Source organism: Crocuta crocuta, unplaced genomic scaffold (assembly GCF_008692635.1).
Source record: "Crocuta crocuta isolate KB4526 unplaced genomic scaffold, BGI_CrCroc_1.0 scaffold258, whole genome shotgun sequence".
In the NCBI taxonomy this organism is placed as follows: Eukaryota; Metazoa; Chordata; class Mammalia; order Carnivora; family Hyaenidae; genus Crocuta; species Crocuta crocuta.
The window spans coordinates 1,384,745-1,456,833 of NW_027532842.1; the positions used below are offsets into that span (position 1 = coordinate 1,384,745).

A 72,089-nucleotide genomic window follows, 5' to 3' on the forward strand; every position below is an offset into this window, starting at 1 on the left:
CAAAAATGCTGATTATCAGGGGCACCTGGATGGCTCAGTCAGGTTAAGCGTCTGACTCTCGATACCAGCTCAGGTCAAGATCTCAGAGTTTGTGAGTTTGAGCCCTGCATTGGCCTTTGTGCTGATGGTGCAGAACCTGCTTCGGATTCTCTCTCTCTCTCTCTCTCTCTCTCTCTGCTCCTCTCCTACTTGTGCCATCTCTCGATCAAAAATAAATAAATAAACTTAAAATGCGTATTATCAGAATCAGACCTATAAATACAGAGAACAAAATGATGGTTGCCGGAGGGGAGTGGGTGAGGGATGGGCAAGATGGGTGAAGGGAAGCAGGAGACACAGCTCCCAGGGATGGAATGAATAAGTCTTGGGGACAAAGGCACAGTGTAGCGAATGCAGTCAATGGCATTAGAGCAGCATTGCGTGGGGACAGAGGGTAGCTACACTTGCGGTGAGCCCAGCGTAAGGCACAGAGTTGTAGAATCACTATGTTTACACCTGCAGCAGACGTCATTTGTCAGCTATACTCCAATTTAAAGATTCTAAAAACCAAACAAAAACTGCTTTATTTTGAGGAATTCAAACAGTCCTAAATACGGTGAGATGATCATAAGCCCCTCACTCCTAAATAAGAACATGATCTGAATATTTTCTATTCCTACGGTGGGTAGGGACAGTTAGTGAGCAAAATCACATTTACAAACCTGCAATCATATAATGGAAGCTGTCTTTAATTTTGTAGGCAGTGCATTTTAGTTGCATTTGACAAAACAGACTCAGTGAAGCTGAAAGAATTACTAAGGTCGCCTAAAAGTTTCTCAGCACAAGAGAAGTGCTTCCTAAAGATCCCTGTAGGTTCTTCATAAAGCAATTATGAAGAACAAAAAAAGAAAGAAGAGGCCGGGTTATTGTTTATTTCTGTAACTTTCTGGATCAATTTCAGGTACTGATTGATTCCTTTCGGTAGTGGGTGAAAATGTTAATACTTCTTCCATACGACCCCCTCCGAATTTTGTGGGCTGTGTGATAACGGTAGTATTTTTCAGATTCCTAATACATACACTGTGCTCTGTAATTACGTGGTCTCCTGGTTATTTCGTTTTCACTCTATATTTAAGTGAATTCCATCTTCACTTGTGAGTCTTTTATCAGGTCCTCCTTACCCTTGGTGGGTTTTGTTTGTTTTGAAACTAATGCCTTATCCATCAGTTGGTAAGGTCTTATTGTAGATTTTTTTCAAGGAAGACTCATGATACTGTCTGAAGATGTCTGTCCTCTGGGAAGCTTTTTGGTACATATCTCTGAGCACACCTTCTGCTCCACGCGTCAGTCCTCTGCTGCAGGGACGCCGATCTTTCTTCTGCTGGGCTATCCTCATGTTTGCACCTTATCTGTTGGCCTTCACATTGGTGTCTTTTCTGTTTGCATTTGTGGAGATTACTGCAAGTCTTCCCTCCGTGTCAGCATTCCGGGTTTCAGCGATGTCTAGTCCTTTGGTGTTTAAATGTATACCTCAGTCCTCTAATTATGCCGCTCCAGGGTTTGGGGAAGGGGGCAGGAGCAGAGGGGACGGAAGGAAAGGAAGAAAGCTCAGCTGAAGCGCGTGCGGTCCCCGTGGAGAAGCTCCAGGCTGCTGTCATCTCTGCCCTGTGGCTGAACCAGGGTTCTCTGCACTGGGCTGCACCGGGCTGCCCTCCACCCCCACACGGGGCTACCCTCCAGGTTCAGGCTGCCCTCCCGGGACCCTAACTTCTGCTGCAGAATCAGCACTGTTCATTACTTCCTCCCCTTTCCCGAGCTCCTCAGTCTCCCCCTTGACTCCTTGTACAGTGCTCCTTCTATTTACTTCTCAGGCTAGTGGTTCCACAAAGAGAATAAGAGCAGCACCAACGAACTCGGTTTTTTCAGTAGTTATTTGATCCCCTACCTGTCTTTTGACAACCACTCGCCACCTTTGACTTCCCTTCTTGTTCATTCGTTCATCGTTAATTGATCACCTACAAGTCATGCATTGGGGGTGGAGGTGGGGGGGACACAGAGTTCAAGGACGGGTGATACAGCCTCTGCACACAGTGTATGATTCGTTTCGTGACCCATCTCATCAGTCATCAGATATTCTCAGCTGGCTGTGAGTTATGCTTCTTTTCCTCTCTTCCCCCGCCGCCCCCACTCCGTGCTGTCAGTATCTCTGACGCTGGAATATTCCAGCAGCCGTCTCCTGCACACTCCTCTCTGCCCAAGACTTCTCGGAGACAAATCTAGTCTGAATACCGTTTTAATTTTTTTAATTTTAATTTTATGTTTTAAACTGTATTTTAAAAAATATTTTTGAGAGAGAGAGAGAGAGAGCAAGCGGGGGAAGGGCAGAGAGAGAGGGGGACAGAGGATCTGAAGCAGGCTCTTGCTGACAACACAGAACCCGACTTCAGGCTCGAACTCCCCAAAGGTGATCTCACCGGAGCCGAAGTCGGACACTTAATGCACTGAGCCACCCTGGCGCCCCTGAATAATGTTTTCACGTAAGTCTTTTCAAAATCACTGTCTTCCTGACTCTGCCCAAGCCCTCACCAGCGACTCCTTACTTGTGACCAGTACACCCACGCTCCCAGACAGGTCCCCATCCTGGGGCTCCAGGCCCTCCATCTGTAGTGAATATTGCCGACTGGCTTGTCCAGCACCCGTTCCGAACCTTCCAGCCTTCCAACATCAGCTGTACAAGCGAAGGTCCCAGGCAGCTAAGTGAGCTTTCCAGCTTTGATGATGCTCCCGCCCCGCCCCCCCCGCCCCAGGGGTAGATACACTCAGGCGCGATTTTGATGCAGATCTGGGGTCCGTGGAAAAAGAAACGGGGCCTCAGCATCCAGGCTGCCGGCAGGACGGGAGCGATCGTGGCAGGGGCGGTGCCTTCCTCGCGCATACGCGGCCCCTGAGCCGGCAGCTTTGGATCGTGACCGTGACCGTGACCGTGACCGAGGCCTCAGGCCTGCGCAGCCCGCGCGGCGCAAAGCGGCGGGAGGCATTCTCAGAGGCTCGGCGCCCTTTCCACTCGGCTTCCCCGGCGGCAGGGAGGACCTCCGACCCTACCACGCGGCCTTAACTCTCCCTTCTCCCCAGGCTGGCGTCCCTCCGGCCGGGGGACACCCCGTTCGCCTCCGCCCTGTGGCTTCATGCCCCTGGCTCTTCCCCCCGGGGGTGGCCCTCTTCCCGAGGCCTCGCGTTCCAGAATCAGACCCAGTCGTGCCCCCCTACCCCCCCGCCGCCCCTCTTCCGGGGGGGGTGGGCGCACCGCACCCACAGCTGGAGCTGAACACCGTCTCGGCGCCTCTGTTCCAGCCGTGATCCCAGGAAAACGAGTCCCCGCGTGAGCGCGGCCCTCTCTGCCAGGCCCAAAGTTGTGGAGACTCTAAACCACTTCCAACTCCAGAGAGCCAAGAGCGGCTCTCTGTTTAGACACATTGGGCTTCCTGACACGTCCTCCCCCGGGCTGGCGGCGCAGGCGCGGGACTGTCCCTGCAGGGGCAGCGCCAGCCACCCGGTGACGAGGGGCTGGACCCTTTCTTAACCAGGCGGTTTCTCCTCGGCGTCGTCACTGTTTGGTGGGCAGAGCGAACGGCGGGCATGCGTTCGATCACCCAGCTCGTCGGGGCCACGGCCAAGGCCCGCTCTCCCCACACGTGCCATGCGAGGCGGGGGTGTGTGTGGGGGGGTGGGCCGCAGGTGCTAGGAAGTGGGCGCTGAGGGGCGTCCACTTACGGAGCCCGGGGTGACCGCCTGGCAGAGCCACGAAGCCAGTGTGACCCTGTACAAGGCCCTTCTGCTTCAGAGAAACAGGCTGCACTGCAAAGGTCCTGGGGTCACCAGGGGGGATGGCGTCCACGGAGAAAACAACTCTCTGCAGGCAGGCTCAGCAGGCCGCCCAAGGACACGGGAACCCTGCAAACACCCAGCCACTTTTATACCCATTTGTGCCCGCTATTTCTAGAAGGCTCTTCATCCAGGGCTGACATCCTGTTACTTGAACCGACTGCAGGAATGGCTTCCTGGAACGAGACTGGTCTTTAATCAAGGGATGATGTAGGGGCGCCAGGTGGCTCAGTCAGTTAAGCCTCCCACTCTTGATTTTGGCTGAGGTCATGATCTCATGGTTCATGGGATCGAGCCCTGCATCTGGCTCTGTGCTGACAGTGNATCAAGGTATCGGCAAGGCCAAGTCCTTCCGAGGCTACGAGGGGGAATTATCCCATGCCTCTCTCCCAGCTTCTGGTGTTTACTGGCAAGATTTGACGTCCTGTGGCTGGTAGAAGCATCACTGCGGCCCCTGTCTTCGTGGTCACGTGACATTCTCCCTGTCTGCATGTCTGTGTCCAAATCTTCCCTTGTTATGNTAGGCTACGAGGGGGAATTATCCCATGCCTCTCTCCCAGCTTCAAGATTTGACGTCCTGTGGCTGGTAGAAGCATCACTGTGGCCCCTGTCTTCGTGGTCACGTGACATTCTCCCTGTCTGCATGTCTGTGTCCAAATNGCACAGGCAAGCAGGGGAGGAGCAGAAAGAGAGGGAGAGAAGGAACCTTAAGCATGGGTGGGAAGCCCGACGCAAGGCTCGATCCCACGACCGTGAGATCATGAGCTGAGCAGAGATCAAGAGTCAGACAGTTAACCGACTGAGCCGCCCAGGTGCCCCAGGAGTCTGACTCTTGATCTCAGCTCAGGTCTTGATCTCAAGGTCGTGAATTCTAGCCCCACATTGGGCTCCACACTGGGTATGAAGCCTCCTGAAAAAATAAAAATAAAATGGAGTTGTATTTGATAGAAGCAAGTTTAATTCTCATAAAAATAAATTGAATAAAATGAAAACCCCATGCTCTGGGCTGAATCGTGTCACCTGCCAGATTCATGTGTTGAAGTGCTCAGCCTCGGGAACGTGGACGTGACTGTACGCAGCTAGGGTCACCCAAGAGGTGATTCAAGCTCCAGTGAAGGCTTTCGGGCAGGTCCTGGTCCAGTATGACTGCTGTTCCCAGAAGAGAAGATGAGCACAGAGGGAGAGCCCCTGGGGGACGGGCACCCCCTTGGGGACAGGCGGAGGGGACAGAGGGAGGAAGGGCCACCTGTGAGCGGTGGGGAGGGGACTCCGGAGAAGCCCTGCCTGCTGACACCTTGGTCTCGGGCTCCCAGCCTCCAGAACCGTGAGAAGCCAGATCTCTGTTGTTTGGGCCCCTCCATCTGTGCTATTTCGTCATCACAGCACTAGTGAACTGATGCAGACTGTGATGCGTTCAGAGCCCTCGGCTTCTTGTCTGGTTGTTGGTTTGGCCTGTTTGCACCTGGTTTTGCTTTGCTTATTAATGTCTTCATTATAATTATATTATATTTCATTACAATTATAATTCATTTCATTTCAATTCATTACAATTATAATGCCTTCAAAATAATCCATAGACACGTCCCCTTTGCGCCTCGCTGCTATCTCCTCTCTCCGTGGTGCCCTGGTTACGGTTTGGAGCACGTGAATGCGTGCCTCTAGAGGGTTCTTTTTTAGAAATATTATATGTATTATTCTGCAATTTTTTTTTTTTTGCTTAATTATATGGCGCCGAGATCTTTTGTGCTTTAGCACTTTCCTTATTGATATGCTTTTAAATTGTTTCCAGTGTTTGCTAAGAAAGACTTTCTTTCAAAAAATAGCTCTTTGGGTCCAGTTGGTAGTTTACATAGTCCAGTTTCTTTGAACTCGTAAGGGAACAGGAACGGTTGTATCAGCTTGAAGTTTCTTTAAACTCGTAAGGGAACAGGAACGGTTATATCAGCTTGAATAAACTGTCAGGCCTTTGAAAAAATGCAAAAATAACCAAAGCCCTCAGTTTAAGAATTCAGCAGAGCCATATTCCTTAATGCCATGGTTTCAACGATAAGAAACAGAACCCCAGAAGTCCAATACAGGAATGCTACTTTGTTTGGTATGTACAGCTTACACCCAAACCAAAATCGATTTCTGACTTATTGGTACTTAATTCCCTAAAATGTTGACTGAATGTTGCCGGGAAGGCCTGGTGGGACTCCATTTCTTCAGTCTTCAGCTGTGAATCTGGAAACATGCAAGGCCTGACAATCATTTGCATTTTATTGTAGCTTGGTATGGGGCTGAATTGTTTTGCTCAAATCAACTCCTAGATTAAGAGAAGCTGATATCATTTATTTCAGACACGGAGTGACATACAAGATGTGACAGCCCCATCACCTTGGAGAGATTTAACCGTGTTTTACAATATTTTTGGTGCCTACTGTTGTTTTATTCGATTTCCAAAGGATTTTTACTTCAACGAGTCATGAATGTTTCGTCAATTATTATTTGCACGTTTAACCTATTCAAATTCAGCAGCAACTAACCTTTATTGGAAGTCTACAACAAAAGCAAACACAGTAATCTGAAAGATGTGTGCTGATTAAAACATATCTATGAGTTTTATTGAAAAATCAATCTGAGGCAAACAGCATACAGTGAGTCCTAATGCGAGTTGATATTAAGTCCCCACTAGGTTAGAATACGCAACTTTAACGAGATGCAGTGATAATTTAAATTTAGTTATTTTAGGGGCGCCTGGGTGGCTTAGTCGGTTAAGCGTCCGACTTTCGCTTGGGTCATGATCTCGCAGTTCGTGGGTTCGAGCCCCGCGTCAGGCTCTGTGCTGACTGCCAGCTCAGAGCCTGGAGCCTGTTTCAGCCTGTGACTCCCTCTCTCTCTGACCCTCCCCTGCTCACGCTGTCTCTCTCTCTCTCTCTCCTAAAAATAAATAAAACATTAAAAAAAAATTTTTAAATTTAGTTATTTTAAATATTTACTGTACACATTAAAGTGTGACCTGTGTGGTGCCAAACACTGAAAACAATAAGCTTTCATTTTCAGTTGTCATCAACATGGCCACACCGGCACTCTCTCCAAGGCTCTGCCATGTCCTCGGCAGATCACGAATCTACCGTGAAGGCACAGTCAAGAACAGTTGAGTTAGGTATCTGAAAGCTGTAACCAGTAGTAGCAGTAATCGTGGTAGTACTGGTGGTAATAGCAGGAGCCCCTGTCATCCAGCTTAATGACTGGAACACTTGTAGTTAAAATTTTACAGGAATTTGAACTTGAGGAAAGCCTCCACAGATATGCCTATAGACAAACTTCTTCTCATTCCCCTAGTCGGTTAACCATCCTTGGAGGCAGGAATGAAAAAAAAGAAGACCCTTGTCCATTTTATTTGTGTTTTTTGGGGGGAGGGATATTTTAAATAAAGTTTATTTATTTATTTTTTGAGAGAGCCAGTGAGCGAGCGAGCAAGGGAGCACGTGTGCATGAGCAGAGGAACAGAGAGGGAATCCCCGACTGTGAGATCACGACGTAAGCCGGAATCAAGAGTCGGACGCCTAACCGACCGAGCCACCCAAGTGCTGGGCTCACAACCACCTGCGGAAGGTAGGGTGCCTCTGACTGGTAACCAGTTCGGTTGGTGGGGTCACTTTTCGCCCTCTGCACCTGGAGACTTGGCTCAGGAACTCCATCACAGTGTTCTGGCACAACAGAAAACCACTTCAACCGTTCCTCCTTTTCTCTCAGAAAGGCTGGGGCCGTGTTCTTGCAAGAACACAGTTGGGCGTGGCTCCTGCCCTGAGCTAGGGAGGCAGTGCCAAAAAGGCGTTGGTGTCAGCCTGGTGTGGGCTCGGCTCTTGGTTCCACACTCAGGGGCTGCGGGATCTTGGGGAAACTACTCTTTAAGCCCGAGCGTCCTCCCCTGGAACACAGTACCGATGCCACCCACACCACAGGTGGTGTAGCGATTGAGAGACACTTGCCGTATGTCATGCGGATGTCTGTCCTCTTCCCCTGGATGAAAAGCCAGACGACCTCTCGGTAAGGATCAGGTGCACCAGCCCAGTCAAGGTCAGAGCAAGTAAGCTACGAACACTGTGATCAACAAACTTGATCAAGGTCAAACTTTCTGATCGGCGTGAGGCATCATATAACACACAGGGTGCCCAGGGGCTGGCCAGTCTCCCCTTTCTGCCACTTTTGACTGCTGGAGCCAATAGGGATCGCAGAACCGAAATAAAACAACAACGTGGGCATGTTGTCAATATCTCTTTACCCTTATAATAAAGTAGTGGCACTAACAGTGATGTTTTTATGACTGTAAAGCTTATTAAATAAAAAAAAAACAGTGAAAACAAATACTTTATATCTTACACATCAGAGATATCATAAACATATAATAAAGTAGTGGCACTAACAGTGATGTTTTTATGACTGTAAAGCTTATTAAATAAAAAAAAAACAGTGAAAACAAATACGTTATTTCTTACACATCAGAGAAATCATAAACATAAACAAGTAGCAAGAAAAGCACTTATAATTGTTATGTTCTATTGTTCAGACATTCAATTATTAGGAAACCTCACTAAAAATGGAAGTGTCTGGAACATAAGCAAAAATGTCATAAAACGAAGAACATTTCATCATCAGTAATTGATCTTTTGTTTCAGAGTTCAGTATTAAGAAACAAAATAGTCCAATGATATCATTGTTGAGTGGTGAACATATTTGTGTTGAAAATTTCACTGTAAAAGCTCATTTTCGTCTTACACCAGTTTAGACATTGTCAGGAGATCGCTGTAAACCAGATTTCACATTCTGATAATCTTGTCCCCTGTTTGATAACTCTCAGGGTTCTTTTAAAGTAGCTTTTTGGGGGTTTTGGGGTGGAGGATGATGGTCAGCAACTGAGTTTTTACTGATGGCCAATCGTAGTTTTATTCCTCAGCAGGGCACCTCAGTTTTATCTTTATCCTTGTCGCTTTGTCGCTTATAGAGATTCAATTTGGTTTCCATATTAATCTCAAAGACATTCCATTTATATCCTGCTTACTAAAAATATTTTCATTGGGGTAAGAGTCTTCCCATAGAAATTTTCCTGCTCTAATGTCCTCCAAAGGGATGTAGCTTTGTTCTATTTGAAAATTAATCCAGCACGGAGTTCTCTGAGTACATCTTAAGAAAATGCATGATCTCAATTCCAGATTAAATATTTTCCAAAAAACTTTTACCAACAAACATATCTATAGGTCAGTAATCAAGACTAGAACCCTTAGTGACATACTGTTAGTTATTGATGCTATTTTTATGCATTCACGCAAAACCCATTCTTTGAGCACATGTTATCTATAAGGTGTTTCACTAGGCATGAAAGATAAGTGACAGATGTTTATTATCCCTGTCTTTGTGATGCTTATGGTCTAATGTGAGCTGCAATATACAGATGAATAAATGACTGCAAATGGTGATTTGTACATGAAGGAAAATAAGTTAATGCTACAGCAGAGAATAGAGTGATCACTCTTCTTTCTGAAGAGGTGACATTTTGACTGAGTCACAACTCAAAGACGACACCAGGCAATAGAGGAAAGTGATCTAGGCAGAGGCAAAAGTGAGTGCAAAGGCCCCGGGGCAGAAAAGAGATGTGTGTATTCCAAGAATTTAGGGATGGCCTATGTGCCTGGGATGAACTGAGAGAGCAGGAGACAAACATGGATGAGGTCATATATTAAGAGGGGCTAGAAGAGGCAGCCCCTGGGGGACCTGGAGAAGATATTGGCCTTTATCTATAGGGCAATGGAACGTTGCTTACAGATTTTAAGTAGTGAATGGCATAATGTGCCTTTCAAAGAATACTCTGTGGAAAATTCCTCTTGAAGAAGACAAGGGAGAAAGTAGTGAGACCAGTTAGGAGACTGCGTGATTAACCACAGGAGACATGACAGTAGCCTTGACCCCGATGGCTGTGGTGGAGACCACAGGGAGACAGGCTCATACCAGATGTATTTGAAGGAAAGCAAATAGAACTCGCTATTGGGTTAGAGAGAGGAGAACAGAAGTGCAAGGGGTCAAGGATGGTCCCCAGTAACCCGGGACATTGCCTAGTGCATGGACGATGGCAGGTGCCTTATCCGGAGGAGTGGGAGAGACCCCGATGTGGACCGAGCGGGTTCTATAAGTCTGTTTTGTATATTAAGTTTGAGATGCCAAGGAGACATCCAAGTGGAACAGTTGGTAAATGAAACTGCGTAGAGAGAAATCACAGGGAGGGGCTGGAAGAGGGTCCAGATCAAGCTTTGAGAATGTGCAGCGCTGAGAGGACAAAAGGAAGAGAACAACCAGCAGTAGAATGACAGACGGGTCAGTGCAGAAGGAGCAGTACAGGGACGGGGGTGTCACCCACGCCAAGGCGATAGAGCTTCAAGATGGAAGAGAAGCGGCGTAAAGACCAAAGAGCCTGTTAGATTGGGCAACATGGAGGTGGTCGGTCATCTAGCCACACGGTTTCAGAGCAAAGGCAGGTATGGGGAGAGGCTGGAAGCTCTCGGGCAGCGGGTGGGTGAGGGGGCAGGTACAGCGTGTGTAAGCAGCTCTTTTATAAGCTTGTCCTCTTTGCCAGACACGGGAGCCCAGGACAGAGCTCGGTACCACTGGGCTAGAGGACAGTCATTTTTCTCAGTTAAGCACCCGCAACCCTTTAGCCCAGGCTCCTTTCCCAAACAGTAAGAGCTTCTTTCTCTTCATCCCCATCATCCTCATAACCACACTGGTGGCGGCAGGCGTGAGAAAGAACCGCTTGCTTTTGACCTCTTGGGTGGACGTCTGCTCACGTTTTGGCTCCNTCACCTCGGCCAGCTCACGGTGAGTTTCTGACTCACACACCCTTTCTTCTTAAAATTTCTTGGCTTTCTCGCTCAGCCAACAATGAGGTGGGACATGAAACAGTCTAAGAAACATCGGAGGGCAGAAAATTAAGGAGAATTTTAAGGATGCCGTTGTTCTCACATTTTTATGTTCCAAATTGTATTTTGTTAAACTAACCGTGTTACGGGAAACTGCCAACAGAGGAATATTGATCTTTCAAAGCACCGCACTGCTTTAGGAAGAGATTACATGGCTTTTATTGAAATTGCAGAATGGCTTTACTCTGTACGTGTCCCCTGTGATGGCCTGGGGAAGGATGTGTACTATGTGTAAGAAAAGGAGTAGAAGGCATTTCATTAAGGGTAGGATGCTAGAACATGAAGATTCCAGCTCTTACATAATTGGGGAAGGGTAGAAATTGCATTTCAAGAACAAAAGGAAATAAATGAAATAAGATGCCACAAATTTAACTGATTCTCATCACCAGCCAGTTAAACTCTCTTTTGCAGACCACATCTTTTCTCTATTTGCAGCAAAGCTTCAAAGCTTCAGGCTGGCATCAGGCCATCAGAGTCACTCAAACCATGATGGTGACATTTCCTGGAGTCCAGCATCCAGCCCTCACCCGCTCTCCCCTCATCGTCCCCTGTCCTGTCACCAGAGCGGAAAAGATGGGAAAGGAGAATATTGTTTCCTTTCCCCTTCAAGTCTCCTTGGGCCTCCTAAGAAGACAATATATCCCCCAACTTTTCCCAAATCTCCACGTCCTAACATTTCCAGGCAGTTATAAGCCATGGGAGTCCGGGCAGACTCAGAAGAACATATGTCTTTTTCTCTAAAAGCCCTTGTGAAAAGTCCCCACTGTTCTGTGGGGGAGAAACAGTGTCTGCTTTGTTCATTCTCTGTTTCCAATGCCTAGTACAGTGCCCGGGCCAGGATCTACAATAGCGTTTCTTTAATGAATAAACAGGCGAATGAGTGAAGCTTTCCAAGTGGATGTATTCAAATGCTAAACACTTGGGCTCTATGTCCATGTGCTTCCATTTATCCCTAAAGAAGTTTCTCCTATTTGTTTTTGTATCTTTATTCCCCGGGAGCAAGAAAATCAAAACAGTGAAATGACTTTTTGCTGGGTCACAAAGCATGATAGTAAAAGTGTCAGAGCCTGGCAAGTCTGTGAGGCTGATGACAGCTTTGATGTGTTGACTTCCCTTCCGGGGTCTCATTCACGATCTCCGTGTCCTTCCTCACCTCTCCATTTCTCTTGCTCCCGCCTCCTATTCTCCCTGATTTCCAGGGCTCAGCTCTGAATTCAGCCGCCTAACATATAGTTCATGAAGACTGAAACTCACCTAGGGTTATTTGAATTTTGATAGGAGATTCTTGAGCTCAAAGGAATAACACTGGCTGTTAAAATTTCCAAAGGGTGGGAGCAGGTGATGTAGAGGGACTTAATTTTCCCACCTCAAATTATTCCAAATAGGCAGCTATATATTCTGGCCATTCATAAGGCCAGGTCTGCTCACTGTTCACTGTGATGGACCAAACTGGATTAGGACCCAGACTAGAGTTGCAAGATCATCTTAAAGAGTAATTACAATCCCTGTGTCCATTGATTCATCCACCTATTTCATTCATTCGTTTGTTCACTGAAGACCAATGGTGAGAAAGACAAGGGCATATCAGTTCTCTGGCAACTTACAGGCTCAGGGAGAGAGATAGTGATCTAATTATCCTGCAAGTGAAAGGAACACCTTGGATAAAAGGGGTCAGGCTCAGAGAGTTTATAAAGGAACCACAGAGGCTGGGTGGGTCTAGAGGTGCCTTCCAGAGGACAGAGGAGTGGGAGTCAAGGGTGGATAGAAGGAAGGCCCAGTGGGACAGGGAGCTCCTTGAAGGTACAGAAAGCAGGCTGGAGTGGCTGGTGTTTAACTTCCAGGTGGACAATTAGCTGGAGAGGAAGGCAAAATTCAGACCATTTAGACTCTTTAGGATCATATTTAAGGTCGTATTCTTTATCCTAAGATCAATAGGGAGCTGTTGAATGGATTTAAGTGGGAGAGGCATTATCCTGCATTGACCTATTGTCAAATATATTCATGTATTGCCGTGCTTGTCTTCTTTTGCATGTCTAAATCAGCACATCTATTCTTGGGGAGAATTAAGACCGCTACTTTCCTAGATAGCAAAAACAAAGACAGGGTCAAGGTTCAACCGCTGACTTTCACTCCAGAGACAATAGTTGTAGAAGCCAAAGCTTTGCTTTGTAAGAGCAGAGCTCTTAGTGAATCAAAAGGCAATGGCCAGAAATGTTCAGGAGAATAAAGTTCACCTAAAATGAGTAGATAATAAACTGGGCTCTGTGTGGGGAGGAAGGAAGCGATGAGAGGCAGGAATGTTTGAAGCCAGAGACACTTCTTGGCTGGCGGAAACCACATGGAGGAAGCGTCAGCATGGAGACACTGCCCACCTCGGCCCCAGCAGGCATCAGAGAGCCAGGTGGGACTGGCAGTACCTGCAGACTGTGGCAGAGCGCGCTGTCTGAAGGTGGTCGGAGCTGGGAGCGAGTCTTTCTCACTGCCTGCACTTCACCTATCCTTTACTCAGCAGGAGTGAGAATCACCTTTCAGCTCACACAAACTATCCCCCACTCTCCTCAAAGGCTCAGGACATGCTTGCTCTGCTGAGAGATAGTAGTGAAAGAGTTAACCTGGATATAGTCAAGTGCAGTACAGTGACACTGTGGATGGGCAGACCCCCTCATTATCTGTACCAAGGTGAGAATAATAGAGTCCCTCAGGTCAAGATCGCGGTGAAACCCAGCCCAGCTATAAAAGGAGATTGGCCATTTTCAAAGGTTAACCTGGCTGCTGGGTGGAGAGCTGAATGCCAAGGGGCCAGAGCGGAGGCTGGACCAGACAGGAGTTTATCATGGTGGTCCATGCAAGAAGTGGCTAGGGCTTGGGCTCAGATGGTGGCGCTGGGGATGGAGAGAGGCAACTGGATTCCAAAGATGTAGCTGAGGCAAACAGACAGGACTTGAAGGAACAGGTAAGGCAGGACAAGCTAGCTGCATTAGTTGGGTTTCTATCATAATGGAACAGCAAAGAGTTTCGATGGCTTCCCCTGCAATGTTGAATAACAAGCAACCCCAAGTTCTCAGTGGCTTACAATTATCTTTTGTTTTTCTTGCTACAGGTCTGCAGGTTGGGTGGGCATTTCTACTTCAGGGCATAGTTGGTGCGTGTGTCTCTTACTCCAGGACCTACTATTGCACGGGGAGTTCTTCCATGATGGGTGACAGAAGGACAAGAGCCCAAGCCAAAACACACAGGTACGTTTCAAGCCTCAAGCTGGACAAGGCCTAGAAAGTGTCTACTCATATGCCATCAGCTGAAGGCTACGAAGAGACAAAGCACAAAGACAGTGGGGCAGGGAATTAAAGTGCCCTAGAGAAGCCATGGCAAGAATGAATTATAAACAAATCATGCTTGCTCTCTGTCTTGAGAATCAAGGATGGCTCCTAGGTTTCTGGCTTACCCAGCTGGAAGTACTGTGGTGCCCTTCCTGGAGAAAAGAAGCACAAGAAATGGGTCAGGCTTGGGAGACAGCATGAGCTCAGCCTTGGATTTTTGGTTTGGGATGTCTTTGGATACCAAAGTGGCAGGAGCTACCGAGAAGTCTGACCTGGAGGTATGTACTTGGGAGATTATAGCAAAGACCGCAAACTGCAGCCTAATATCCATCCACTTCCCCCTTCTTCTTCAGTAGAACATCTACTTTTTCTTGGGCCACCATACATTTCTTGAGCTGGGGTAGTTGCCTGACTAAATTTTAACCAATGAAACATAGGAAGTGTCAAATATGACTTCCATAAAGTATCCTAAAAGGAAAGAGTATGTCCCTCCTGCTTTATCCCTCCCTGCTGGCGGAAATGTGGTTGTGATCGCTTAAGTCCAAAGGGTCAACCTGGATGAGCAGGTAAAAGTCCAATGTTGAGAATATGGCAGAGCAATAAGAAAGGAGACTGTGTCCCTGGGGAAAAAAAATTGCACTTTTATAGTATTTAAGTTACTGTCACTTGTAGTAAAACCCAATCCTAACTGTCACAGAAGTCATGGGAGCAAGGAAGTGCTAGAAGCCACTGAATTTAATGTCGCGTTTTCAAGAAGAGAACATGGAATGAGAGGGGAGGTGAGCCCAGGACTGAGCTTCTGGCAGCTCCCACATGTTAGCACCAAGTAGAGGAGGGACCACCTGCAGACAGAGATGGAAAGACACAGGCCGAGAGGGAGAAGGAAAGTGAGACTTGGCCGTCATGGACATGAAAGGGGGAGAGCATTTCAAGAAAGAGGAAGTGGTCAAAAGTGGGAATCTAGCCAAGGAGTGAATGGCAGAGAATATGAACTAAGTTCAGAATATGACAAGGACAGGGGAACATGGCCTTTGATTCACAACAGTATCCTCTGAAAGACTTAGGAATAAATAACACTGTATTAGGGTTATTAAAACATAATTCCTAAAAAAAAACGACAACCCATAATTCCAAATATTCCTAAATCACTAACTGCCCAGGATGCTTTAGGGGGAAAATGAGTCCATTCTAGCCTTCCATTAGAAGGTAAGCAGAAGTGATGGAGATGACAGATGAGCCTCAACATGACTTTTTGTCCTTACACGTCAGGTTTTCCTCTCTACTCCCCTCCTTTACCCCCACCCCTGCCTTCTACACAGCTTCCAGCAAGTCTCCATTACCTTTGTCCTCTCCTCACACTGCTTCTCATTATTCTCTTAAGAAAGGTGTAGTAACTTCACTTTTTTGCTCAAAATCCTTTTGGGACTTTCCACTGACTATGCTTTAAAGTTTCTGTTCCTTAGTCAGGCATATTAGTCTTGCAAGATACAACCCTGGCTTTTCTCTCTCATCTGTCGTTATGTTCTGCCTTGCCCGTATCAAAGTACAAGCTTCAGTCAAAAATCTAACTGTGGTCACGTGGGAAACCGCAAGGAGTACCACTCATCTGGGACCAGTCAGAACGAGAAAACATTAAATACTGCTGTTTTAAGATACTAAGTTTTGGGGGTGGTATGTAACACAGCAATAGATAACCAGAACAGAAGTGGGTACCAGGAGTGTGGGGGAGGGGCTGGCATTAAAAACTTAAACCATACACCATTGACTTTGGAACAGGCCATGCCCTACAGAGTCTCAGGAAGATTGTTATCAGGGTCTGTAAGAACAGTGAGAAAATTATTGACAGTGAGGAAAATCGTTATTGTAAGCTGGAGTAAAGACCTGAGTGACGCGGTAGTAGAAAGTTAGCAAGGCTGTCACCTGCACTAACGTGGAAAAGAAAAAAAATATAACTAATGGGTAGTGAAACCAGCTAAGGAGATTTCAGACGGGATGTTGAGAGTGTCAGCTGGATCCTTTTAGCCATGGATGGTAAGGGGCAGAGAGAAATGAACAAGAAGAAATTCTTAGGTTTCAGATATAATTTAGAGAAAATGGAGAATCCAGGTCTTCCTAGGCTCAAAATTAAACTGCTTGACACCCTCCTCCTCCCCAGAGAGTAAATTATTCATAAAGTAGAATGAGCAAAGAGCCTGTCAAGGATGTGGCTCTACTTTAAGATGGCAGAAATACTTAAGGGTGTGCCTCCTAGACCTCTCAGCTAGTCAAAACGTTTCTAAGAATTTTAACAGCATTGCTCCACAGAATCCTAACTTTAAGGCCAAACCAGACAGGGTCCTGTCTCAACAATACTTGTGAGTGTGGCTGTTGTAAACTCCACAAGAGTCCTAGGAGCCCCACAATGTGTTTATGAGTTTGAACTGATGGCTGCACCAGCAGCATGAACTAAAAAGGGGGCAGAGATGATTCAAAAATGAAAAGAAGCCTCTAGACCTTCAAACTTCTGCAGGCAGGAAGCCAGCTAAGGGAGTTATTCAGCGGCAAATGGGAGCCATTTCTTGCAGCAAAGGAAGGGTGATTCAGAGGACAGAACCAGGAACCGAGGAGAGTGACGTGGGCAGGAGTGTGACCCAGGGTGGAACGGGAGGCAATGCCTAGTCGGATTCCAGAATTGCTACAGACAAGTGATGGCTATATGCCTCCCATTCCTCCTGCCCCTTTTGAGCAGGGGTGTCTCCTCTAGGTATTTGTACATCCCATTGTACATCGGGTGCTTGTGTGCAGGGGTGCAGATAGCCTGTCTTTTTAGTTCACAGGTAGTTCACTTGACAGGAAACTATTTGAGGAACTCCACCAGAAGAGGAAGCCATTTGTGCCTGGACTGTATTTGGATGATAAGACCCAGGTTTTCCTGTCTGATTCTTATGAGCTTTGGAAGCAGTTGCAAAAGGGTGTGAGCAGTTTTCCCTGGGGGAAGGATGTGAATTATTGTGTCTGGAGGGCAGAGGGTGTCTGAAGACAGACACCACAGCGTCTCCATCCCACAGGCTCCTCTGCACTGGGAACTCGCCACTTCTGCCACTTGCTCAAGAGGTGAAGATTACTTCTCTCTGCCTGCTTCTACTGGGAAGGGCCTGTGTCCCCTTTGACCAATAGAATATGGCAGCATTGGTGCTGTGTCCGTTTTGGACACAGGGCTTCACTGGCCCGGCAGCTTTCACTTCTTGCCTTTTAGAACACTCCCTCTTGAGCCCAGACTCCATGACTGAGCCCAGATTCCATGCTGTGAGGGCCCCAAGCTACATGGATGGGCCACAGCCTACTGCCCATAAACTGTCAGCCATAGGAAAGGGCCATCTTGAATGTCCAGCTCTGGCCAAACATCTGACCAAAACCACGTAAGAGACTCCAGGTGAGAACTACGTACTGAACGTAGTCAACCCTCAGAGATTATAATAAATTGTTATTTTTCTGTTACTAGGTTTTGAAGTGGTTTATAAGGTCCTCCATACTTGTTTGTTGAACTTGTGACCCAATTCACTGTAGCTTGGAATTGTTAAAGCAAGTAATACTATAGAGAACAAAGACACATATTTATACTACATGCCAATTTGCAAGGTTATCAATTTTTTGGCTTGAGGTGATAGATGATCCACCTGTAAATGGCTTAAATTGGGGTTTGGCAAACATATTTGAAATGGGCCAGATAGAAAATATTTTAGGTTTGGCCTCTGTCACAACTATACAGCTCTGCCATTGTAGCTGTAGTCAGTAAGTAAATGAATAATGCCTGTTTCCTAATAAATGATTTTATACAAAAAAGGCCGCAGGGTGCTTTGGGCCATGGGCCATAGTTTGCTGACTCCTGCCTTTAAAAACAGGGATTCATTATTTTGTAACAAGAATTGAGAGTTAATCCAAATGGATCAAAAACGTAAGCATGAACATGGGTTCTCTCCACCTTTCTGCTCTGTCACCCTCAGTCCTGTGGATTTTGTTCTCAGGCTAGTCCCTCCACACGGTTGTGAAATGGCTGCTCCAACTCCAGGCATCACATTCTAACACCCATGTCCCCTGTGGACAGAGGATGTTGCTTCTCTGCATCCTGTTTAAGAACTAAGAGAACTTATCCAGAAGTCCTCCAGCAGACCTTCATGCCTCATTGGCTAGAAGAGCATCTCACATCCATTCTTAAGCCATGAGTTACCATCGTCGACTACTCAAGCTTCACCCCATCAGAAGCTTTGCCCAATAGAGGGGTAAGATGGGGGTTCCGTTAGCAAGGAGTCTAGCTATCGGGTAGGTGACAGCCCAGAAAACCAAGCAGAAACCCAGAGGCATTGATGATAGGGTGCACAGAAGATTCAAGGGCTGGATCTTGATGCCCAACTTTGGTTACATGGAGCAACAAGAAAACAAAGCACACGTTGTCCAGTGGCGTCCGGAAGTTTCTAGTCCATGACATCAAGGAGCCTGAAGTGCTGCTGATGTGCAACAGATCTTACTGTGCAGAGACTGCTCACGATGTCTCCTCCAAGAACCCAAAGCCATGGTGGAAAGAGCAGCCCAGCCGCCCACCCGAGTCACGAATCCCAATGCCAGGCTGTGCGGCGAAGAAAATGAATAGACAGCTTATGTGCACATCCTATTTGTGTTAATAAAACCATAGAACTACCCAAAAAAGGTGAGGGGAAGCCCCTTTTCCCAGAGGAAGCAGGGAAGGAAGTGGATGAGGAGAGAGACAGCAGTTTGGGGTGGAATGGGATTAGAAGTCGTATCAGGTTTCAGACAGAACAGAGGATGCAAGATGGAGGTACAGGAAGCCTCAGCTGCACTTGACAAGAGAAAATGAAGGAAAGTACAAAGATTCACTTCCTTGGCACGCATCCCCGAAGGAAACGGACCTGTCATGCGACCTGCGGAACCAAGGACTTTGCCAGTCCACAGCCTCCCTCACTTGGCTACGGAACGGTCACGTCAGGCCTCAGGATGAGAGAGGCTGGGGACGCGCTCGGGGAACAGTACCATCCCTGCTGCGCGTGTGCCAGCCAGTGGCCTGCGGGTCTTTCAGAAATAAGGAAGCAATGCCACCCTGTGAAACTGGGGGAGGGGGTGGTGGGTAGAACCACATGCACTGGATGTTGGAGGAGGGACAACCTCTGCTGACCCTGGAGAAAAGAGTTTCCTTGTTTACTGAAGGGCAGGGAGGGGTGCGTGGGCCTTTTATGCAAATGCCACCAAGTGGCCCTTCTATAGATTGCAGGTTGCAAGAGGGGTGTGGTTCTCTGTGCACTCTGGGCAGCCAGGCCCAGCAGAGGCCACGTAAGCAACAAGCCCCAGCCTTGGGGGTGGGGGGCAGCAGTGCAGTGTGTACTGCTTGAAGTCACTTTCCCCATGGAGATTTTCCTGAGCCCTCGCTCAGGAGACACGGCCGGCTCCCTCCTTCCTCCTTTGGTCCTGGGACCCACACATCATGCCTCTGGCCCTCCCTCAACTGGGACTTCCTTACTTTGACGTCACCAGCGGCGGCTGCCATTCCTGGCCCACAGAAGGCCATCGCCCATGTGTCCCTGTGTGACAGGGAGGGGGTGCAGAGGAAGTCAGCCCTCCCAGTCCCCTGGGTCGTTAACATGAACACTGCGGAATTATCTCTGCCTTGTTCTTTGCTGAGCTGTGGCCTCAAGCTTGCACACTTGCGTACTTGAGCTAGGATCCCGTCAAACTGAGGAATCCAGTTTGCTTGTTTTCCTTTTAGTTGTGGCCGGGGAGGAACCCTGGGTGCAGTGGTGGACCACAGACTCCTGCTATGTGGTGCCGTGGGCTTAACTCCTCACTTTCCCCACATTCCTTCAAACGGACCCTCTGCCCCACAGGATGGCTTCCTAGTGGAACGTCCCATGTCCTCAGCACTAGTTCTGTGGTCCCTGGGGTGGCACCTGCCACACGATTTAGGCTGCGTGTCTTTGGTCTGTCTCTTCTGCAATGATGACCAGCTTTGTGAGGACAGATGTGCTCTTAGGATCATTTCTGAACCCAGTGCCTGGTAAACACGTAACAGATGTTTAATGAACGGATGAATGTCACTGATGTTTCTGTAAACACACATTCACCTTTCTTTCCTTCTTTCTTTTTTAATGGTTTTTATTTATTTGGAGAGAAAGACAGAGAGTGAGCAAGGGAGGTGCAGAGAGAGAGGGAGAGAATCTCAAGCAGTCTTCACGCTCAGCACAAAGCCCGACACGGGGCTTAATCCTTGGAATCGTCAGATCATGACCTGAGCTGAAATCAAGAGTGCAATGCTTAGCCACCAGGGGCCCCTCACACACACCATTCAACGGCCCCAGAAGCAGGTGTGCTGGGGAATGCTGGTGCCTTTATCCTTTAAGTGAGCTAACTCCCAGGCACCTCTACACAAAGCTGTGGAACCGCCATGGCCCAGGGAAGCTTTGCTGGTGACTGTCGGCTGACCTACCTCAGTGCCTCTGAGTGGGCTGCAGCCCCAGCCAATGCCCGCCTGGCCGGCACTGCATGATGTGTGCTGCCCTGGAGATTCGGGGTGACGTGAGGGAGGTGCCCACACAGAGCCGCCTACTCACTTGAGTGAGTTCCATCCTGCAACTCAGGCAGAATGAGAGCTCCTGCAGCCCGGAATTCACAGAAATCCTGGAGTGGACCGCATAAGGGGGGGAGAGGAGGCACACGTGGTAGCCTGTCCTCAAGGGGAGAAGACGTCTGTCTCCATATAATGATTATGGGGCTCTTCCCCTGCATGACCGCTGCTGAGCGCATAGCTTGCACTGCTGCACTTTAATAAAACAGCTGTGATAGGAGAGTTTCAGCCATCATATCCCCATCTTATAGGGCAAGGGGGAGATTTGAGTCTGGGGGAAGGCAGGTAGCTTGTCAAAAGTCACACAGCTAGGAAGTGGGGGTGGGAGTCAAGATCAGGGCCAGGACAGCTTGCCCCAAAGTCCGTTTTCCTATGCAGTGGAGGACACTGCTTGCAAAGAAGCAATCAGTCAGCAGCTCTGAACATTTCCCTTTGTGGACACAGTCTGGTTGAGGCTCTGCCTCTCTTCAGAAGGGGGCTGGAAACGTGTCCCCAGTGGAGTGGGGACACCCCTCAGGTTGGGGGGGGACAGTGAGGTGGACAGTGGGGCTCAGACTGGCCCCAGGCCCTGGTGTTCTTGAGCTGGGGCGGGAGGTTCCATCCCTTACAGCCTCAGAACGCCTTGCTCTGTGTCAGATCTCACCCTCCCCAAAGGGGTTGGGCTCCCTGGCAGCCTGTGCTCAGGACTGGTTATCCGGCCGGTCCCTCCTTCCCTTACTTTGTCATTGACAAGGGCAGCTGCTGGGCAACTTCCTCTGGGAAGTGAGCCAGTTCACAGTCACCAGGCTCTTAATGGAGCTGTGCAAGTCATTGTTCTGGCCACTTTCTTGTCCACCTGGGGGACAGCGCTTGTGATATCACAGAGGCCAGCCTGGGCGTGGCAGGTCTCCAGGGCCTGATCCTTGCCACGCTCCACATCATTAGAAAGGGGATCCCCGAGGCCACAGGGAGGCCTCTGCCATCATCTTTATGTCTGCCTGTGTCTTTATGTAGGAGGAGAGAATATGACTGGAAACACAACCAGATGAGCCTCCCCTTCTGCATCCATCTGGTCCTCCTCATCCTCAAATCCACCCGATCTGAGAGCCACTCCCCCGTCCCCTCCAGGGCCCAGCTGGGCGACTCAGCGCCAGCCCCTGTATGGACCCGATGTCACACACAGTGCAGGCCTGGGCCAGCCAAGCACCTGCAGCTCCACACCTACCCTCCCATCTCTCTTCGGGTATCTGTGAAGGAGGGGGTCCCAAATCCCAGATCGCAGCCTCCCAGAGCGGTACAGCTCTACTCCTCACGTGCGAGCAGTCGTGGCCAAGCCCCTTACCCAGCTGTGGGCCGCCACTGCCTCAGCTGAACAACAGGGATGAAAACAACAGCTTCTCTTCAGAAGACTGCGGCAAAGACCAAATGACGAAATACACGGAGATGTGTTCTGGCACAGTGTAAACGCTTCTAAGTGTCAGCGGCTAGCACTTCCCCACGATGAGGGCATGCTCAGGGCGGCCACTCCTGTGGACCGTGTGCAGGGGCCGGCTCCTAACCCACGCAGCTGAGAAACGCCAGGGCCCATTTCCTCTGCTAGCCTAGGACTGCCCCTTAGAGTCCCCGCGTCTCCAGTGTCCGAGCCCGGGTCTCCCTGGCAAGGGTGACTTCCCTCCCTCTCCCTGCAGAGGCTCCCGTAGGGAAGTGGTATTTCGCAGAGTCTCCGTACACTGAGCTCTGCTTATCTTCGGGACTTGAATAGTCCCAGAAATTAGACTTCTGCTTCCAGCCTGCATCTGTCCCAGCCTGTGACCTTCAGGGAAGTCTTGCCTAAGCTTCAGCAGAGCCTTCCTATACAGCAGTGCACACACATCACTGCCTTTAACTGTGTTAACATCTGTCTCCGCACCCCCCGCACCCACCGCGTACAGGGACCTCGCCAGGCTGCCTGAAACGCATATTCAAACACAGCTTCTCTGTTTCCCACCTTGAGCATTGTAGTAATTATCTTTCTGCATGATGTGTATTTGAATTTCTGACCCCACACCCTACCATGCTCTCTGTAAAGACGGTTTCTTATCATCTTTGTGTCCCCAGTGCTTTACTACTCTAGAAATGTTTGTTGAATGAATGAGTTTATAAGAGGAAGCGGAACGAGATGAAAAGAGCACAAGAGGGGCACCTGGGTGGCTCAGGGGTTAAGCGTCTGACTTCGGCTCAGGTCACGATCTCACGGTTCGTGGGTTCAAGCCCTGCGTTGGGCTCTGTGCTGACAGATCGGAGCCTGGAGCCTGTTTCAGTTTCTGTGTCTCCGTCTCTCTCTGACCTTCCCCCTGCTCATGCTGTCTCTCTCTCAGAAATAAATAAAACATTAAAAAAATTAAAAAAAAAGAGCACAAGATATTTCTTTAGATGACCTGAGTGTCAGCTTTGCCGGGCACAACGTGCGTGACATTGGACAAGTTTGCTGTCTCAACTATAAAATGAGACTGTAACACCCCGTTGATCTCGTAAAGCTATTGGGTGGAACAGATGAGATCCATGAAAGGGCTTTCCCTAAACTGTCAAGTCTGCCTAAATGTGCAGTGTAGTAATAATAAAAATCTAGAAACTTGGGGCACCTGGCTGGCTCAGTTAGTTGAGCGTCCCACTCTTGATTTCTGCTCAGGTCATGATCCCAGGTCAGGGGATCGAATCTTACACTGGCTTCACACCAAGTGTGGCACCTGCTTGAGATTCTCTCTCTCTGCCCCCCTTCTCTCTATCTGCCCCTCCCCTGCTCTCTCTCTCTCAAAATAAATGAATAAACTTAAAAAAAGAAATAAAAATTAAAGTCAATCTTGAGAGATAACTACCCTATGATTGCGCTGATTTAACACTACTGACATTACAGTTCAGAAAGCAGGCCTGGTTTCCAGAGGTTGAGGAGTGACTGAGGGCTGTATAAGGGCAACTTGGGGCACCCATGGGGGACCCCGTGGGGGCAGAAGTGGTCCAAGTGTTGGTTGCATCAAGGTCAACAGTCTGGTTGTGATTTGTTTTTTTAGAATATCACTGGGGAAAACTAAGTCGTCTCTCCAGATTATTTCTTGCAGCTGCATGTGAATCTATAATTATCTCAAAATTAAAACTTTAATTTAAAAATATGCTGTAGCATTATCTAGCTGGATCAGAAGTTTATAAAATAGCAACTGTGTTTACTGATCTTGCATCACGCTACTTTATCTGTTTAGCCACTTGTGCACTGTACCACTGTTGGCATGTTCTGTAGATAATAAAACTGGGCACCAGAAATATTAAGGCCGTGAAAATAGTACGTCATGTTGTTGGGGTTTGGAGCCCTGAGCCCCTATACACTGCAATCAATTCTAATAGGGACACTTGGCACGCTCAGGATTTGAACCAATCAGGGCTTAATCCTCAAAACCAATTCTGGGTATATTTAGTTAAGGGCAAGAATCAGCAGCAACGGGAGCACTAAATTCCAAGGTCGTTTAAGATTCCTTTGGGGGATGATGACAGTGTTCTGGATTAGATAGTGGTTGTGGTTGTACGTATCTGAGGATGTTAAAAACCACACAGAGAATTATACACTTTAAAAGAGTAAATTTCATGGTATGTGAATGGTCTCTCAATTTTTAAAATCGACANTTGACCTCTAGTGATAGTGGTGGTAGTAAGGAAATCCCCAAGGAAGAATTGACTTCTTAAATAAAGTGGGGACCATGGCAAAGACATAGAAGATGTCTGAGGTCCTGCTTCTGGGGACAAGAAGGAGAGGAGGCACAGGGAGGTCTTGGAGGTGTGTTGAACTTGAGGCAACTTGGACAGCCTCTCCTAGGGACCTCTAGTAGACTGATCAGGGGTGGAAGCAAAAAGCAGAGGTTTCGGATCTGGAAGTAGATGAGGTATGTCAGGGGGACAGGATGAACCCGGAAGATCATTTACTAAGAGGAGACAAAGTGGAAGGCATTGATCTCCAACAGAAAAATAGAGCTCAGCATGCAAAATCTGCCACCTCTAATCACACACCAAGTTCACAATTTTTCTTTCATCCTTCAAAGGGCAAAACCAGATCTGGGGACAGAATATGACTCATAAGAGCGGAGTAAGAAAAATCATGTTCCCCTGGGAGAGCACGCCACCTGCTCCCCTTATTTATCTTCGTTATTGTCAGGTTTCTGTTGTACCAGAGGGACCTCTGAGCACAGAGAAGATGGCTTTGGTGTTGAAAATTAATATTCAACTTTTTTAGGGTAACGTATTCTAAAATCCAGGTTTTCTCAAGCTTTCAAGTTACATTGAACAAATCTTGCTATTTTACTTTTAAATCTATTCAAAGGCACTGTTTTCAAGAAGGCTTTGGAACTTATTTCATAAAACCCCCTTGACCAGTTCAGAGTACATTTATAGTCTAAATATGTTTAATTTTCTTACAAAGCACTTTGGGTGTTCAATAAACACAACTTTCCCAAATAAATAATGCTTGCAAAATGACTAAGTCATCCCGTACACGTATGGTGAGGATGAAATTCTCTGAAGCAGGGGTCCACCGGCTGCAATGGGTGACCTGCGGAGCCTCATGGCCTAGGAGGGCCTGGTGTGAACCACTTTTAAGAGAAGGGAGGCCGAGAGGACAGCTATTCTCCATGAAGAGCAGGAGAACTGGTCTGGAGGACCAAGGATGTGGTACGAACCTGCCCCTGGGAAAATGTAAAGTTGTTCATGCGTCCAACAGGAAGGCCTTCTTGTGCCTGCTCCACGCGTCACATTTAGGGCATCACCCCTCTGTCACCTTCTGTCTGTCTAGGTTCTACCCACCACCCAAGACATACTCAAGGCCCTGTCCTTCGATTACCCAGGGCTCAGGAATGGCCCTATCTCCTGAACTTTGGTTTGTATGTTCTCTCTCCCACTCTTCTCTAAATATTCCGGAGGTAAACATCTTTTCAACAAATTCACACATTTCTTAAAGGAATTCTTACCGGTTTTTAAAGCCCCGAGTGCTTATCACAATGCTAGCCACATGGTGAAAAAGGTACTCGATACGCACTCATTAACTGAGGTATCCCACAGTAACTCTTCGGTAGGGAATCTGTCACTCACTTTAAAACAGTTCAGTTGAAACTGGACAATATTATGTAGTTACTGGTTAGTTCAAGCTTCCATTCTAGAGAAGTCAGTTGCCATTTCTGACAATTCACACTCCAGAAATATTGGATTGATAACCAATCATTGATCCCCAAATGCTCAGCAATAGTAAGACTTTATTAGTGTGCACAGCAAATGTCTGAAAAAGGTATTGATGAGCAATTAGTCACTAATAAATTAATATAATGAATATTGGAATGGATCTCATTGATAAAAATAAAGGTGTCCAAAAATATGAGTTGGCTAAAATATTTAAAGGACACACTCCCACCCTGAACAGAGAGTATAAGTCTAGGGGTATCTGTGGCCTGTGTCCTTCAGGACAACACTCAGGCCTCGCTCTGTGAACAGTCCTGTGTCCAGGCATGGCTTTTGGGGCAACCCTGTGCCTAGTGCTGACCATGAAAGTGACAGAGCCTGCATCAGAACGCTGTCACATGTACCTTAGGATCCTTCATGCAGGATGGAAGGGGGGGGGGGCCCAGAACACCTAAAATATGGGGACCTGGGACACCTGCAAATTTGCAGAATAGATTGGGTGTACTACTTTGGCCTTTTTAAAATAGAAATACTTCTGTCTTTATTAGCAAACAAAATAAAGGAAAAATACATAAATTCACAGGTTAGAGTCGCATCTCTCCCAGTCTAGGAGTATGGAAAGCACATAATGACAATTCTAACTTATAGGCCACACTGCTATTCATAAATTGTATTTTTAAAAATGAAGGAAAAAGCCAAGTGGCAAAATGCTTGACATGGGTCCAGTGGATCTGACTCACTGGCAAAATGTTTCAGGTCCGCAGAAGCATTTGAAGTATTTATTTAATGCTATGTGGTTACTCTAGGTCAATACCTGGTCTCTATAATTCATAGGGTTATTGAAGGGTCCAGATTGCCATTTATATTTTCCTCTCTATTTTAATTTAAAAAAAAATTAAATTTATTTATGAGAGAGAGAGAGAGAGACAGCATGAGAAGGGGAGGGGTAGAGAGAGAGGGAGACACAGAATCCAAAGAAGCTTCCAGGCTCTGAGCTGTTAGCACAGAGACTGACACAGGGCTTGAACTCACAAACCATGAGATCATGACCTAAACCGAAGTGGACACTTAACTGACAGAGCCACCCAGGCACCCCTCTGTCTCTATTTTAAAATAAACGTTCACGTAAGAATTTAATTTCTAATTATTTTTAATAATGAAGTATGGTAACATACTAATTTTACATAAGGCATTTGCTTTATTTTTATCTCTTTTTATGTGAAATTTGGAAGTTGAATTATAAATTAATTAGAATCCTTCTATTAATGGATCCTCCTAAGAAAAAAATGGGAATCCAAGTAGGAATTTGGCTTGGTTTCGTCACTCAAACTTCTGTTAGTTGTATGTTCATATTAATTTTAAATTTTAGGAAATTTAACTGAACAATTAATTCTGTCATTAATAGTTTAAGTACCCTACCCCAAGGATCCTATCCTGTAAAAATTTTTTTTAAGTTTATTTAAATCCAGGTTAGTTAACATGTAGTGTAATAATGATTTCAGGAGTAGAATTTAGTGATTCATCACTTACATATAATAACACCCAGTGCTCTCCCAACAAGTGTCCTCCTTAGCGCCCATCCCCCATCTAGCCCATGCCCCAACACCTCCCCTCCAGCAACCCTCAGTGTTCTCTGTAGTTAAGAGTCTCTTATGGTTTTTCTCCCTCTATTTTTATCTTTTTTTCCCTTTCCTTCCCCTACGTTCATCTGTTTTGTGCCTTCTTATTAATAAATGTTTGTTTGTTTGTTTGTTCGTTTTCTTAAATGAATGTGACAGAATTTGATTTGAGACTTTCTGTAATTACAGCCTGGTAGGAAGGTTGTGGAGAGGGCTAACTCCCCTCCATCAACAGCTACTATCAAAAAAGCCCGAAGAGCTGCGCATGGCCAACTGGCTGCCCTCTATAGTGTTGCTATGAGCCCACTGTTGGGAGGGTCAGACTGAAGAGGGGGGAGTTCTGTGTTCAAAATCAGGAAAGAATTCATAGTGTTCCTCTTGAGTTTCCACAAGTGTCCTGATGCATCTCTGAGGTAGCTGAGGAGCTCCTTTGCTTGATGGCCCCCTGTAAATATAGCTGAACTCCACCATGAACACCAATGTCATTTGGGCCAAGCTGCCTTCAAATGGTACCCAGGCAGCACTCTAGGAAGCCAACTCTTGGGGATGGCTTTCAAAATGGAATTTCTGTTTTCCATATTCTAAAATTTTTTTAATGTTTATTTTTGAGAGAAAGAGGGAGACCAAGTGTGAGTGGGGGAGGGCAGAGAGCGAGGGGGACACAGAATCCGAAGCAGGCTCCAGACTCTGAGCTGTCAGCACAGAGCCTGACGTAGGGTTCAAACTTGTGAACCGCGAGATCATGGTCTGAGCGGAACTCGGATGCTGGACCCACTGAGCCTCCCAGGGGCCCCTCCATATTCTAATCAGTAGTAAATAGAGTCCAGATCCTAGGAATATTTACCAAATACCTAATCCGCATAAAGCAATTTCATTCATGGCTTCTCATTTGTTCCTCAAAAAAGTCTTGCGAGAGAGTTCATACTGTCACCAGTTTGCAGCCGAGCAAACAGAGGACGGAACAAAGAACTTTTCTTTGCAGCGATTTCTGCATCTGGTGCTGATTTGTCGACAAGCCTCTTTCCTCCCTGTCACCTCTTATTGATTTGTCTAGCAACCACAGGAGACCCATACGGCATTCCGTAAAACTTGTGAATGTGGCACAAGCCACGGGAGCTGTCTGAAGTCCAGTCCCTAGGGTCTGTACCCTCGGGTAGAACAGCTGGAGGCTGGGGAGGGTGCCACGAGTGTGGACAGAGGGTTAAGGCACAACAGCACCAGCTCTGAGGCCAACGTGGGGGCCTTCTCCACGCCAGCTCGTGACTAACATTTCAGCCAATTAGTCACACTTAATTTGACTGTTATTCAGGGAGGTGGCAAAAACTCATGCCTGCTTTCTTCTGGATGAAGCGTTGGACCAGAAGCCTGGGAGACTGGAACCGTGTCACCGCTCGGCGGATGGCTCCATCCTGGTGCCATCCCGGGCCAGGCTTGCGCGCTCCGGCAGAAGGAAGCAGACGTTTAGAGCGGTGCACACAGCTGGGTCCCTGAGCACGCATGTTGTCTCTGGCTCTCCCCACCCACAGTCTCAGCAAACACGGGCCTTATGGCTCCATGGCTGGGGTTTGGGAGCATCAGTTTAATAAGGGGAGAGACTTGGACATCTATAAAATATATCTCTAAGACTGTACTTCATTGGACTCCTGCCATGGCAGGGAAGGGGATGAGCAAAGTCTAGTCCCTGGTGTCAAGGGGCTCACTGCTTGGGGGAGGACAGAAGGCAAGGACAATCATGGTGACTCTGGGGATGCAAGGAGCTGGGAACAAAAACATCCAGGCACACAGAACCGGAGGGGCTGTTTCCAGTTGGGCTGGTGAGGGAGGTGGCAGGAGGCCCTGGGGTCAGTACGGGAGCACCAGTCCCTGAGAAAGAGCCCCACGAATTGCCCTTGAACTCCCTGAGCCCTTGTTCACTCTTCAGCTAAGTCCACACAGTGGGGGCAGAACCATCTTCTGCCTTTGACTTCTCCACTGTGGCCAAAGCCTGAAAACACAGTGGCAGCTCTCCAGTGGCTCTCGCCACGGAGCAGAGAAGCCTGTGTGGCAAAGGCTGACGTACCTGAGATATACTCTCACAAGTGGTAGAACTCAGAGGAAAGCCAAACGCTTGTGCCCCAAGACTGGGTTAGGAAACAATGGCCATGACTATTGGTATCATCCAGGTATTAACGTTGATCAGTGAGTAGCTAAGGTCTTAAAGCCATTTATTAACATGGACCCAGGTTGAGTACTGGGGGTGAGAGGTGTGAGCAGGGTGTCTCTTTAAAGCCTCTCCTTGAGGAGTCGGGGTGGCTTGGCTAACAGGACACATGGGCTTGCCCTTCTGATTTGCTGCGAGAGTCGGCACACTTGGACTAGCCTTGGCATAGCTGCCCTTTCCCATCGGAGCACAGTGATGCCTGATCAGCTCTGCCTTCAGACATCACGTATTTGGAGTCCATTTATTAATATGAACCTGCACTCACACCTTTAAGAGAAGAAAAAGGCACGGGCTGCGACACATTTATTTGTTAAGACAAAAACCATAAAGGTATTACTAATGGTGAGATACCAGCAAGTTATTTAACTCTTTAGTGCCTCTGTGAACCCTAGCTTGTAGGGGTTTGATTGGAGCAGAGCAGGGCCTCTCAATTATTAATGCACTTACAAATCACCTGAAGATCGGATTGAAATGCAGATTCTGTTTTAAGGAGTCTGGGGGGCGGGCATCCTGAGAGTCTGCATTTCTAATACATTCCCAAGTGCTGCTGCTATTGCCGGTCTGTGGACTGCCAGCCCCTTTGAGGAGACAGTGACCAGACACTGTCTTATGCGGGGGTCTTCACAAATGCTGTTCCCTCCCACAGGAAGGATCCCTACCTTGTGGCAGAGTAAATGTTCATTAGATAATATCAAATGGATCATATATATACATGAATGAGCTATAATGTAGTTCATGGTAATGTTGACAATTGGTAAGTGAGAGCTCCTGTCATTTTAGAAGCATTGACCTTCGGGGCTAATCTATAGCATTGGGACAGTTGCTGGTGATATTTGATCCCTCTCTTTTCCTTGGACCCTTGGACCAGTGGTTCCTCTGGTGACTTGGGTCAGGGTGAGTCTGCCTTTCTCTGCCTTCAGATTTGAACAGGGGCTTTCCAGGCAGCCTCTATGTTGCATCCAGGAATCTCCGTCTGGCTCCCAGGCACGGTGAGTCCTCCCTCTGCCCCAATCCCCTGGACCCTCACTGGATTCATCCTAGCTGGGTACCAGGTGGAGCGTTCTACACGCAGCCCGTAGGGAGCATGAAGTGCACCTGGGTTCAGAGCTCAGCATTCTGGGAGATAAAGGGGTTCCACACATTTTGCGGTTGGTGACTCCTGTGTCAAATTCACCTAGATGCTCATTTAAAATACAGATTCCTGGGGTGCCTGGGTGGCTCAGTTAAGCGCCTGACTCGACTTCAGCTCAGGTCATGATCTTGTGGTTTGTAAGTTCAAGCCCTGCATCAGGATCCTCTTTCTCGCCCCTCCCCTGCCCCTCCCCTGTGCATGCTCTCTCTCTCCCTCTCTCTCTCAAAAATAAATTAAAAAAATAAAATAAAATGCAGACTCCCGGGCCTCACCTCAGATCCTCCTAACTGAGGTCCCCGGGAGTAGATTGGAGTCCTTTGGCATGCTGGATTTTGAGACCCCACTTCACCGCCCAAGGCTGGGCGTGGAGCAGAGGGCTGTGGAGGGGACATTTGTGTGAGTGTGAGAGCTGCAGACAGCTCTCCTCGGAGCCAGGAGGTCTGGGGCATGTGGAGGATTCCCCCAGGGACACGAACACCAGCTCCGAAGCACTCCGCTGAGCCCAATGAAGGAAGTGGCTGCCTTCCTTGGTGATAGGGTGACAGAACCGTGGTCTCCCTGGAATGCCACCACACCCATTTCATGGGCAGCCCCTTTCCTGGAGCTTCAGGTGAGGCCGGGGATGCTGGTGCCAGCTTACACACGCAACGTACCTCGAGAATATGGAGAGGTCTGTACAACACATCCGAATAAGCAGCAAAGCAGGGAATAGAGGGCCGACAAGAAAGCCCAGGCTTCCCAGCCTTGAGGAATCAGGTGGGCAAATGCAAAGAGACCCCTCCCCGGTGGCTTACCCTTCCTAGAAGGTGTGTGGCCAAGCTTGTGAGGGGAATCGTCCCAGGAAAGATCTGCTCCGCTTGGTCTAGGCCAGATCTGGCTGTGTGAGAGGCAAGGCGTTTAAGATGTTTTCCACGCTTAGAAGGAAATCAATGCCTTCCCGCACCTGACGAATGAATATGGAGATTGTGCCAGAGTCAGAAATGTCGCTGTGGATTTCTCCTAGAATCTGAGGGTCTGTAAATCCTATTGCTGGCTGGGAGCCTACTTTGATTATTTTTAATGCAAAAGAGGATGTATTTGAGCATCTGGCCTAGAAATCGACTAAATCTGTCTATAGCATAATTGGTTCCGAAAGAGCTGGAAGACAAATTGAGACTGGTGGCTGTAAATAGGAGGAAAGGTGGCAGAAGGGAGGCCAGATGGATGAGCTCAGACGTAAAACACACACAAACAAAAGCTGCCTGAGAGGCCGGAGGAGCACATTTGCAGCGGGGGCCGGAACCGGACTGGCCTGAGGGGACTCGCAGGCTTGCAAGTGTCCAGACCCGACGTCCCGCTCCCGGGACAGAGCCTGCCCTTGGAGAGCAGGACTCAAAGTCAGTGTCACCGTGACGGGTGGTCCCAGATCGGCCCTGCTGGTGAATTCAGAACACAAATCATTAACAAACCGCGCGATTCTTTAGAGAATTGAGGCTCAAGGCTGAGGCAGGGGTATGATCAGAGTCAAAGGTGAGGGGAGATGACTTTTCAGTTACTTTATACAATTTTCCTTTTATGTCGCATTGCTCCAAGGTGGCACATAGCCGAGCATCTTGTGTGTGGTGGGCCATCGATGCTTGTTTGAAGATGGTGATGACTCTGGCGATAAAGAGATGTCCTTGTTGGATAAAGCCTTGTTTTGGCAAGGAGGGAACCGAGAGTTAAAAACATCTATTGCTGAGGGGCACCTGGGTGGCCCAGTCGGCTAACATCTGACTTCGGCTCAGTTCGATGATCTCGCAGTTCGTGGGTTTGAGCCCCGCATCGGGCTCTGTGCTGACAGCTCGGAGCCTGTAGCCTCCTNAAAAAGAAAGGAAAAAACAAGGAGGAGGGCAGCTCTAGCAGTGATGGGCGTGGTGTGATTCAATGCGTCAGGCGGGAGCTCTGCCTTGGCGGTTGTGGGGAGGAGAGTGGCGGCGCTCCAGTCCCTTCTTGATCCAAGCGCTGCACATCACTTTTTTGGGTGCATAAACTCTCCGTGCCGGGGGCGCAGCCAGTGGGTTGCACTCTTTAACCCAGGCCAGGCCTAGTTTCCAAATCCACGTCCGCGCACCCCACTGAAATTGCCATAGACACAACCTCGCACGCGATCCCCTCAGGGCAATTCCAAGCCTCTTGCCTGGCCCTGGGGATGGAGCCAGAATTGCTGCTCCCTTCTCCTCCAGGTCGGGTTGGCGAGCAAGGACGGGGGTTTGGCTGAGGGGCGCGCTGGGCCTGCTGGGGAGCGGGAAACTGGGTCCCTCTGTGTCTTGTCACCAGAAACATGAACTCACAGGCAAATCTCCCAGTTTTAAGCCCTTCGCCTTCCCTCTAGAGTTCCAGCCAGCCAGGAGGGCAGAGGCCCCATATGCACGCTCCTCCTTCAGGGGTCCAGCCAGCCAGAAGCACAAAGAAGTGGTCCGCGTGAGCAGCCCCTCCAGGACGAGTTGGCGTGCGGGGACCTGGTGCGCAGGGATTTGGCGTGCACGGTCCTTCTGTGCCCTGAGCGGAGGTTTTTCTGCTCCCCAGCGGCTGGGACTGTATCTTGTGTAGTTTCAGACTCTCTCTTTCCCCTCCCACTCCCCGCAGAGGGGGATCGCCCCTGTCCCTCTGAGTCTCTGATCCCGGCCCTATTTTATCTTCCCCAGTTCGCACTCACGTTAGAAGGCTTTCTCAGTGGATTCTGTGTCCCTTTTCTCCCAATCTCTTGGGTTCTGTAAGGTTTCTTATGGCTTTAGATCTTTTCCATGTGAGATATGGGGGCGAGTGCAATGTACGGAGCTCCCTACTTCTCTGCCATCTTGCCCCCTCCCCTGCCTTCAGGATCTTAATCAGGATCACCTACTTACTCATTTATTGGATGGCTGACCTGTTTATTACTGAGTTTTAAGAGTTCTTGCTATATTCTATATACAAATCCTGTGTCAGTTATATAGTATAAATATATAGTCTAGCTATAGCAAAATTTTTCCCAGTCTATAATTTATCTATTAACTTTCTTTCTTCTTTTCTTGGTGGGGGGGGGAGAGAAAGAGAGCATGAGTGGAAGAGAGGGGCAGAGGGAGAAAGAGAGAATCTTAAGCAGGCTCCACACTCAGCACAGAGCCCGACATGGGGCTCGTTCCTAAGACCCTGGGATCATGACCTGAGCCGAAATCAAGACTCAGACACACAGCTGACTGAGCCACCCAGATGCCCCAATCTACCAACTTTCCTAATGGTGTTTTTAGATGGGCAGAGCTTTTTAATATCATGAAGTCCAATTTATCAACATTTTCTTTTATGCTTGGTGTTCTCTGTGTCTTAGCTAAGTAATCTTTGCCTCCTATATGCTTGCAAAGGTAATCTCCTATGCATTATTCTAGAAGCTTGATAGTTTATATAATTAATTTGGAGGTAGGGTGTAAAGTAAGGTCAAGATTGATTCTTTCTATATGGACATCCAGGTGCTCCAACACCATATGTTGAAAAGATTTTCCTTTACTCCATTGAATTGGTTTGGCAGTTGTATTAAATCCAAATTGACAGTTTATCTGTGGGTCCCTTTCTGGACTCCATTGATGTATAGGTATATCCTTATGCCAAATCATATTTTCTTGATGAATGTACCTTTGTAGTAACCCTTGAAACTTTGTTAAAAAATGATTTTATCATTTATAGTTAATTTGTGGTAACTTTTGAATCTTGTTCAAAATTAAGTATTCTAAATTCTTTGTACTTCTTAATAAATTTTAGAATCTGGTTGGAAATTTCTATAAAAGCCTTCTTGGACTTGATTGGGATTGCATTGAATCTATAGATCAATATGGGGGGAAATGACATCATGTAACAATACTGCTTTCTAATATATGGACATGGCATACCTTCCTATTTATTGAGATGATCTTTAATTTCTCAACATACAGATCTTGAAAATAGTTGTTAAATTTATCTCTAAATATTTTATGATTTTGATGCAATTGTAGTGTTTTGTTAAATTTCATTTATAACTGTTCATTGTAAATATATATAAATACATCTAATCTTTGTATATTAACTTTCTATCTTGCAACCTTACTAAATTTGCTTATTATTCCTAAGATTTTTGGGGGCTAGGAGTTAGATTCCTTGGGATTTTCTATGTATGCAACCATGTCAACTGTGAATAAAGACATTTTTACCTCTTTCTTTATACTCTTTACGTTTTCCTGTATTGCACTGAGCTCTTCAGCACTATGTTGGAAAGAAGCGGTAAGAGTGGAAATCCTTGCCTTATCCCCAATTTTAAGGGGATACATTCACTCTTGCATCAGTATGATGTTAGCTGTAGGTTTTCATAGATGTCTTTTACTGTTGTTAGGAGCTGAACAGTGTTCCCCCACCTCAATTCCTATGTCGCGATCCTAACCCACAGAATCTCAGATGGGTCCGTATCTGGAGACAGGGTCCGTACAGAGGTGATACAGCGGAAATGACGTAATTAGAGTGCACTCTATCGATCGGACTGGTAACAGGAAATTAGGACTAGATGGATAAAGACCATGTGAGGGCATAGACAGAAGACGACGATCTACAAGTTGAAGAGAGAGGCCTCAGAAGAGACCAAATCTGCTGGCACCTTCATCTTGGATTCCTGGCCTCCAGAATCGTGAGAAAATTAGCCTCTGTTGATTATGCCACCCAGTCTATGGCAGCCCGAGCAAACTAACACGGAGGAAGTGCTTCTGATTCCAAGTTTGCGGAGAATTTGTGTTTTTTAGAATTATAAACAATTGTTAAATTTTGTCAACGCTGTTTTGGCTTCAGCCGAAATGATTTTTTTAAAGTTAATTCATTTATTTTGAGCACAAGTAGGGGAGGAGCAGAGGGAGTGAGAGAGAATCCCAAGCAGGCTCTGTGCTTGAACTCGTGAATCATGAGATCATGACCTGAGCTGAAACCAAGAGTTGGATGCTTAACCAACTGAGCCATGCAAGTACCCCTGAAATGATTTTTTAAATTTTTGTTAATGAGGCAAAATACATTGATTACATTAATTAAAATAACTCTAATTTGTATTTCTGGGATAATTTTTTAAAATGTTTTATTTATTTCTGAGAGAGAGAGAGAGAGAGAGAGAGAGCCAGCGTGAGCAGGGGAGGGTCAGAGAGAGAGGAAGACACAGAATCTGAAACAGGCTCCAGGCTCTGAGTCAGCTGTCACTACAGAGCCCGACGTGGGGCTCGGACCCATGAACCGCGAGATCAGGGCCTGAGCCGAAGTTGGATGCTTAACCGACTGAGCCACCCAGGTACTCCTGGGATAAATTCTTTAAAAACTTATTTTAATGTTTATTTTTGAGAGAGAGAGACAGAAAGTAATCAGGGGAGGGACAGAGAGGGGGAGACATAGAATCTGAAGTAGACTCCAGGGTCTGAGCTGTCAGCACAGAGCCGGACATGGAGCTTGAACCCATGGACTGTGAGATCATGACCTGAGCTGAAGCTGGAGCTTAACCGACTGAGCCACCCAGGCACCCCTTGGGATAAATTCAAATTGGCCATAGTATATGTATTGCTGAGTTTGACTGGCTAATGTTTTATTAAGGATTTCTGTGTCTATGTTTATGAGGAATATTGGTCCGCTATTTATTTTTGGTAATATTGTTTTCTGGTTTTGATATCGGTATTATTCAATGTTGAATCAGAGATATAGAACCGGTAGAAGATGCATTAAGAGATTAATTGTGAGGACTATGTGATTGTGGGGGCAGATAAGGCAAGTCTGAAATCCATCAGGCCAGCAGGAAGGGCAGGCCAGGCATGAGCTGAAGCTGCAGTCCACAGGGAGAATTTCTTCTTCTGGGAGGCAAAAGCTCTGCTCTAGATTAGCCTCACCCGGAGCATCTGGAATAATCCCTCTTGAGTAAAGTCAACTGATTATGGACTTTAATCACATCTACAAAATACCCACATGGCAAACTCAGCGCTCCATCACTAGGGCTCTAGTATAGACAAGCTAATGTGTCAAAGAGACCGTCACTGTGTGATACTGGCCTCACTAACTGAGTTGGAAAGCATTTCCTCTTTCCATACCTTTCTTTATTTTGAGATATGCTTCATATACCATAAATTCACTATTTTAAAGTGTACAATTTTGTGGTTTACTAAAGATTTACACAAGACTGTACAACCATCACTAGTAACTCCATTTAATTCCAGAAAAGAAACTCTGTAATTCATGAGGAGTCATTTTCCATTTACTCCTTCCCTCAGCCCTTGGCAACCACTAAGCTACTTTCTGTCTCTATGGATGTGCCTATTAGGGACATTTCATGTTAATGGAATCATACGATGGGGGGCTCTTTGTTTTGGGGTTCTAATACCGAGCATGTTTTCCAGGTTCATTCCCGCTGCAGCAAGTATAAGTACTTCATTCCTTTTCAAGGCTGAACAATATTTCATTGTGTGGGTGTACTGCTTTTGTTCATTCATTCAACAGGTGATGGACCTTTGGACTGTTGCCACTTTTGGGCTCTTAAGAAGAATGCTGCTGTAAATATGTGCATATGTGTTTATGTGTGAATACGTATCTTCAGATCTCTGGGGTATATACCTAGGAGTGGAATTAATGGGTCATATGCTAACTCTGTTTAACCTTTTGAAAAAAATACCAAACTGTTTCCCATTGTGCACTCCTAACAGCAATGCTCCACTTTTTCCACATCCTCTCCAAAACTTCTCGTGTGTTTTGTTTTTAAATTAAAAAAAAATTATTTATTTCTGAGAGAGAGACAGTGTGAGCAGGACAGGGTCAGAGAGAGAGGGAGATACTGAATCTGAAACAGGGTCCAGGCTCTGAGCTGGCAGTCAGCACAGAGCCTGACATGGGGCTCGAATCCACAGACCATGCGATCATGACCTGAGCTGAAGTCGGACACTTAACTGACTGAACCACCCAGGTGCCCCTTGTTTTGCTTTTTTATAGTAGCTCTGTTGGTGGGTGTGAATTCACAACTCATTCTGATTTTGACTTGCATTTCCCTAATGACTAATGTTGTTGAACATCATTTCTTGTGCTTAGTGGTCATTTTTATATCTACTTTGGAGACATGTCTACTAAAATCCTTGGCCCGCTTTTAAAAAATGTCCTTTCTAATGCTGAGTTGTAATCGTTTTTTCCCCTCTAGTTCTAGCAGAGACATGATTTGCAAAGCTTGTCTCTTATTTTCTCTTCTTATTCTCACTTTCTTGATAGTATACTTTGAAGCACAAAACTTTACATTTTGATGAAGTCTAACTTATACAATTTTTCTTTTGTTACTTGTACTTCTGGTGTCATATCTAAGAAATCATTACCTAATCTAAGGTCACAAAGATTTGTACCTTAGAGTTTTCAATTTACGTCTTTGCTCCATTTTAAGTTCATTTCTGTATATGCTGTGAGGGAGGGGTTCAACTTACTGTTGTGCATGTAGCTATCTAGTCGTCCTGGTGCTATTTGTTGAAAAACCTATTCTGTTCTCTTTTCTCTATTGATGGTCTTGGCACTCTTGTCAATAATCAGCTGGCTGTTTGCATATGGGTTTATTTCTGGACACTCTGTTCTATTTATGGACTTTTTAACTCTCTATTCCACTGATGATCATGTCTGTCCTTAGGCTAGCACCACACTGTCTTGATTACTGTAGCTTTGTAATAAATTTTGAATAGAGTAAATTTGAGTTCTCTGAATTTGATCTTCCTTTTTAAAATTCAATGCATTTAAACTAAAAGCAAAAATAGTTCACTCATTTCTCCCACCCCTCCCCCACCCCATCTCTGGTAACCACCCATCTGCTCTCTGTATCTATGAGCTGCACTTTATTTTTTTAAAATAATTTTTTAAATTTTATTTATTTTTGAGAGAGCGAGAGACAGAGTGCGAGTTGGGGAAGAACAGAGAAAGAGAGGGACAGAATCTGAAGCAGCCTCCAGGCTCCGAGCTGTCAGCATACAGCCCAATGCGGGGCTTGAAACCACAGACTGTGAGATCATGACCTGAGCAGAAGTCGGACACTTAACCGACTGAGCCACCCAGGCACCCTAGAGCTTCACTCTTTTATTCATTTTCAAGATTCCACTTATAAGAGAGATCATATGATATTCATCTTTCTCTGACTTATTTAGCATATTGCCCTTGACATCAATCTATGTTGTCACAAACGGCAAAATTTCATTCTTCATCTTATATAATATCACTTCATTTTTTTGCCTTTCCTGACTTCTTGTGATTACCTCAACATTTCTTAGTATTCAATTTTTCTTCCTTTATTTAACTATTCCTCTGTTTCATTTTATTCATTTATTTATAATATATTAATTGAATACCTAATTTCTTCNCGACTGAGCCATCCAGGCACCCCAGAGCTTCACTTCTTTTATTCATTTTCAAGATTCCACTTATAAGAGAGATCATATGATATTCATCTTTCTCTGACTTATTTAGCATATTGCCCTTGACATCAATCTATGTTGTCACAAACGGCAAAATTTCATTCTTCATCTTATATAATATCACTTCATTTTTTTGCCTTTCCTGACTTCTTGTGATTACCTCAACATTTCTTAGTATTCAATTTTTCTTCCTTTATTTAACTATTCCTCTGTTTCATTTTATTCATTTATTTATAATATATTAATTGAATACCTAATTTCTTCCTTGCTTCCATTTCTTGAATCTCACAGCAGCCATTAGATTCCTTGAGGTGGCATGGGCAAAATTAATACTGGGAAGATCAAAGACCTAACTCTGAGGAACTCTATCACAGTAAGATGAGAAACTTAGCGAAAGAAGAAAAAGAAATTAGAAGATGAGCAGAGGGATGGAGGGGAGAGCCAGAGGAAAGCAGAGTGTTGGAAGTAAAGGCAAATAAGTTTCCAAAAAGAAGGGGTCAAGAGGGGAAATGAATAGACAATTCTCCCAAAAAGATATACAAATGGCCAATAAGTACATGAAAAGATGCTCAACAATATTGATCTTTAGGGAAACACAAATCAAAATCATAGTAAGATACCACCTCACACTAGTTAGAATTGCTATTCTCAAAATCCTCTCTACTGCCCACCCTCCAAACCCCAGAAAGTAAATATTGGCAAGAACATGGAGAACCCATGTGCATTGCTGGCAGGAATGTAAAATGGTCCAAACACCGTGGAGGACAGTATGGCTGTTCTCCTAAAAATTAAACACAAAATTACCATATGATCCAACAACTCCACTTCTAGGTGTATACCCCAAAGAACTGAAAGGGATTCAAATAGGTATTTATACACCAATGTTCACAGCAGAATGCTGCTATGTGAATAATGATTCACAATAGCCAAAAGGTGGAAACAACTCAAAAGGCCATCGTCAGAAGACTGAATAAACAAAATGTGGTATATACATACAAGAGAGTATTATTTAGCCTTAGGAGAGAATGAAATTTGGATACGTGCTACAGCACAGAGGGACTTCGAAGACATACTAAGGAAAATAAGCCAGACACAAAAGGACAAATATTGTACCTAGAGTAGTCAAATCCACAGAGACATAAAGTGGAACAGTGGTTTACCAGAGGCTAAGTGTAGGAGAGGATGAGGAACTAGTGCTTGGTAGATGCAGAGTTTCAGTTTAGGATGAGGAACAAGTTCTGGAGATGGATGGTGGTGATAGTCACACATGGGAAGGTGCTTAATGCCACTGAACTTCAGAATGGTTAAAACGGTAACTTATGTATATTTTATCTCAATAAAAAAGAAGTGGTGCCAGCAAAAGCACTGCATTCCTTATTTTATAGATAAAGGAAACACAGCACAGACTACGGAATTTACTCAAAGTTGCACTAGGGAAGTTGCAGAACTAGAATTTGCATGCACAGAATTCAATTGACAATTTGCTATACTGTCTCTTTCCAAGGTATTTAGCAGAAACATGGAAATGACTTAAATGTCCAAAAATAGAGCTTAATTGGGTCCCCTTCATTTAGTGTGAGTTTATAAAGCCATTAAACTTCTGTTTCTTATGCCATTAAACATATTAAAATTCTGAAGAATTTTCTAATGACATGGATATTTATTTACACATTAAGTTGGGAAATAGCAGTATACAAAAATGAATTTACATTATGAACCAAGTTAAAATGACACACATTTAGTTTAAGTATGTTTCAGCATAAAAAGAAGGAATTCTAGGGGCACCTGAGTGACTCAGTGGGTTGAGCATCCAACCAGCTCAGGTCATCATCTCACAGTTGTATGAGTCCCACATCGGGCTTGCTGCTGTCAGTACAGAGCCCATTTTGGATTCTCTGTTCCCTTCTTTCTCTGCTCTTCCTCCACTCACACTTTCTCAAAAATAAATAAAACATTTTTTAAAAAGGAGGAAGTCTATACAAGTTATAATGAAGTTATTTTGGAATTGTCAGATTCGCAGTGATTTTTTCCCCATACTTTTCCTAGTGTTTTCTGTACTAGTTATCCAATTGCTGTGTAACAAATTATCTTCAGACTTAATAACTTAAATACACAATGAGTATGTATTTTCTCTCACAGTTTCTATGGGTCAAGAATTTCGGAGAAGCTTGACTTGGTATCTGGGCTTGTAATTTCTCATTAGGATAAGTCAGGTCAGCAGAGGCTGTACTCACTTAAAGCTCAACTGGGTTTGGAGCATTTGCTTCCAATGGGCCTCATTTCCATGGCTGCCAAATGGAGTGGGTTCCTCTTCACAGTTATCCTCGAAGTCTTCACAACATAGCAGCTGATGTTCCCCAGGGTCAGTGCTACCCTTGAGACCCAGGGGAAGAGCTGCAATGCCTTTTATGACCTAGCCTCAGATGTCACACAAGGTTACTTCTACAATGTTCTATCACACACAAAAACTAATCCTGATTCACAGAAGAGGACTATACATGGGAATGAATTCCAGGAGGTGAGCATCATTTTAGAGGTGGCTTCTACAGTTTCACACTTCGTAAATGAATTAATGAATTAATGGGGAAAAACTGTAGTGTCATGATTAGAGATGTGGGTTCTGAAGTGACATCATCTAGTTCAAGTCCTAGTTCATCCACGTAAAGTGGTTTTACCAAATATCAAAATGTATATAATCCTGAGCAAGATGCTTGACTAATTTGTGCCTCACTCTCTTCATCTGTAAAACAAGAATGAATACAGTAACCAGCTTACGGGATTGTTGTGAGGATTTAATGAGTTAGTATATGTAAAGCCCTAGAAGATCATCTGGCCCATAGTGCTACATAAGTATTGGCTAATATTATTTATTATTTTTAAAATGAGAAGACTGATTGATGGAACAATCTTTTTTTAAAAATTTAATTAACTAATTTTTTATTTTTTGAAAATAGTTTATTGTCAAGTGGAGAACAATCTTTTAAAAAATGTACAGTATGGGGGTGCCTGGGTGGCTTAGTCGGTTAAGCGCCAACTTTGGCTCAGATCATAATCTTGCAGTACGTAGTTTGTTGGGTTCTGTGCTGACAGTTCAGAGCCTGAAGCCTGCTTCAGATTCTGTGTCTCCCTCTCTCTATGTCCTTCCCCTGCTTGTGCGCACGTGTGCGCTCTCTCTCAAAAATAAACATTAAAAAGTGTACACTATGATTCCAATCATAAAATATCTATGCATAAAAAGGAAGTTCACCATTATATTAATGTTACTTGTTTCTGGGTTGTGGAATTATGAGGTGTAACTTTTGCCTTTTTCCTTCCTTCAAAGTTTTCTAGAGAGGGTCTTATTCATTTTACAATGAGAAAAATAAATTATTTTGCAAACACTCATTGTATAACATTAAAGACTCATTCAATTGTTTCATTTGTTTATATCAACAAACATGTGGAATAGCTACATATCTAGTTAAAAAGTTCAAGTTTCCCTCCTCTTGCACTTAAAGGCCCCAAAGCCAACATCAGCAGAAAGAGCTCAGTTTCCTATCCACTTTGAAGGTCCTTTTCTTTTTTCCCCCATCAAAGTAAGTGGGCATCTCTGAACTGGGGCAATATGAAGCCAGCAAATATTTACGATACAACAAAAGTGTGCCAAGTACTGCGTGAGACACTTGAAGGCAATAGGTCTCAATGTTTAATCTTTATTAGAAGAAAGGAATGTGATGCTGTGATGTTTGTGATTCTTTATCCCTTCAGCTTTGCAGACGCAGCCCCGATGAGGTTTATTTGACTTCTCCCAAAGCCGATTGTACACGATAGCCAGACATCTATCCTTAAACAAAGCAGCACAGATTAACCAAGTGTAAACAAGATTCTGACTGAGAAGCAGGTAGGACCTCGGTGGCCAGGGGTCAGGATCAGGTCCAGCCAGGCAGGTGGCTCTCCTTGGCATACATGACTTACCTTGAAATGTTCGACTTTATTATTGTCAAAAACAAGATTCCTCTTCATTTCTACCATCATCAAATTTGTCAAGACTCAGAAATTAACATTGGTACAGTACCATCAGTTAAACTCCAGACATATCTGGATTTTATCCATTTTCCCACTAATGTCTTTTTTTCTGTTCTGAGATCTCATCCAGGATCCTACACTGCACTTTTAGGATTTCTCTTTAAAGGCTCCTTTGATCTTGACAGTTTCTCAGTCTTTCCTTGTTTATCATAAACTTGACAGTTTTGAAGAGTGCTGGCCAGATGTTTTGTAAAATGTTGCTTAATTTGGGTTAGAGTGATGTTTTCTCTTGGTTAGACTAAGATCGTAGGCTTGAGGAAGAATCCCCAGAGGTAAAGTGCCTGAGGGGGAATTTGTGTTTTTAACACATTCTTCAATACTTTTAACGCCAATGTGATGTTATGTATCATGAATTCTCAAGAGGGATAGCTGTTTCTTAGAGAATTTCAAGGAAGTTATATCAAAGGGTACCTTTCTCACGTATCCTTTGTTTTTTTAATATGTTTTCAGCCCGATCATATTTGCTAGTTGGATGTCTGATTCTGTCTCAACGTTTTCAAGCTGGCTCTGCAATCAGGGTCTTTCAAGGGTCCTGTAGCCTCATCCATACTGCACACCTGCTGCTGGGCCAGCTGCAGGGGGAGGGGCCGGAGTCAAAGACATAGGTCCCGACTCCTGAGGTCATCTTTAGTTGGACACACAAAGTGTTGCAAACTGATCTAAACCAATTTGGTTTCATGATCAAGTCCCTTTCGGTGGATGACAATGGCCTCCAGTGCTTAGGGTACAAGGAAGGACACAGATGCCCCTTGTCCCACCACCTCCCTACCAGGTGGTGTGTCACAATGAGGGCACAGCTTACCCACTGTCCACAAGGTGAGCCAACTTTTATTAGCAAGCAAGTAAAAAAACCAGCTCTCAACCTGTTCTGTAATTTCAGTGAAGTCTTTGCTCTGTATTCTTTCAGACCCCCAACACCTTGCACTGAAAGTTCCTCCTGAGGCAAATGCAACTGTATCCCGACAACAGATCAAACGAATCAAACCAGATGGCAGATGCCTCCAGTAAGTGCCACACCCGGGGCTGTCGCGGTGTAGGTCTGGGGTTTTCTCTGTTCTGCCCACGAGGGGACATCTGGAAGTCCTTCTGCTCTCCTGTATATTCTGAATGCCACCCATTCGATAAGCGAGAAATTACTTCAACGTCCCTTACTCAAAGAGCAAGTCCTCTGGTGCAGACGTGAATAAGAATGTTTGAAGTTGGGCAGCTTTTTAAGTGTTCACCTGCCACCCTGGATATATGAGTTCCTGATGAAGATAATTCAAATAGTAACTAAAAGCACCCGGTCATGGATTAAAATTAATTCACACACACATATTATACTGTTAAAGGAAATATAACGCAAAGACTGAAACAAGTTTACTACAGTGACACAGGAACAGATGAAGGTCTGTATAAAGCGGTGTGAGGGGCTCATAGCAGTCGTGCCGAGAAGGGGTTTAAAGGGGCCCAGGAGAAAAGGATTCTGGGTACGGGGAGCCACCAAGAGAGGGCACTGAGGCAAGACATGGTTTGGTGTAGGCTTGGCATGGAATCACAGAGAGGGACAGTGGGAATGGAGACCGGAAAGAAAAGGGGGGTACAAGTCTTGAAAGTCCCCCCAATTGAGGAATGTAGATTTCATCCTATGGGTAACAGGGAGCCATTAGAAGATTTTAAGTAGGGTTTTAAGTACATGACCAGATTTCTATTTTTGAGACACAGAAATATTTCTGGCAGCCCCAGCTTTAGGTTGGCAGGAGGGAGAAGGAACTAGAATTACAGCAGCCAGTTAGAACTTTGGGTAAAGGCTCTGGCAGGAGATGTGGGTGACACGGACGGTGAGGGAGAAGTCATAAGGCCACCGTACTGAGCACTCACTCTGAGCCGGGTCCTATTCTAAGTCCTCTCCATATATTAAATCATTTCAATCTCACGACCTGATCAGGTTGATACCATTAGCACCTCAGTTTAGAAATAAAGAAGTTGACCCAGCAATAGCACTGCTAGGAATTTACCCAAGGGATACAGAANTGCTAGATAAAATACTGCATGCCCAATTACAATTGAATTTCAGATAAACAAGGAGTACGTCTTCAGTATATGTCCATGCGATATTTGGTCTGTTAAAAGCTGGCACTCCTAGGTCCTGAAAGGTGAAGTAAGTTGCTCAGAGGGTCACAGCCTCCAAGGGGCGGTGCCAGAGTTGGGATGGGGTGGGCAGGTGGGAGCACGTGCTGGCCTGCACCCTCCCTGCACCCGCCCGCCGCTGCAGGTATGCTCAGCAGGGTGCAACAGGGCCAGGGAGAAGACTCCCGGCGGGCAGGAACCCTGGCCAGGCTGTGAGTCATCAGGCAGCTCTTCGTTTGCCCTCTCAATCCTTCTCAGAGGGCCTACGTGAGAACATGTCGACAAGCCTCCCATAAGCCACCTTAGTGTTTAGAACAAAATCCATGCCCGGTGACTAAGTCACTAAAATCCCCTGGATCTCCAAAGCTCTCTGCCCTAAGGGTTCTGAACCTTTTTAAGGGTTTCCAGTTCACCTCTCCAGTTGAGCACCATAATTAGGAACTTATTCAGACCAGATCTGCACACAGTATGTATTTACTGCCCTGCCTACCTGTTGCTACTGGCCTGGGATGTAAAACACAGAAATGTTTGAACACATTTAATAAGGTTTTACCCGAGGTGCAACAGGCAATTGTATTTTCAACACTGGAAAGTTTCCAATATTCAGCGAGGGAATGCTAGGTGCTGGCCCTTGGCAGGATTACTACCCTTAAGAGATAACTGCTTTTCAGAGTTTCATGAAAAAGGTGGATATAAAAAAGAGACGCAGAACAATGCAATGGATATTGTAATAAGAGATGTAGAGGAAGCTATGGAAATCCAGAACCAGGAGCTTCTAACTTTGCCCAAGAAGAAGGGCCTGGCTACTCATAGTGTGAGTCTGACCCGCACCTCTGTCAGCATGCAGGAGAGCTTATCAGCAAGGCAGAATGGGGGCCTCACCCAAACCTGCGGAATCAGAACCTGCATTTTAACAAGATCTAAGGCTGACTCCTATGCATGCTAAAGTTTAAGAGGCATCTCCTTGGAGAACACCAGAGACAGATGAATAGAAAATGAATCTGGAAGGATGGAGTTTTCCACATGGGGTCTCAAAGCGAAGGCCTTAGAGGGAGGGAACAGCATAAGCAAAAGAATGCAGCTGTGAAAAGGAATATATTCAGGGAAAAACAGAAAACTTCGGTATATTTAGAGCCCAGCAGTGCACAGGAGTGATGGACAGGAGCCTGAAAGGACCGGCAAAGACAACCTCAGAGGGGCAAGATCGGGGGTGGCTTTGTTGCCATGGTGAAGGGCTCAGTTTTTAAATAGAATTATTCATGCACATAAGGATGTGTAAATAAAAAGCATAAAATAGAATAACGAGTGTAAGATATAAATAAGACCTTACAGATACAGCCTTCTATGTGTTCCCACCCTCCTCCATTCCATTCACCTCCCTCTTTTTTTCTGAGAGAGTGAGCGAGTGAGAGCGCAAGGGGTGAGGAGCAAAGAGAGGAGACAGAGAAAGAGAATCCCAAGCAGGCCCTGTGCTGTTAGAGCAGAGCCTGATGTGGGGCTCAATCCCACAAACTGTGAGATCATGACCTGAGCTAAAACCAAGAGGCAGATGCTTAACCAACTGAGCCACCCAAGTGCCCCTCCACCTTTTTTCAACCTAACTACTGTTCTGAGTTTGGTGCTTACCATTTTGATATATGTTTTATAATTTTCATATGTATGTTTGTATACACAAAAAAGAGTGTTTTGCATGCTGTGCTCCTACAGTTATTTTACTACAACTTGATTTTCTGCTTCAGCATAATGTTGGGATTTATCTGCGGGGATTCATTTCTAACTATCATACTGTACTTCATTGGGTGACAAGGTCACTATTTATTTGTCTAGTCTCCTAATGATGGATATTTTGTTTCAGTAGAAATGATGCTTGGATCCTATGCCCATGCCTGAGTTTCTCTAAGAAACATTCCTAGGAATGGAATTGCAGGTTGTCAAGTTTGTGCCTCTTCAAGTTCACTAGATATCATCAGGTTGTTCTGTAAAATGCTCATACCAGGGGGCACCCAGGTGGCTCAGTTGGTTGAGCATCCGGCTTCGGCTCAGGTCATGATCTCAGGGTTTATGATTTCGAGCCACGTGTCGTCAGGCTCTGCTGTCAGTGCAGAGCCTGTTTTGTTGGATTCTGCCCTTTTCTCTCCGCCCCTTCCCCACTTACACTTGATCTCTCAAAAACAAATATAATAAATACATACATACATACATACATACATACATACTTGTACCAGTTTACACTCCTACCAGGAAAGTATGAAGGTACTTTTTTCTCTACATCTTCTCTGACACCTGATAGCACCACATTTTAAAACCGTTGCCCCTTTGGTGAGAGTGGGATCTCATTTTTGTTTTCACTTCCTCACTGATGAGTGAAGTGGAACAGGCCATTGTATATCCACTGGTGGCTCAGGTTTTCTCTTCCATGAATTGCCAGCTAATATCCATTGACTGCTTACCTACTGGGTTGGCTGGCTCATACTGGTATGTAGAATTAACATATTTTGGGTGCTGCTCCTTTATTAATTAACCTGTATTTACAATTTTCCCCCTTAGGCTTCGTTCACATTTTCATGTTGTTTATGGTGTCTTTGGTTGTACTCAAAGTTTTTAAATTTTAGTGTACTTGAATGAGTCTATGTTTTCCTTTTTGTTGTGTGTCTGTATCTTGGACTTTATTTCCTTCCTTGATGTTAAAAGAGAATTCTCCTATACCTTTCTAAGTTTTCAGTTTTGCTTTCCATGTCCAAGTCCAATTTTTATGTTTTTTCCTATTGACAATCATTTGTCCCATGGCCTTTCCCTCTGAGTTGTGGTGTCCCTCTGTCATTGACGATGGTTAATGTGGGTACATGATCTGTCGCTGTTCTGTCCCAGTAGCCTGTGTCTCTTTTCCTGCTCTTAAACCGCATGGTCCTATTGGACAGAGCCTAATGACATCTGGGAGGGAAAAACTTTCAACAGCCCCAGTGATTCTTGCTCCTTTGCTCTTACATATGTGCTTTAGAGTTATCTTGTTAAGTTCCCCACACATGTGCATGGACACAGATGCAGGCACGTGAACATAGTCAATTGAAGTATGACTTTTATTGCACTGTGCTTCTAGAATAATTTGGGAGAGATCTGGCATCTTTAAGATAGTCATGCCATCCACAAACATGGAATGTCTTTTCATTTATTAGAGCTTGTTACGTCTTTCTGTAATGTTTTATAATTTTCTATGTAAAGGTATTGCTCATATTTAGATTTTTTTAGACACCTTGTTTTATATTTTCTGCTGCTATTATAAATGATTTATTTTAAATTATACTTTCTAGTTTTTGTTAGATTTTTTTTTCAGATGGTTTGTGCGTTCAGAACAAGAAACTTATAAATACAAATTGGTCATTTATATCAATTGCTGTTGCTGTCTTACTTGCCCAGTGTCCAACTATTGATCAAACCACCTTGTACAAACTCTTGTGGTCATCTGCCCATTTACAGATCATTCATCTGCAAGCCCCACTGTGTGGCTGATGGCCTCTTCCGTACTGGTGCACTTTCTTCTTTCATTTCTAAAAAAATCAACATAATTTGCTCAGCTCTGTGAGTTCTACATACATCCAAGAGTTTGTAGTCATCTGTGAGAGCAATGCTAGTTCAGTTAACTTTCTGAAGCAGCTGGGACTAAATAAAGACACCATCCAGGTGGCCTTTTCCGCCTTCCAGGTCAGCTCACAGATTGACAGCACACTGTCTTGAACTGCCCTGAATCCCTACAGTCATGCCACTAAAACAGAGTTTTAAAACAGATTTTTTTTTACCCCGCTAAGTCTTTGACATTCATTTAAATTCTCTTGCAAATGTAAAACACTAGAGGAAGGAAACTTGTGCTTTGTCTTGTGGCCCTCCACCCTAAGAGATAACTTGGACTCCACATTTAAAGGTCCTACTAGAATATCAAGTCCTCTCCTCTCTGTCCCCATGCTGACGCTGCCTCACTCTGACTCTCACCATCTCCCTCTGTGTACCGGTTTCTCATTGTTGCTGTAATGAATCGCCACAAACTCTACAGCTATGTGAGACCTATGGGTCTCACTGCAGAAAATCAAGGCGTCATCCTTTGAAGCCTGCAGGGGAAAATCCTACTCCTTACCTTTCCCACCTTCTAGAGGAACACAGTCCTAGGTTCATGGCCAAGGATCTTCAAAGCCACCAGTGGCCAGCTGTCCCACCTGGACACCACTTCCTTCAACAACCCTTTCTCCTTCCTTCTTCCCTCATGAGGACCTCGTAATCACGTTGCGCCCACCCGGGTAATCCAGGAGAGCCTCCCATCTCAAGGTCCTCTGGGAAATCAATTCTGCTAAACCCCTCTTGCTCTGTGAGCTCACTTTCCCAGGGGCCAGGGATTAGGATACGAACATCTTTGTGGGCTATTATTCTACTTTTGTACTCTTAGACCTAGGTTTTTTAAGCTAAGAGCTGTGGCTCTTAATCAACATGGTGGTTTGGAAGCAGTATTTTTTCCAGTTTTATTGGAAAATAATTGACATGTATTACCTAATAGTTAAAGGTGTACAATAGGATGGTTTGATTTACATATGCTGTGAAACGATTACTGTAACATGGAACCAGCATTTTTAAACGAAATCAGAGTGCTTTGCGTCTAGGAAGGTGAAGCATTGTTTCAATAAGGCTTTGTGTTGTATTGTGGACTCTGGGTTTCATACACACACACATGCACATGTATACACATGTTTGCATGTGTCTGTGTGTGTTATATGGTCAGCATTACAAATATAAAATCTGTTTCTTCCTGGGAGTTTGATATTAAAAAAGATTGCAACTCTAGAACTTACATAATAGCCTTCTAATTGGTCTTTCTGCCTCCAGGCTCTGCAATCCATCCTCCACACTGCTGCCAAAAAGTTGTTCCTAAACACTAATTGGACGTGTCACTCTGCTGAAAGATCTCTAATGGCTCTCCAGAGCCGAGCTGGACACTCTCTGCTTGTCTTCTGGGTTCACACTATCCCTTTTTTTCCCCCAGGGCCGACCAGCACAGACTGCCTCACCCGGCACTTTTGCTTCAACTTCCATTTGGGTGTGGACAGGCACTGGAAAAGGCCAGAGTTGGAAGAGAGAGAAGTGTGGGGCTCTCCCCCTGGGCTACGTCTCCGTCGGGCAGCTCCAGTTTCACAGACGTTTGACCTGTACAGCCGCCCGGGGCCCTGTGCTCGGAAGGGCGCCATGCTTGCTTTAATGCTCTGCTGGCCTCATCCTGGAGTTCTTAGTAGTTTTTGAACAAGTGGCCCTTTTTTTTTTTTTCATTTTGTGCTGGGCCCTGCAAATTATATCACCAGTTCTGCTTTCAGGCTTCACGCCGAGGTGGCAATGTCCCTCTACCAAACGCACAGCTCTTGTCTGCACCCTCTTTCCTACAGCAGCTGCTGGGTTCCAGCACCTGGTTATTCTCTTGCCTCAGCGGTACTAGACGTGATGGGAGCTTCCTGCAGTTGCTGCCCTGGGTGCTTCGCCAGCCCCGCTCGTCTTCTTTGGCCCTGCCTACCTTTCCTATAGGCCCTTTGTGAACTCACACCAGCCCTTCCAAGAGTGCTGTTTCCTCTCAGGACCCGCACTAATAAACAGTCTATAGGATTATATCCGTGGTCTTGGCATTACTAAGACTTTGCAATTTAGGTCCCCCTTATCTCGTAGCCGATCTACCGTGCTACCTCATTCACACTATGGCCCAGCTCCCATCTTCTTGTGGTTTCCACAGACAGGCTATGCCTTCTCAGGTCTTTAGTGTTCTCCCACAGAATAAAATTTTAGTTGGGCACAGAGCTACCCAGATTAAGACAACATATCTCAGCTTCTCTTGTAGGAAGAATGGCTGTGTGACTAAATTCTGGCTAATGCTGTGTAAGTAGAAGTGTTTGTGTGCATGGCAGATTCCAGGAACCTTTCCTAACAGATATCTGGAACACTCTTCCAGATGGTTCTTTTTTGTTCTTTCTTCCGTCTTGTTATCTGAAATGTGGGCTATCTTGGATTTCGAGGAGAAGGAACATACCACAGAAATGGCAGAATAGTGATTTAGAAGGAACTGGAAAATTCTGTGGAACAAAGCCTTCTTACCAGCTCTGGATTAAATGCCTAAAGGCTTAAGGACTTTACATAAGGAAGAGATAAAGTCTTTTTTACAGCACTGATATTTGGGTTTTATTACCAATGAACTTGATCCTAACTAATGCTATACTTATCACCACTCAGTACACATTTTTTTTGAGAACCTCTGGGGTGCTGGGCAGGGATAAAGGCTCTGGGGATGCAATTTTGAATTAGCAAGTGGCAGCGGGGCCGTGTGAAAGTAATGTAGTCTGAGGTGGGCAGAGTGCTCTTGGGAGCACCAGTGAGGCAGGAACAGAGTATTCTTGGAAGCACTAGTGAGGAAGATGTGGAAGAGCACAGATGAGACTTCGGGAAGAGCAAGGATAATGGCATAGGCACCAAAGTCCCAGGAAACACAAGAAGTCATAATCTGTAAAAAATAAAATTCAGCCATATGCTGTCCCAAAGGTACATTACTAGACCAAGCGACCAGGAAAGGTAAAAAAGAAAACAGGGAACAAAATATGTTATGAAAATACAAGCAAAATCAGAGTAGGAACTGTGTTATTAATTTCAAATGGAGATTTCTAAGTCTCTTTATTTTTGAGAGGCAGAGAGAGACAGAGTGTGAACAGGGGAGGGGTAGAGAGAGAGGGAGACACAGAATCTGAAGCAGGCTCCAGGCTCTTGGCTGTCAGCACAGAGCCCAATGCAGGGCTCAACCCCATGAACCAGGAGATCATGACCTGAGCCGAAGTCAGAATGCTCAATCAACTGAGCCACCCAGGTGCCCCCTAAGGGGAAGTCTTAGAAGGCCATGGCAAGTGACTTTTTCTTGAAGGAGAAGACAAAAGACAGAAAATTGCCACCATAAATAATTATGTGCCAGATTACTGACACCAAAATGCAGAAACCCAAAGCTATTATATGTATAAAATTCCAGAAAAATAATAATATTGGTAAAATGTTAATAACCCTCTTATTTAGTCCTTTAAAGTTTAGGCAGATAAAAATAATTCTGGATATAAAAGACGTGAACATCATATTTTTATAATGACAACGCAAACTATATACTATAAAACGGATATTAAACCTTTGTAACTACCCATGTGCTATGTATATGAGGAGGTAGACAGTATATGGGAAGTCTCTGTATTTCTCTTCAATTTTGCTGTGAACCTAAAACTGTTCTTAAAAAGTCTTTTTTTAAAAAAAGTTATTTTGAATACTTTTTCAAACTTTAAATACATGAAAGGCCTTAGTAAGTATATAAAAAAAACAGGCATAGCACAATAAAATCAAGATAAAACTAGAAATCAGTACCCCAAAAAATCCCCACTTCCCTTAAATAATACACACACACACACACACACACACACACCCCAACTTATATACTGTACATATTTCTGGGGTTAAAGAGGAAACCAAAATTGCATCAATGTAACACTAAAAAAATAATCATGGGGCACCTGGGTGGTTGAGTTGGTTAAGCATCTGACTTCGGTTCATGTTATGATCTCACAGTTCATGGCTCAAGCCCTGAGTTGGGCTCTGTGCTGACAGCTCAGGGCCTGGAGCCTGCCTCAGGTTCTGTGTCCCCCACTCTCTCTCTGCCCCTCCTCTGCTTATGCTCTGTCTCTGCCTGTCTCTTAAAAATAAATAAAAAACATTTAAAAAATTTTAAAGAAAGTTTTTTTAATGTTTATTTATTTTGAGAGAGAGAGACTGGAGGGGAGGGGCAGAGCAGGAGAGAGACAATCCCAAGCAGACTCTGTGCTGTCAGTGCAGAGACCAGCATGGGGCTCAAACCCACAAACCATGAGATCATGACCTGAGTTGAAAGAGTTGGACACTTAACTGACTGAGCCACCCAGGCATCCCTAGAGAAGCCTTAAATTGAATGGTATAAGCTTCCACCTTAAGAAATTAGGAAATAAAGATCAAATTAAACCCAACCCAAGCAGAAGAAAGGAAATAATAAGAAAATAATGAAATTGAAAACAGAAAAATATCAGGGAAAATCAGTGAAATAAAAGATTCTTTGAAAACACCAGTAAAGTTGATAAACCCCTAGAGACACTAAAAAAAAAAAAAGAAGGTATAAATTATTGGTATCAGGAATGAAAGAGGTGATATCACAACATATCTTGCAGATATTAAAAGAATAATAATAAAATTAGGAACAATGCTATCCAATACATTTCATGTAAGTCAAGGACAAATTCCTTGAAAGACATAAACTCTCAAAATTCTCTTAAGAAGAAATAGATCGGGTCACCTGGGTGGCTCAGTCGGTTAAGCGTCCGACTTCAGCTCGGGTCATGATCTCGTGGTTCGTGGTTTTGAGCCCCACGTCAGGCTCTGTGCTGACAGCTAGCTCAGAGCCTGGAGCCTGTCTTCAAATTCTGTGACCCCCTCTCTCTCTCTGACCCTCCCCTGCTCACTCTGTGTCTCTCTCAAAAATAAATAAAACATTAAAAAATTAAAAAAAGAAGAAATAGATCATTGAATAGCTCTATGTTTATTAAATAAATTTATAGTTCACATCCTTCCTACAACCATCATTTGGTCCCAGATAACTTCCCTGATGACGTCCACCAAATATTTAAGGAAGAAATGATACCCATTCTACTCAAGTTCTTTCATAAAGGCATAGGAGGAGGGATCACTTCTCAATTCATATTGTAAGGACACCATTCTGATACCAAAGCATGACAAGAACATTACAAGGACACTGCAGACCAATATTCCTCATGAACACTGATGTAAAAATCTTTTTTTTTTAAGTTTATTTATTTATTTGAAAGAGAGAGTGTGACCAGGGGAGGTACAGAGAGGAGAGAGAGAGAATTCTCTGTCAGCACAGAGTCTGGTGCAGGGCTCAAAGCCACGAGTCTTGAGATAGGACCTCAGCCGAAACCAAGAGCTGGACGCTTAACCGAATGAGCCACCCAGGTGCCTCAGTGCAAAAATCTTTAACAAAATACTAGCAAATGCAGTCCAGCAAGAGAGAATGCCTTACACTGCTAGAGACAAGGAAATGCTTTAAGATTAAAGGGGATGCCACTGGGGAGCTCAGTCAGTTAAGTCACTGGATATTCACATGGTCTTGAAGTATCATTCTGCAGATAACTTACTTACAAATTACAAAGATTAAAAAGAACTTTTACAGTGGAGAAATCTGGAAGATAACACCACCAAACAAGTGACCAAACTTATCAGCTATTGCTTCCAAAACAGTGTATCATGCACCATCCCCAAACTCAATGACTTACAAATGACAGTCATTTATTTTTATAATTCACATATCTGTGAGGTGGCGGGATTCTGGCTGATCTTGGCTGGGCTCATTCAGTTACCTGCAGAGCAGCTGCGGACTCTGCTCTAGGCTTGGCTGAGAAGACTAGCTGAGGCAGTTCTGATCACGTATGCTTTTCCTCCTCCTCGACCCAGCAGCCTGGTCTGCACGTACTCTAGTCATGGCAATAGCAGAAGTACAAGAGAGCAGGCCCACCTGCATAAGCACTTTTCAAGGTTCTTGTGTCATATCTGTTAACATCCCACTGGCCAGAGGAAGTCACACGGCTGAGTCTAGGAGCAAGAAATTAATTACACCTTTGTCTCAGTGGGATGGCGCTGGAAAATTATGTTTGATTTTGGTTTAATTAAAAGCCGAGGAAAACAGAGGGGATTGAATTCAGAGATGTGAAGATCTCTTTGGGATATGACATTTTAGAACTGAACCATACAGCTCCCATTCCCAGAAATGGAGCAAACAGGAGAGAGATGGGCAAAGACTGTGGGTATTTTGACTGATTCGGTCACCGGAGTGGCCAGAATGGTCCTGTGGATAGCGCATCAGAAGTGCCCCTGACTGCAGCCTTAATTCCACCTGAGTTATCAAAGAAAAAAAATTCATTACATTCTGTAAGTACATAACCATTCCCAGCCTTCTTCATTCAGTTTGTCATTTACAATTCAGAGTAATCATAGTGGCGTATTTTAAATCAAGCAGAGGAAGATATAAAATAAATGCATATATTTTTAGAAGCCTGCTTCAGTTTCATGGAAAAACATATACAGCCAAGGAACATAATTGGAAAAGAGATAAGATTCATAGTCTAGGACAGAAAATTTAATTCATTCTAATATGCATATGAGAACAATGTGGCAGCTGGAGATTTCTAACTTCATCCTGAGTGATTCATGGACTGACTCACTTCAGCGTTCTGCCAGTTACATCGGGGATGGATTCTGAGGCAGCGAGGTGCTGCCCCGTAACATCAGAGTGAATAAAATTCACATCACAGATTCTATTAAGAGGCTGCTGGCCTCTACAGAGCTTTGCAGGCAACCACGAAGGAGACATTTGAGCAGCAAGGAAGGGAGAGGTGGCCTGCTTCGAATGAAGCCTCACATGTCTGAAATGGAATATTAGTGACTCTAAAAATAGGTGCTAGAGGAAATAATATATCACAAAGCTGAGCTTTCCACTTAGGAAATTTGAAAGGACCTTTCTTTTTCTCTGCTGTGATCTGTCAAAGAGGGGAGAAAAAAGCATCCTTCAGAAAGAGAACTCAGAATTTGGACACAGGGGTATTCTGTACCTTCTCCATCTAGGTCACTTTTTACTTATTTATTTTTCATGTAATGTTAAGTGGTGAGAGGTTTTATGGATCCTTGAGGTAAGAGTAGAGTCTCTGTTACATTCTTGGACTGGGCTGCTATGAAGCCGCCGCCTTCAACAAAATACCCACACCCTGTCCTCACCCTCACCTTCAACCGTGCTTTCATCAAATGAGTATTGTTAAATTATTCCTTCGAGTTGCAGCTAGTTCACACACAAGCCATGGCTGATGGTGACAGGAAAGGGAAGGAGTACAGATACAAAGGAATGGGTGAAGGGGAGTGCTGTGAATTGGGTTGTGACCCCCCCAAAGGGCACACATGGTGCCTTAACCCCCAATGTGACTGTTTTTAGAGACGGAGCCTTTAAAGAGGTAAATAAGGTTGTCAGGGTGGGGCCCTAACCCAACAGAGCTGACGTCCTTATAAGAAGAGACACCAGGACACTGGCACAGAGAAGCCATGTGAGGACAGAGCAAGAAGGCACCGTCTGTGAGCCAAGGAGAATGGCTTCAGGAGAACCAGACCTACCAACAGCTTGATGACTTCCAACCTCAGAACCGGGAGAAAACAAATGGCTGCTGCGTAGTAAGCCCCCCAGTCTGTGGTATTTTGCTATGGCTTCCAGGGCAGACTAATATAAGAAGTAATATGTATTCATCGTGCGCTGGGTGGCCTGCATTGAGATAAATACTCAGCACATACCATTAACTTGATCCTCCCAACGGCCCCACAAGCTAGGGAAAAGTACTCGGACGGCACTAGCTTCTTCAAGGTCACAAAATGGTGGACTCAGTCTGAACTCATGTCTGTTTGATTTCAAAGCTCAAACTGTTTTCACTGTATTAGAGGTTCTCAAATATTGATGTGCTTCAGAATCATCCAGGGAGCTTGTTAAAATTTCAGAGGCCTCTATCCCACCCAGGATCTACTGCATGAACTAAGGCAGGGGACCCAGGCCTCTGTATTTTTAATAAGCTCCCCGGGGTATGCCGGTTCACACCCTTGCCTAGTTCAGGAGGCTGTGTGAGGAAAAGTTTGCTGTCTGGCAGTTTTTCAGTGCTGCATGGATAGGCAAGCAGTGAAGACCAGTAAAGCTAATTTAGCATCTTTCTCAGCCTCTTAACTTCACAGGAACTCCGGAGGCTATAATTTTCATGAGCTTTTATAGGGGGGAGTGTCCAGCAATGTCAATTGAAAATACCAAAATCGGCTCTATGCTGGCACATGATCTTGGGTATTAACCAGGACTGATGGTCCTTGGTTTGCTGAGGCGCTTTCTTACTCTACAGTCTGGGCTATTCATGTTATGACTCTTGAGAATTTTTCGCATGGAAATTTCTGTGTTCTCTGACCTATATTGCTGTTAGCCACATCCAATGCAACAAAGTTTCAAGCAGGACAAAAATGCCAAATTGTTTTGGAAAGCTAGTAACTACTCCCTAATTTGTAATACTTTGTGAATTTGGAATTGCTATTGTATTCTCATACAATTATGTGCACCCACAGTTATTTCTGGTCACTGGATTGTCAATTTGTATAGGGAACCAGACAAATATCAGCTATTCCTTCCCTGACAAGGTTTCCTGAACTGTCTAATTAGTTTCAAGGAGAAAGACACTCACTTGTACAAACCAGCCCATTATTTTCTTAACATCAAGGAATATCCTTTTCTGGCATATGTCATCCCTGAAGCCATGGATTTGCTGGGCTGCCTCACAATCAGACAGGAACATAATTTGCTTCTACGTGATATTTTTGAGGCTCGATTTTTTAAAAAATTCTTTTCCCCTATTTTAAGAATGCAGTGAATTCAGGAACTCGGTTTGGCTTCAAGGATTGTTAGCTATTTCCTAACTGTCCCTCTAGGGAAAGAGGGAGTAAGAGGGGCCGAGGAGATAGCAGAAACCAATAGAGTCTGCTTGAATTCTCTGCCTCCCTCCATCCGACGCCATGAACCTGAGCGGAGTGTGCTCTCAGCATACGGGAAGCCAGCGTGAGTGCCAATCAACCGCTAGCAGGAGGTGATGTGAGCTAGGGCAGAGGCGCCAGTGGGGAAGAGAGGACCTCCTGTTTTCTTGCAGCTCTTTTTTTTTTGCCAGGGGGAAGCAAAGACAGGAGGAATGTTGCTCCTCAAAAGAGCCTCCGCAGAGAACAGGCTGCAAGCACCCGGAAGAAAAACAGGCTGCGCTGAAGAAGTCTCTGTTAAGGGCACTGAATTGTGCACCTTGAAAGGGTGAATGCTATGGTATGTAGATTATGATATCCAGCTTTAAAAAACCATGTTGTACGAGAAAATAAAATACACCAAGGGATTCTGTTTTACACCCACAAAGGAGGAAGAGAAAGGTAGTGAGGAAACACGATGGTGGACCTGGCTCTGCGCTCACTGTCTGCATACGGCGTGTGTTTATAGGGCCCCCGTCACAGGTGGCAAGTCTCACTTGACGTCAGGAGAGTGTCATGCCCATGGAGTTGAGGAGGAAAGAGTTTTGGGGTGCCTGGGAGGCTTAATCGGTTAAGCATCCAACTTTGGCTCAGGTCATGATCTCACAGTTCATAGTTCGAGCCCCACGTTGGGCTCTGTGCTGATAGTTCAGAGCCTGGAGCCCTGCTGTGGATTCTGTGTCTTCCGTTCTCTTTGCCCCTCTCTGGCTTGTGCTCTGTCTCTCTCTCTCTTTCAAAAATTAATAAATGTTAAAAAAAATTTTAAGAAAAGTTTAAAATAAACTTAAAAATACTATGCAATAGTTGGCATATGTTTAAAAAAAAAAAGGAATAAACAGTAATACAATGATACTCATGGGCTCCTCACCTAATTTAGGAAATCAAACATTGCTCATATAATGAAATTGTTNCAGGTGGTTTTCATCTTTTTTTCTTTCTGCAGATTTGATGAAGCCCTGAGTTGATTTTACAGAAATAAACTAAAGAGTGCTCGCAAAGATTGGCTATTAATAGGAACCACAAACTAACTTTTCCTAATGGCAAAGATTCTGTTTTTGATGATTCTAGACCCCTGCTTTTGGGGGCCACGTTATTATTTCCAGTTATTGCTGTTATTTGCTTTCCTGAGAGAAATGTAATTTAAATGATGCTAACTGTATTAATTCACCTGAATGTTAGCACCTGGTGAGAAGGCTTGCAGTTCCCCTCGATTTTATAAACGTACCCAGGACATAACTGTACACACATTGTCTACAAAAATACCTGAGGNTAGCTATCTCCACAAGATGAAGTTAGGCTCAGGCTCGGTGTCACCTTCATCTTGAGCTGGAATAGTGCCAATGAGGTGCAACTCTGCAAGCAAAGCAGAGAAGTGTGATCCCATCAGAATGAGCTGAGTGTCTTTTCCCAGTTGAGAGACAGTACTCTGGGAGCAGTTACAATATCCCGTGCCTGCCACTGCTCCAAATGGGTTGATGGATTCCCATAACCAGCAGATTCATGGCTCACATTTTGATAAATTCCTTCAAAGCTGCACTTCTCAAGATGACTCAAGAGACGGACATGTTACCTCTCTACGTTAAAATAAAATTTTCGATGGAACAGTGTGGGTGTCCCCTCTTTTGGTTTATTCCTACAGCACCTAAACCTAGTCCTAATTATATCCGGACTCCAGGGAGTGATCAGGGCTACACCTTCTGTCCCTAACAGGATTCTGCATGACTTGTGAGGGGCCATAGCCTGGGCTGCATGGGCTCCCTGAAATACAACATGGATACGTGGTGCTGGCATTCTCCACGGCACCGCAGCAATGCCTACATATCTTCAGAAGAGGACCAAGGGCTGCCGGAGAAGACGTCTCAAGCTTACAGATTTCCAGTCGAAGGCCACAGCGCTCATGGAGATGAAGGGGTTTAAATAAACATCTTGGATGAGACGGACAGGCCACACTGCCCTGTGGCCTCAAGAATAAATCTAGTCATTTTCAACCTCCAAGACTTATCCTTCACTCACGCTTCATGTGGCTCTAAGACGGGCAGCCGCCCTGCTGCACACAGCCTCCCTTTAGGATCCCAGCTGCCACTGCAGCCTCTTCTTGGGGCCTTGCTGGGTAACACAGCAGAGGGCAGAGGGGACACGGAGAACCAAGCACTGGCCCTCTGCACTTTTGCTCATGTTTCATTGGCCAAAGCAAGCCAGATGGCGATGCCAGCATCAGTCTCCCCAAGGCAAGCTAGTGGATATTTATGAACAATAAAATGATCCACAATGCTAATTAAATGCTAGATTCATAGTTTTCAACATCTTTCATTCACAGGCTGGGGACTGCCAAGCCTGCCCATGCCTAGCTGTCATCAAAACCACTTGGTGCTTGATGCCCTTTCTTTTTTTAATTAAAAAAAAAGTTTATTTGTTTTTGAGCGAGAGAGAGACAGAGCACAAGCAGGAGAGGGGCAGAGAGAGAAGGAAACACAGAATCTGAAGCAGGCTCCAGCTTCGAGCTGTCAGCAATGGAGCTCAATGCGGGGCTTAAACTCAAGATCTGAGAGATCATGACCTGAGCGAAGTCGGACGCTTATCTGACTGAGCTACCCAGGAGCCCCGGTGCTTGATGTCCCTTGAACTAAGCTTGCCTAAACTAACTTTCTGCTTTACCTTTAATTACATAAAATACACATAAATATATTCTTGTTGTGAAATATTTAGGGGACAAAAATAAAACAAGAACCGTATGATGGTTCCTCAAAAAATTGAAAACACAACCACCAAATGGTCCAGCAATCCCACTTCTGGATATATATTCAAAAGAAAGGAAAGCAGAGTCTCAACGAGATATTTGCACATCCATGTTCATAGAAGCACTATTCACAATAGTCAAAAGACAGAAGCAACCTGAGTATCCAACTATGAATAAAGAAATAAATGAAATGTGGTTTTATATATGTACCCAAGACACACACATACATAATAGAATATTATTCAGACTTAAAAAGGAAGGAAATTCTGACTTGTGCTATAACATGGGTGAACTTTGAAGACATTATGCTAAGACATTACGCTAAGTGAAATAAACCGATCACAAAAAGACAAATACTCTGTGATTTCTCTTAAACAAAGTATCTAAAGTAAATCAAATTCATAGTAACAGTAGAACGGTGGTTGCCAGGGGTTGGGGGGAGGCGAAGTGGGGAGCTGGTGTTTAACAGGGACACAGTTTCTGCTTTGTAAGATGAAAAGCTTCTGGAGATCTGCACAATGGGAATATATTCAGTGCTACTGAATTGTACACTTGAAAATGGTTAGGATGATAAATTTTGTTATTTTTTAAACTACGATTAAGCTTTAAAAATTAAGAATACATTAAAAATAAAGCAAAAGCCTCGTGGGTGACAACTTTCCAATCTCATTTACCTCCCTAGAGGGGACATCTGCTTATTAATTTGATGCGTATGCTTACAATTATTTTTCTATATGTTTACATACATACTTAGAGAAAAATAGAAACAAACAAGTTGTATGGACTTTTGATTTAACACATTATATAGGATGGCACATTTTTTTTTTTTACAAATAGTTTATTGTCAAATTAGTTTCCACATAACACTCAGTGCTCATCCCCACAAGTGCCCTCCTCCATGCCCATACCCCCACCCCCCACATCCATCAGTCCTCAGTTTTGTCAGCATTCAAGAGTCTCTCATGGTTTGCCTCTCTCCCTCTCCCCCACCATTTCCGCCCTTCTTCTCCCCCTTGTTCCTCCATCAAGTTCCTCCTAATCCTCCTATACGTGCAAACATATGATATTTGTCCTTCTCTGCCTGACTTATTTCGCTCAGCATAACACCCTCAAGGTCCATCCACGTTGCTACACATGGCCAGATTTCATTGTTTCTCATTGCCATGTAGTATTCCATGGTAGAGATAAACCACATCTTCTTGATCCATTCATCTGTTGATGGACACTTAGGCTCTTTCCATGTTTTAGCTATTGTGGAGAGTGCTGCTATGAACATTGGGGTACATGTGCTCCTATGCCTCAGCATTTCTGTATCCCTTGGGTAAATTCCTAGCAGTGCTATTGCTGGGTCATAGGGGAGTTCTATTGTTAGTTTCCTTAGGAACCTCCACACTGTTTTCCAGAGGGGCTGTACCAGTTTACATTCCCACCAACAGTGTAGGAGGGGGATGGCACATATTTTTATCAATACGCTTCTTTCATTGGACAATATACATCAGAGATATGTTAATGCTGGTGTATACTGGCCCAGGTTTTTTTAAACTGCTACACTGACCCATAGTATAAACGTGTGACAGATTATTTAATGATACTACTTTTAATGGATGTTTCTGATTTTTATACTATAACAATCAGTATCTCTTTGAACATATGTGAGAATATTTCTCTATATTAGATAGCTAGAAATGCATTTTTGGATCACATGATGTATTAACATTTTAATTTATACTGCCATGTTGCTTTCCAAAAGAGCTGAACCATCCACAAGGCAGGAAGATAACCATTTCCTCACTTCCTCATTAACACTTGCTAGTATCAGTCTTTTCGATTTTTCCCAAACTGATGGTTAGAAATGGTTTCTCATTCCTGTTTGGTTTCCATTTCCCTGATTGCCATTGAAATTGAGGATCTTTTCATTGAGTTGTTGGTCATTTGGGTGCTTCTCATTCAACTGTCTTTTCACATTCTTTGCCCACTGCCCACTTTTCTTTCGTGCTTTCTCTTACTGATTTGTAGGGATAACTTATGTATTCTGTATACCCATGTCTTGTCTTTTGTTATATATGTTGTAAATTCCTTTTGCACCATTTATTTTCTAACATCATTCGCTGAATTTTTTACTTAGTGGTTCAAAGTACCACCTTTGTTGTTTACTAAATTCCTGTATGAACATAGGCCTGTTTCTGGACTCCATATTCTGGACTCTGTAATATTTAAGGGATTTAACCTTTCCCTTTATATCATATTCTAAAAATTACTATAACTTATAATGTACTTTGATGCCCTCATTCGTCTCCTTTTGCTAGTCTGGTGCATACTCTCTTCATAATGAATTTTTGAAAACATCTGACATGAGTTGGAATATTTGGGCTGGGGAAGCAGGCTTTGGCTGGTATTGCAATGAATTCACAGACTACTTTGGAGACACCTGACAGTTTAAATATATTGAGTCATCCAAACTAGGAACCTGATTTAACTCTCCATTTATTCAGATGCTCTTCTTTGTCCTTTAACACGTTTTATTTTTTGTTCTCAGAAGTGTTACATTTTGCTTGTTGGGTTTATTCCTAGGAATTGTAGAGGCTGTGTTGCTGCTGTGAATGGATTTTTTTTTTCAATTACATTTTCTAATGGTTTTTGGTTAGCATACAGGCAACTTTTGATATGTTGATTCTACACCCGTGATACACTTTTAGGTCAAATAGGTTTCAATGTATCTCTCGGATTTTATGGGTGGATAATCATGTCATCCTATGTCAAAGACATTTTTGTCTTTCCTGTGCAATATTTATCTTATTTCGTTTTCTTACCACATTGGCTAAAGATTTCTATCACAATGAATGGTATAGCAGCCTTTCCTTGTTCTTTTAATAGGAGTACTTCTAATTTTTCATCATTTGATGTGGCATTTGCAGTAGATCTCTGGCATATACATCTATAACATCAGACTTCCAATAAGAAACCCATGGCATTTTGAAATATCATGATCTGAGAAGGATTTGTTTTATAAAGGGACTAGAGTCAATCCTCATTGTTCATAATTCAAACTTGTAAATTCGCCTGCTTGTTAAAATGTATTTGTAACCCAAAAATCAGTACTCATGGTGCATGTCTACAGACATGTGCAGAGTGGCAAAGAGTCTGTAACTGACATGCACCCTTCCAGTGGAAGCTGGCAAGGCCACACTCTGCATTCTTATTTCAGCTCTTGTACTGCAAACAAATGTCCTTTTCACAATCTACTCAGTGATGTCTTTTTTTCTTTTAAACACAATTTATTGTCCAGCTGGCTAACATACGGTGTGTAAAGTATGCTCTTGGTTTGGGGGGTAGATTCCCATGGTTCATCACTTCCATACAACACCCAGTGCTCATCCCAACAAGCCAACAAGCACCCTCCTCAGTGTCCATCACCCATTTCCCTCTCTCCCCCACCCTCATCAACCCTCAGTTTGTTCTTTTTTTTTTTTTAATGTTTTTTATTTTATTTCTAGGAGAGAGAGAGAGACAGCATGAGCAGGGGAGGGTCAGAGAGAGAGGGAGTCACAGACTGAAACAGGCTCCAGGCTCTGAGCTGGCAGTCAGCACAGAGCCCGACGCGGGGCTCAAACCCACAAACCGCGAGATCATGACCTAAGCGAAAGTCGGACACTTAACCGACTAAGCCACCCAGGTGCCCCCTCAGTTTGTTCTTATATTTAAAAGTCTCTTATGGTTTGCCTCCCTCCGTCTCTGTTTGTAACTATTATTTTTCCCCTTCCCTTCCCCCATGGTCTTCCGTAAGTTTCTCAAGATCCACATATGAGTGAAAACATATGACATCTGTCTTTCTCTGACTCATTTCACTTAGTACAATACTCTCCAGTTCCATCCACATTGTTGCAAATGGGATGATTTCATTCTTTCTTATTGCCAAGTAGTATTCCATTGGATATATAAACCACATCTTCTTGATGGACTCTTTCCATAATTTGACTATTGTTGAAAGTGCTGCTATAAACACTGGGGGACATGTGCCCCTATGCATCAGCACTCCTGTATCCCTTGGATAAATTCCTAGCAGTGCTATGGCTCGGCCATAGGGGAGCTCTATAGTTTTTATGTTTTGAGGAACCTCCACACTATTCTCCAGAGTGGCTGTACCAGTCTGCATTCCCAGCAACAGTGCAGGAGGGTGCCCATTTCTCCACATCCTCACAGCATGTGTAGTTTCCTGAGTTGTTCATTTTAGCTACTCTGACCGGTGTGAGGTGGTATCTCTGTGGTTTTGGTCTGTATTTCCCTGATGGTGAGTGACGGTGACACTGTTTTTGTATTTTTGTACTTTTGTTGACAATTGTGCTGTTTAAAATGGCCCCCAAGAATACTGCTGAAGTGCTGTCTAGTATTCTGAAACCCAGAATAGCGGCAATGTGCCTTATACAGAAAATACATGCATTAGATAAGCTTCATTCAGGCAGCAGTTATAGTGTTGTTGGCCATGAGTTTAATGTTCATGAATCAATAGCATATATTAAATAAGGTGCCTTTAAACAGAAAACACATGTAAAACATAGTTCTGTGTTGATCAGCTGACAAAAATGTTGGGACCAAAGTCTTTCAGGAAACTAACCCTGTACTTCCCCTCGGAGCAATGGTTCAGTATTCTCTAATCCAGTGACCCTGATGACTTTATAGAAACGTGAATAAAGAGAATCTGCATTTACAAAGATTTGGGTGCAGAGTACCACAAAGAGAAATGTGCCTACCCAGGACTAGGGAGAGAGACACCTTCATCAACTCTAAATCAGCCAAAGAGGCAATGGAGGGGGCAAATATCAGAACCCAGACAGACAGAGTCTTGGGGCGTCTATTGCCCCGAGAGGTACAGTGACAGCTTCAGTGTTGTTGCAGGGATGGAGACTGAGGAACAAATACCTTGAATTCCACTCATCTCCTATCCTGAGTCTTCCTGTTAGTCAGTTTCAGCACAAAAGCAGAGGATGCAGCAAGAGAGGGGAAGTGCCTGTCCTGTCTATACAGATGAGTGAAGACTGGAATTTAGGGTACAAGAAATATAGAAGCATGATGGGATCAACTGAAGGCAAGATCTTTACAGTCCTAATTTCCTACTGATTTTTTAAAATAGGTATTACTGCTGAATTTTATCAAATTGTTTTTCAGGATCTATAGTTTCTTCCTTTCATCTGTTAAGGTTGCGAATTATAGTAACACATTTTCTAATGTTAAGCTACCTTCTATTACTAGGATAATTCAACTTGATCACCTTGCCTTATCCTTTAAATATACCGATTCAATTTACTAATGTCTTAGATTTTTGCATGAATAATCAGTCTAATTTTCTTTCTCAGTTTTGTTATCTTGGTAAATCTCGCCTCCAAAATTAAATTGGAAGGTTTCCATTTTTCCTATGCTCTGCAATGGTTTTTATAACAGAGGAACTATCTCTTCTTTGAAGATTTTTTAGAACTCATAACATTTTCTGGGCGCCTTATCCTTATAGTTTGTTCTTTCTTAAAAATTTTTAATGGTTTTATTTATTTCTGAGAGAGAGAGAGAAAGAGAGAGAGAGAGACAGCATGAGCAGGGGAGGGTCAGAGAGAGAGGGAGATACAGAATCTGAAACAGACTCCAGGCTCTGAGCTGTCAGCACAGAGCCCGACGCGGGGCCCGAACCCATGAACCGTGAGATCATAACCTGAGCTGAAGTCAGACGCTTAACCGACTGAGCCACCCAGGTGCCCCTATAGTTTGTTCTTCATATTTCATTTCTCTTCTTTTAATTCTTCTTTATAACAATACTCTTTAATTGCCAGATTATACATGCTTGCATAATATGCAAAACAATTTAACAACATATTTTCAAAATGATGAAGCTCCCCCCATTCTGGCTGTCATCAACCACAAAGATGGCCATTCTTAATACTTTATCTGTCTTTCTCCACTCTCCTCTACACTCACACAGACATAAACAAAGGACTAGTGTCTCTTCAAAAATGAAACACCCTATATACATCACTCTGCAACCTCCTTATTCCCCACAAATAATAGAGAATATATATCCCTTCGGATAACTGAGAGTATAATTCATGATTCTTAATGGATACATAATATTCCATTATACAAACATACTGCGATTTTTTTTAAAGAGGGAGAGAATACGCATACACACTTGAGCAGTAGAGGGACCGAGGCAGAAGGCAGAGGGAGAGGGAGAGAGCGAGCCTTAAGCAGGCTCCACACCGGGCTCGATCTAACAACTGTGAGATCATGACCTGAGCCAAAATCAAGAGTTGGATGCTTAAATGCCCTAAACATACTGTGATTTAATCAAGAATTTCCCTGTTACTTTACGGATGAAGGGTTAGGTTTTCTTCTTCCTCCCTCCCTCTTTCTCTTCCTTACACTATAAACACTGCTCTTGTAAATATCTTTGTACACCAGTATTTCTACTTCTATGGGCTAGATTCCCAAAAAGGGCTCAGTCAAAGGGGATACAAATAATTTGGCCAATACCTGCTTACGAGTCAGGGGTGACAGGGAGCCTGGGTGGCTCAGTTGGTTGAGTGTCCAACTCTGGGTTTCAGCTCAGGTCATGGTCTTGTGGTTTTGTGAGTTCGAGCCCAGCATCAGACTCCATGTGGACAGTGTGGAGCCTGCTTGAGATTGTCTCCCTCTCCTTCTGCCCCTTCCCCCTTCATGCTATCTCTGGGAAAGAGAGAGTCAGGAGTGAGGACAGCAGAAGCTGGGGTTGAGAGACACTTTCTCTGCAGAGGGCTCTTGGACGGCTGTGGCGCTGTCCTTGTCACTCCAAAGGGAAGAGTGCAGGATGTGTCCCCCTCGCCTCAAGCTAGTGAGGAGTTCAGGAGACCACCATGAGAACTCCATATGTGCCCACTGGAATACGAGGTCAAGGTCATGATGAACTGTTTTCGGACTCTGCAGTCAAGGAGCTGACAGCAGTCGCCTGAGACAACAAGGTAATAGGTCGCCTCTGCCCTGGGCCTCCCTCCCACTGTCAGCGGGGACAAGAAAGTGTGGGCGTTTCCCATGGACTAGGTGTGGGAGGTGCAGGCCGGAGGCAGCCTGGAGCAAGTTTGAATCCTGCTCAAGAGGCGCCTGGGGGAGCAACGGGAATCTACAGACACGGAGCAAACGTGCAGGACCCCGGCCAGGCAGAGGAGGACATTTAAAGTGGCCTGTGCAAGTGGCATGCTGCACACTGTAGGAGTAGCAACTGGAGGTTCCTAGCGGCCACACCTCGAGGAAAGTGGCCCACGGGAAAAGAAACGTCACCTCTAAGCATCTACCAAACCCAAAGCGCATCCATCCCCGCTTTTTAAAAGCAAGGAGCAGACAAGCAATACCTTGCCTAACCTCCTCATCCCTCCCTCCCCGCCCCTCCCTCCAGCCTGGGCCAGGGGTGGGGGCGTGTGGGAAGCAGAGCAGCAGTCAGCCCGCCCCTCCTCTCCGGCTGCCGCACCTGCCTGGCGCAGCGAGAAGCTCCAAGGAAAATCTCGAATTTTGACTTTTACACAGGACTGAACATTTTAAATGTGAATAAAAGCGACCAGAGACTTTTTTTTTTTTAAGGGACAGAAAAAGTTATGTAGGAAAAAGAATCACATCAGAGGCTTGAAGGGCCATTAAGGGGAGAGAAACAAGTAGCTTTCTGCTTGCTTCCATCCTTGCCCTGCTTCTCCAGGATTTGGGACATGGGAGTTCCCAGCTAGATATTGCCATGCTGCTGTGCACAACACATTGTAGCAGTCCACGCGCCTAGCGGCCATACAGGAGAATGCTTCTTCCTCTGAACCTTTGCCAGGGCTACATATTTTCATTATCGCAGCCCTGCTGAATAAAATTCTGTTGTGTTCATTTGCTGCCCTGGGCTCACAGACAAGATCAAGTTTATCACAGAAGGAGAGCATTTGGAGGCTGGACTGGACATTGGAAATTACTGAAATGTTCAAAGAGAGAGGGCATGTCAAAGCCTCAAAGTGAATCATTACTGCCACTTGGTAGAAGAGTTCTCAGATCCATGCCATTGACTAGACTCGAAATTCTTCCTGAAAATTCACCTTTTAAAAAGAAAGATCATCTGGGGCACCTGGGTGGCTCAGTCGGTTAAGTGTCCAACTTCGGCTCAGGTCATGATCTTGAGGTTTGTGAGTTGGAGCCCTGCATTGGGCTCTGTGCTGACAGCTGGGAGCCTGGAGCCAGCTTCAGATTCTGGGTCTCCCTCTCTCTCTGACCCTCCCCCACTCACACTGTCTCTCTCCCTCAAATATACATAAACATTAAGAAATTTTATAAAAAAAGAAAGATCATCTGCTATGATCCTAAAATTTCTGGCAAATGTGAAGATCATTGGTTCTATTTACTGGTTCTCACAGGATGCATCTTAAATACTTGGTGCTTTGATGTGCACAAACACAATTATCTTTAATGAAATCTCACTGACTTCTCATGTCAGTTTTACTTTTTAGCTTTCCCTATTTTATTTTTTAAGTGTTTATTTATTATTTATTTTGAGGCAGAGTAAGAGAGGGAGAGGCCGAGGGAGAGGGAGAGAAAGAGGCCGAGGGAGAGGGAGAGAGAGAATCCCAGGCAGGCTCCACAACTAAGCCCGATGCAGGGCTTGATCTCACAAACCGTGAGATCATAACCTGAGCTGAACTTGAATCAGACGCTTAACCAACTGAGGCGCCCAGGCAAGCTGTCCCTATTTTAAACCCCCAAATTCGGGGCGCCTGGGTGGCTCATTCGGTTAAGTGTCTGACTTCAGCATCAGGTCATGATGTCACGGTTTGTGGGTTCGAGGCCCACATTGGGCTCTGGGCTGATAACTCAGAGCCTGGAGCCTGCCTGGGATTCTGTGTTTCCCTCTGTCTGCCCCTCCGTCGCTTCTACTCTGTCTCTCTCTCTCTCTCTCTCAAAACTAAATAAACACTAAAAAATTTAAAAATAAATACAAATAAAGAAAACCTCAAGTTTTTCACTTTGAGGATCAAAATAGGACTGTTTATGATTGGACAGATGACAGGTGTGGGAGTAAAATAGTCCCCAAACTGCACAGCTTTGTGTACAAGCCAGCCACCTAGGAAGCTGCAAGAGAATACGTATCTTCTGAAAAATAAGCCTAGCTTAGTGAGTGTTATGACCTCGTGGTCCATGACTTCAAAGCCCTTCACCTGTGCCGGGAAGGCAGTGGGAGAGGAAGCCTTGGCCCCCAGTATCTCTTTCTGTGGATCAGAATATGCTGGCCAACTGCACCAGAGAAAAGAACAACCAGAGAGGGATTGTGAAGAGCAAAGAATATAATGATTTAATCTCACTCCAGGGGAACAAGAAGCGACACACCGCAATACGTGTCTCCTTCAGCAAGAGCCTGGCCCTTCTTAAGTCCCTGGTATCTGATATCTCTCTCTCCCCCCAAAACACAAATTCCTTCCAGTTTACTTGGTTTTAACTCAGCCTTCATTCTTCCGGTTTTTTCTATGTATCACATCCAGAGGGACTGTACCGATTTTGTATGGGGTTTTAAGGATACTTTACACAAATAGCATGTTGACGATGCAATCTTCTCAGGTCAGCCTCCTTCTGATAATTAATACAATATTAATGTCACAGTTGAATTTATCAGATACGCATTTGTCTTCCGTCCTGGCAAACGTCAGATGCCCAGCCCAGCGGCAGAACTATAAAATAACAGAGGTAAAGACAGCCAACTGCCTCCAAGGGTCATTCATTATGAATCTCATTAGCGAGGCACAAGTGGCGGGCCTATGTGCAGGGATAAAGAATGTTTCTTTTTTTAAAATTAAAAAAAAAATTTTGATAGGAGAGAGACGGAGCATGAGGGGGGGAGGGGCAGAGGGAGCGGGAGGCACAAAACCGGAAGCAGGTTCCAGGAGCCCGACGTCGGGCTCGAACTCACGAAACTTCAGAACATGACTTGAGCTACCGGCGGACACTTAACCAACCGCGCCACCCCGGCGCCCCTAAGGAATGTTTCTAATAACGGAAGAACGCTATTCTGGTTTTCACAGAAATAGAATCACCCATACAGTTTGGGGGTGCACACCCAAAAAATGCGAACACCCTCACCTCCGGGGATATTTATTCAGACCTGCTCCTGTTCCTCCAGCCGGAAGCCAACTCTCGTCTCCCGTCTCTCAGACACGCCGTCTCACGCGCGGTCTCTTCGAGCACGTCTCTCCCCTCACTTCTGTCCTCCGCCCCGGACCCTGAGCGCATGCGCAGCTCAGGCGCCACCTGCGTCACCGCGACATCACGTCATTACGTCATCAGGTCACCACGCTCTCTATCGCCTTTGCGGTCACGCCTGCCTGCTCACGCCTCCCAGATTTGAAAGACTTCGTTGTCTTCCTTCCGAGCTTGGAGGCGACCTCTGCTCCCTTTATGGGCATATGTTTATTATTTTATTCGTTTTTGTTTTTAAATTTCAGCAGCGTAACAAAGCTCGTAGAAACGCCCACCGGAAGTGTGGCTTGTGTGTGCAAAGCCCTTCACCGCATTTCCCGCCGCCTCCCCGTCCTTCCCAGGAGGCAGCCACTGGTAACACTTGTGTATTTTTATCACAGTTGTGTGCGAACAATTGTGTATCTGTTTCTGTGGGCTTTTACCCCATTGGGAACCTCTACACAGTTCTGTAGCTTGCATTTTTTTTCCTTTTTGTGGTTTTCAAATCAGCTAAACCATGTAAGTAACATACAGGTATGTTCTACGCAACTTAAAAGCCTCTTGTGATATAGTTGCCCGTGATGTCCGGTCTTTACGTCATCATTCTGGGTCACAAAAAAAAAAAAAAAAAAAGTAATAGAGGAAAAATTTCATTGCCCCAAAACACTGTAAAGCGATTTGAATCTTTATTAAAGTCTCTTTTCTTTTGGTCTTTCTGTAACTCCTTCCCTCTCCACACGCGCACACACCCACACACAGTACAGATGGACATTCAAGTTCCCCCGGTGACTATGACAAACAGTACTATAACAGCTTCATGCATATCCACTTTTGTGCACAAGTGAATATTCTGCGGCACAGATTTCCAGAAATGAAAATGCTGGGTTAGCATTCAAGTGACGTGCGTTAAAAATTATATTAGATCCTGCCAGTTGCCCCCCAAAACAATTTGCACCCTCCCTAGCAGTGGAAGAGGCGTACTGTCTTCACGTCCGCATTACCGTGGCGCTACCAATTTCTGACATTTTTTCTTTTGCCCA

The 72,089-nt window shown here is 44.9% G+C and overlaps 2 long non-coding RNA genes across 4 annotated transcripts; one reads left to right on the forward strand and one right to left on the reverse strand.

Moving 5' to 3' along the window:
- Nucleotides 1–29,716: 29,716 nt before the first annotated feature.
- Nucleotides 29,717–41,647, reverse strand: LOC144216100 (uncharacterized). The gene is made up of 3 exons (XR_013330565.1): nt 41,507–41,647; nt 31,656–31,804; nt 29,717–29,996 (listed from the first exon to the last, which is right to left on the reverse strand). It is a non-coding gene; the product is annotated as an uncharacterized LOC144216100 (long non-coding RNA).
- Nucleotides 41,538–58,400, forward strand: LOC144216099 (uncharacterized). Of its 3 annotated transcripts, none has more exons than XR_013330563.1 (3): nt 44,035–44,153; nt 44,245–44,341; nt 58,262–58,400. It is a non-coding gene; the product is annotated as an uncharacterized LOC144216099 (long non-coding RNA). The 3 variants fall into 3 exon arrangements; XR_013330562.1 differs by lacking the exon at nt 58,262–58,400 and adding an exon at nt 50,470–51,067; XR_013330564.1 differs by lacking the exons at nt 44,035–44,153; nt 58,262–58,400 and adding an exon at nt 41,538–41,790 and having other exon boundaries at nt 44,245–45,293.
- Nucleotides 58,401–72,089: the final 13,689 nt, after the last annotated feature.